The sequence below is a fragment of the Zootoca vivipara genome, chromosome 15, assembly GCF_965207765.1.
Source record: "Zootoca vivipara chromosome 15, rZooViv2.hap1.1, whole genome shotgun sequence".
NCBI classification, from domain to species: Eukaryota; Metazoa; Chordata; class Lepidosauria; order Squamata; family Lacertidae; genus Zootoca; species Zootoca vivipara.
In genome coordinates, this window is record NC_142598.1 from 10,112,352 (window position 1) to 10,173,996 (window position 61,645).

The 61,645-nt window shown below is 48.4% G+C and overlaps 1 protein-coding gene across 1 annotated transcript; it reads right to left on the reverse strand.

The window, feature by feature from the left end:
* Nucleotides 1-24,121: 24,121 nt before the first annotated feature.
* PLPPR2 (phospholipid phosphatase related 2) lies at nucleotides 24,122-60,144 on the reverse strand. Its single transcript, XM_060268755.2, has 8 exons — nucleotides 60,043-60,144; nucleotides 57,847-58,035; nucleotides 51,041-51,161; nucleotides 42,867-43,123; nucleotides 38,083-38,259; nucleotides 36,333-36,473; nucleotides 30,528-30,652; nucleotides 24,122-26,333 (listed from the first exon to the last, which is right to left on the reverse strand). Exons 1-8 carry the CDS (start codon nucleotides 60,106-60,108, stop codon nucleotides 26,228-26,230), a joined length of 1,182 nt encoding a protein of 393 aa, XP_060124738.1. The 5' UTR covers nucleotides 60,109-60,144; the 3' UTR covers nucleotides 24,122-26,227.
* Nucleotides 60,145-61,645: the final 1,501 nt, after the last annotated feature.

Below are 61,645 nucleotides of genomic sequence, written 5' to 3' on the forward strand. Positions count from 1 at the left end.
ATATACCCAAGAATACCCGTCATCGAAGGGAGCTAGTCAGCTGGGTCCTCTTCAGCAAAGTCGCACAACAGGAATTGTCTTGAAGGAGGCATCTTGGCCTGTTAAAAAAGAGACAGAAAAAGAAAAGGAGAGGCATCTTCCGTTGGCTAGTCTTAGCTCTGAGTAGACAAAGTGGCCTCTTGCTTAACTGGGCACAACTTTCTATCTCTGCTGCCTTAAAAATAATACAGTCATACACCGTTTCAGGTTACATCTTTTCAAGTTGCGTCCTGCAGCAAGCCAGAAGTACCGGAACGGTTACTTCCGGGTTTTGCCGCTCGCGCATGCACAGAAGTACTAAATTGCGTCGTGCGTGTGTGCAGACGCAGCGCTTCTGGATGTGAATGCTTTGAGTTGCAGACATGCCTCCGGGACGGATTACGCCCGCAACTCAAGGTTCCACTGTATAGTCAAATCTCAAGTTATCAAACGTAACCCGTTCCGGAAGCCCGTTTGGCTTCCGAAATGTTCGACAACCCAGGCGCAGCTTCTGATTGGTTGCAGGAGCTTCCTGCACTCAAGCGGAAGCCACGTCAGACATTCGACTTCTGGGTTTTTGGCGGTCGGGAGCCAAAACAAACGGAGGCGTTTGGGAACCAAGGTTTGACTGTAATGATAATAATACTAGGCCCCCCCATATTCAGTGCTTTCTTTCAAGAAAAATAGGTGCCGGAACTCACCATGAAATTGTTACAATAAATTGCCGGGTGACTTGGGGCAGCCCTGGCAGATGCTGGTTTGACAACAGTCACATTAACTGCCCACAGAGGTGTAATAAAAACTATGGCAAGCGGTCTCCCGGCCTAGCTGGTTTGGGGATCGCCCCTGGTTCTGGTGCAGGTCAAATAAATGCACCCCCCTCATTCTCTTAGATTCAGGCAGATGGCTAGGGCAGCTCGGAAGGGTCCCTGTGTAGGCAGAGACCTGGCTGGAAAGGTTAAAACTTGCCTCCACTACACAGGAAACAGATTGAAGAAAAGGAAATACAAATTGGCCCTGCCCCATAGCTTGACCAATTATGGCTAGGAGCTAAGTGGAAATCACAGAGCCAAAAAGAAGTGTAGACTTCTGCACACTGGCCAGCTTCCATATTGACTTGAAAAGCTTGTTTTGGGCTTCTCAGAAGTATATCAAGGTAAGAAGCGGGCAGGGGGAGCGCCGGCCCACAATGGCACCTGCCTAAGAGGTGCCGGAACTGTACTCTGCTGTCCTCCAGCTGAAAAAAGCACTACTCCCCATATTGCAGATGGGGGCCTGAGACTGAGAGAGTGTGGCTTGCTGAGGGCCACACCAGGCAGAAGCGAATTTAGAGGAGCACAACCTGTTCAACTGCACTGGGCACGGAGCCCTCGGGGTGCTGGGGTTCAGGTCAAAGTTGCTGAGCTTTTTTAGGGGGGAAGTCCCTTTGGGGGCGGGGTTCAGGTAAAGGGGAAGATCGCTAATAAAACCATCTGCCTCACAGCGAAACCTCGACCAGTTGGACACCCCTGCTGTATAGGATGCTGCAAGTATTATTTAGAATGCATCATGAGAGGCAAGGGGCACCAGATTTTGGTGTCAGACAGCGCACTGCTGAAATTTGAGACCCCAAGCTCTGACACTGCACCAGGTGCTTCCCGAGTCACAGTTGCTTTGCCCCTGTGTTGCATTTCCGAGCACAATTCAAAGTGTTGGTGCTGAGCTTTAAAGCCCTCAACGGCCTCGGTCCAGTACACCCAAAGGAGCATCTCCACCCCCATCGTTCTGCCCGGACACTGGGGTCCAGTGCCGAGGGCCTTCTGGTGGTTCCCTCGCTGCGAGAAGCCTAGTTGCAGGGAACCAGGCGGAGGGCCTTCTCGGTAGTGGCACCCGCCCTGTGGAACGCCCTCCCACCAGATGTCAAAGAGAAAAACAACTACCAGACTTTTAGAAGACATCTGAAGGCAGCCCTGTTTAGGGAAGCTTTTAATGTTTAATAGATTATTGCATTTTAATGTTCTGTTCTGTTGGAAGCCACCCAGAGTGGCTGGGGAAACCCAGCCAGATGGGCGGAGTATAAATAAATTATTATTATTATTATTATTATTATTATTAGAATAATTTATTATTGGCCAAGTACATTTTACAACATACAGTACTTGGAATTTGTTTCGGCTACATTGCAATGTAAACATACACACACAAATAAGCAAAGAAACCCACCCATAATTGACCTCCCCTTCATCTAAAGGTAAAGGTAAAAGGACCCCTGACCATTAGGTCCAGTTGTGACCGACTCTGGGGTTGCGCGCTCATCTCGCATTATTGGCCGAGGGAGCCGGCGTATAGCTTCCAGGTCATGTGGCCAGCATGACAAAGCCGCTTCTGGCAAACCAGAGCAGCACATGGAAATGCCGTTTACCTTCCCGCTGTAGCGGTTCCTATTTATCTACTTGCATTTTGACGTGCTTTCGAACTGCTAGGTTGGCAGGAGCTGGGACCGAGCAACGGGAGCTCACCCCATCACAGGGATTCGAACTGCCGACCTTCTGATCAGCAAGTCCTAGGCCCAGTGGTTTAATCACAGCGCCACCTGGGTCCCTATCCCCTTCATCTACACATCTACAAATTTAACAATTTAATGGCACAAGGGGAAAAACTGTTCCTGTGCCTGGCCGATTTTGTATATGAAGACCTGTAGTGACTTCCAGATGGGAGTAAATCTAGCAGATGATGACAGGGATGTAAAGGATCTGCTGCAATTCTATTATTATTATTATTATTATTATTATTATTATTATTATTATTATTGCACCGATGTACCAAGGAGTAAGTCTCACTCATTTCAGTGGGACGTACTCTCAACTGTGAGTGCACAGGGTCGCAGCATTATGAGATAACTACATGTTCAGCCACAGGCCAAGGGTTGGGACCCATGTTCCTACCAAGTGGCAAGGGAGGTTTAACATGCGTGTAGATGAAAGAGGCTTAGTCCTTTCTCCACTCATTGCAACCACTTGCACCTTGTCCCTTTCCCTTACTCAGAAGTCGCTGGTTATGGATGAGTCTGCAAGCGAAAAGCCGCAGGTGGGGGCAGATCCTCCTGCTAGTGGCTTCTCCACAACAACTGGTCCTCTCTCTCCACTGATGTACAGCTGCTGAATCGAGACCTGAATCTCCAGACCTAATGTGTATTCCTAGCATTAGCCTAGTTGTTGAAAAATGCTCTGAGGACAGCTAGACTGGTGACTGGGAGTGGCCTCCGAGACCATATAACACCAGTCCTGAAAGACATTGGCTCCCAGGTATATTTCCGAGCACAGGCCCAGTATACCTGAAGGAGCGTCTCCACCCCCATCATTCAGCCCGGATACTGAGGTCCATCTCCAAGGGCCTTCTGGTGGTTCCTTCACTGCGAGAAGTGAGGTTACAGGGAACCAGGCAGAGGGCCTTCTTTGTAGTGGCACCCACCCTGTGGAACGCCCTCCCATCAGACGTCAAAGAAATAAACAACTATGTGACATTTAGAAGACATCTGAAGGCAGCCCTGTTTAGGGAAGTTTTTAATGTTTGATGTTTTATCGTGTTTTTAATATTCTTTTGGGAGCCGCCCAGAGTGGCTGGGAATAAATTATTATTATTATTATTATTATTATTATTATTATTATTATTAAAGGTGCTAATAATGGCACCTGCCTGCTGTGTAGGTAATATTAGCATGTTGATATGAGCTGCCCAGTGTGGCTGGGGAAACCCAGCCAGATAGGCGGGGTATAAAGAATAAATTATTATTCTTATAATTATTACTATTATTATTATTATCCACACTTCAGCTTGCCCTGTGCCTAGAAAGTGCGGGTTTTGCCTTTGCCCAGCTGCTTCCCCCCAGAAAACACACTCTTTAGTGCTAAATAGGAACAAGCATCAATCTGGAGAAAACACAATTGATGTCTGCTCTGATTCAGTGATAAACATTGGGTTTCCCCTGCAGAAAGTGTTGGGGCAAAGTGGATGTGTGAACGAGCCTGTCTTTCCTTCTTAATTCCCATTTATAGCTATATATAACAGTTGAAAAGAAGAACGCTTAATTCTAGTTTTATCAACTGCCCATTCATCCCTTGGTTTTTCCATCCATTTGGGCTCAATGGACAGACACACACATTTTCGTTGACTTTGGGGTGTGAAGCTGGAGTATCTGGCACATTTATTTATTATCCCACTGGATGGCTCAGTTGGTTAGACTGTGGTTCTGATAATACCAAGTTTGCAGGTTCGATCTCCATACGGGACAACTGCATATTCCTCCACTGCAGGGGGTTGGACTAGATGATCTGCAGGGTCCCTGCCAACTCTATGATTCTATTTATTGCATTCATATTCTCTCAAGCCACCTAACACAGTTTACAATTAAAAACAACAGCATAAACAATTGCTACAGCAATATTCTCAGACCAGCTTTCTGAGCTGATTGCGCAAGCTCCTTGCCCTGGGCTTCCTTGATTTCCAACATCTAGTCTGTTGGAAGTTAGGGCTCATCCACACAGACCACACAGACAACTCCACGCTTTCCTGGTTGGTGTCTGAGTGCCCCTTTTTTGCCTCGTTGCTTTGCTGGGAAATCCTGCTCTTAAATGCTAAATCAGAACAATTTGCAATTGCGGTTTTCTGTGGATTGCTGTTTGCTCCGATTCACTGGTAAAGAGTGGAATTTTGTAGGGAAAGTGAGGTGCCTGAAACTAAACCAAAACCAAAAACCAAAACACACACACACATGTGCTTGGACAGGGAATTTTAAAGCACAGACCTGTGCCTAGATTGCTTGCTTCCTCCCCACCCACCCCCGGCGCAATTGTCCCATTCATGATGCAGCCCTATACCCACTTAAATGGGAGTACAGTAATCCAAATTGAAATCATTGAAACTAATTTCTGAGTAGGGCTATGTATAGGATTGCACTATTGCCAGTTTCCCAGGTATGAAAAGAAACACCTGCCCACCCCTTCTGCCTCCCCTTCCTCCTTCTTGGCTTTTTAGCAGATCATAGAGATAGAACTACTCTGAAACATATTTATTCAGGGCAAGAGGAATGGGGCGGATAGTAACGTTTGTACAGTACCCGTCACACAACCCCCCACAAATGACAAAAGTGGCTCTCATTAAAAAGTTGTGGTGTAATATTATTTTCTCTCAGCATGTTCTCCTCATTTTTGCTCAGATCTCCAAAACCTATAGTGGCTCTTTGCATAGCTGCCAAGTTTTCCCTTTTCTCGCGAGGAAGCCTATTCAGCATAATGGAAAATCCCTGAAAAAAAGGGATAACTTGGCAGCTATGTCTTTGACCCATTTCTTTGCCCAGGTGCAGGAGGCAAGTCTCATACACACACACACACACACACACACACACACACACACACACACACACACACGGGGACCCAGGTGGCGCTGTGGGTTAAACCACTGAGCCTAGGGCTTGCTGATCAGAAGGTCAGGAGTTCGAATCCCTGTGACGGGGTGAGCTCCCGTTGCTTGGTCCCAGCTCCTGCCAACCTAGTAGTTCGAAAGCACGTCAAAATGCAAGTAGATAAATAGGAACCGCCACAGCGGGAAGGTAAACAGTGTTTCCATGTGCTGCTCTGGTTTGCCAGAAGCGGCTTTGTCATGCTGGCCACATGACCTGGAAGCTATACGCTGGCTCCCTCGGCCAATAATGCGAGATGAGCGCGCAACCCCAGAGTCGGTCATGACTGGACCTAATGGTCAGGGGTCCCTTTACCTTTATATACACACACATCTAGACTAGGGTTCCCACTATGACATGAGACAGTCAGGGCCTTCCGCAGCCAACACTGAGCATCATCCTATACCCGGGCTTCTTTACTGACAGCCTGATCCTACTAGAGCAAGGAATCGGACACAAGGACTGCAAGAATGCCAGCACAACTTCATATCATGCCAACTTGGAGATTTGCTGGTGAAAGAGCACAATCTGACATTACTTGGGCTGGTATAACAGCCTCCCAATATGGTCCTAATTTAGCACAGAAAAGTTAGAGAAGAGAGGGTGGAGGGTGGGAGGAAGACTGGGGCAAGAGATGGCTCACGCTCCAACCCAAGTGGCATTTCTGTCACATTTGACCCAAAGACACTGGATTCTTATCTCATTATACAGTACATGATAAAGCTGGAAGGAATTCTCACCCCTTGCTTTTTCCTGAGGACCATTTGTAGTCGTTAAGGGTCATCAACAGCTATCAGTCTGTCAATCACCCACTCCCTCCACCCTTCTGAGTAATACCTCCCCCCCCCACCATCTGACTATATATAAGTGTCCGGGGACTTCTGATTCAGTGTATCTAAAGAAGTGTGCATGCACACGAAAGCTCATACCTATGACAAACTTAGGTGCTGCTGGAAGGATTTTTTTTATTTTGTTTCGACTATGTCAGACCAACACGGCTACCTACCTGTAACTAGGAATTCCTTACACTGTGCTTTCAACTGACGGGCATCAGAGCAAACCAGCCTAGCCTTCAGTTGACTCATTAAGAGATGCCAGAAAGGCAAGAATCCCTGTGAACCTCCTGAATACTGCAGGTGGCTGTGCAAGGCTGCCCAGGATCAGAGACAACCTGGTAATGTCACCTGGGCTTGGAGACATGCAGGCCAAGGCTCAAAGGAAAAAGCAGGAGCACTTGGAGGCGGGAAGAAGAAATAGCACGAGGTTTGCTTTTCTCAGCCCCCTCAGTGTTCGGTGCATAGTACAGAGACAATGGTTTGTTCGGTGCTAGACAATGGTTTGGACTTAAGGAAGCACCCCCACTGAGTCTCCCTTGTGTGACCTATCCCACACTTTTAAGATCTAGTGGCCTAACAAAGGCAGTCGCTAGCCAAACACAGGACACCAGTTACAGAACAACAGCTTTCCAGAGTATGTACAGAACTGTATGGTAAACCAGTAATTTGGAGGAGAGAATTTTACGACTCCCTCTACTTCACCAGATTTCTGATCATGGATGCAGATATGTAGCAAAATGCCCCTCGGCACAATGTTACAGGCTTAAAATTACTATGTGTGCCATATGTTCACCTCTCAGCTGGTAAATGCCCACTATTTCTATCACTTCTATAGATGAAGAGATGAAGGCAAAATAAGTGTTTGGAACCCAGATCTCCGAGAAATGATTGTATCATTCAGGCCATCTCTCTTTTCTTGGATGGCAAGGAAAAGGGAATTGTGGGGAGGAAGGAAGATGTCTATGTTTTATGGGGAGTGGGAAAAGCTTGGGAATAAGGACTGATGTGTTTTGTGGCTTCTCCAAAGGTAAATAGTTTCCTCTTGTAGTTTATTCCCCTCCCCTCACCCCATATACTTCAGCCCACCTACTGTACTTCCCAAACCTCTGTTGCCAGGCACCCTGAAAGCAGAACCCTCATAATATTCTGCTTGTTGGCTGAAGTTTCCTTAGGTTGTTGAAGCAGCGATCTGTGTTGGCCCAAGAGCTTTTGCTTCCTGGTAAAGGTAAAGGGACCCCTGACCATTAGGTCCAGTCGTGACCGACTCTGGGGTTGCAGCACCCATCTTGCGTTATTTGCCGAGGGAGCCAGTGTACAGCTTCCAGGTCATGTGGCCAGCATGACTAAGCCGCTTCTGGCAAACCAGAGCAGCACACGGAAATGCCGTTTACCTTCCTGCCAGAGCGGTACCTATTTATCTACTTACACTTTGACGTGCTTTCGAACTGCTAGGTTGGCAGGAGCTGCGACTGAGCAACGGGAGCTCACCCCGTCACGGGGATTCGAACCGCCGACCTTCTGATCGGCAAGCCCTAGGCTCAGTGGTTTAACCCACAGCATCACCCACGTCCCTGTACTGGACCCCAAATGGTGCCTCCCTGCTGGGGCCAACACTTTTTAAAAGTCTTGCTACAACTTTCAGACTCAAGCCTCCAGCTTCCCCACCCTGATGTGGGTTGCTTCACTCTGATGCATGGCAGAGTCAGCCCTAGCAATACTGGACCATGATAAATTCAGGCCAAGCTATTTCCTACTCTGCTGCATGCTTGTTACACAGCACTCAAGTGCTGCTGAATTCCAGCACCAAGGCCAGCTCCCATCTGCCCACCCCGCTTTGAAAACCAAACCAAACCCCACAGGAATAATTGCTGAGAGCCTGGTTGAAAGGCTAGAGGCTCTGGCAATGATGGACGACCCCAGATCACACCTCTAACATCCAGTCTGTTGTGCTGGTATCTGAAGAGGGCCATTTGCACCAGGCAACATGAGATGCAATCCAGGGGGAATTGGAGATACTGGAACCATCTGGCAACTGGGTTCGCTCAGCCTTGGATCCACATAGCCCCAGGCGGAAGGGTAAGCTTTAGTTAACTTCTCTCTCCCTCTCCCTCTCCCTCCTCCCCACATGCACACTGACTGCCGATCAGAAAGAAGGCATGTTTTTGCTCTGGTGATAGGAAATGGAAGGTGAAAGGTTTGGATGGAGGGAGCCAGGCCAGCTCTTTCTGCCTTTTATCATATGGCCTCCCTGTCCCCTTAAGGCTTTAATAAGGGCTTTTCTTTAAGTGACTTAAGATGCAACTTTGAATGCAAACATTTCTGAAGATCAATATCTTCCCAAGACAAATCAAGCCATCTCTAGCGCTGGATTTTCAGAAGAGTATTTGTTGTTATTCAGTTTTTCTTTAGTAGTCTCACCCCCCCCACCCCACCCCCAAAATCCAGAGATTCCATTGGGAAACTGTATGGATAAGTAGATTTAGGAAGAGTGCGTTTTAAAAATAAAAATAAATAGAACATTCAAAAAGGTTAAGTTCACAAAGGAGTATGAAACAAATCAATTCTTTTAAAAAACAAAAACAAAACAACACTGCTGTCATTTTTAATGTTTTTTGTCTGGCCTTTTGGCCCAACAGAAGCCTCCAGGGTCGTTCTTTAGATAGAGAAATGCAGGAGGTAGTGAAAAATAAAATAAAATCCAAAAAACATTAAGAACCTCATATCAAGATATTGGAAATGTTGGGAATACCTTTAAACCTTTCTTAAAGATGGAAAGAACAGTACATAATTGCTTCCTAATTAAATTCATACAAAAATGCATACATATATACCTCCCATAATTTCATGGTTGTGAAGCAGGTTACAGAAATGACATTTCAATCCCTCTCCTCCTTCTCACGATGCCCAGTAAAGAGTGTCAGTTGGGAAAGCTGGTGGAGGAAATATTAACTCCCCCCCCGGGGGGGGCTAAGAAAGTCAGGTGGGGGGAATTAATAAAGCGGCAGCACAACATCACACCACACACACACGGGATAGGATTTAGCCATGGGAACAGAGGGAAATACGAAGGTGTTTTTTAAAAAAATAATTGAAGCGGGGGTGTGGGGGGGGTGGGAGTTCAGAGCAGTCCTCTCCCCTTGCCACACCTTAGCAATAATGCCATCTTCCCGGAGAAGCCAAAATACACCAGGAGACCTGTCCAGTCTGGAACACGCAAGAGCAGAAAAGGGGGGGGGGAGAGAGAAATCGGGGTTGCCTTGAAATCTGGAGGCAGAGATAGAAACCGAGAAAGAGACAAGACGGACAGATAAGCCCCCGACTCACCCTTGTGGGTCTTCCCCCCGTTTCCTTTTTTTTGGGGGGGGGGGGCTCTCCAATACTGATGGAGCTTCGCAAAGGTTGCCTCAGCCTCTTCCACCCTCTTCTCTTCTCCGCGGTCCATTCCCAGTTGAGGAAAGCCCTGGATTTCTGATGGAATCCCATCCTGGTGTGTGCATGGAGATTACGCCCTCCTCCCTCTCTGCCTCTCTCCTTCCCTCCCACCTTCTCCTCCTCCCTCCTCTCTCTCTCTACGATCCCTGCCGATGCCTCCCTCTTTCCCACCCTCCCTCGCCCAGAAACCTCCATGTTTCTGGGAGGGGAGGGGAAGGGGGGGAAAAACACACCACCCATCCTATACCCTGCCTGGCTCCCGACCCCACATCCCGGAGTACAAAAATGGGGGAGCGAAAAAACAGCCCTCCTGCGCCTTGATGGAGGCGCGCACAGAGAGGCGCAGCCCTGGCCTAGAGCGCAAAGAGCCTGAGAACCACCCCACCCCACCCCACATCTTAAAATGCAATCTACCTTGGCAGACATGGGGGTGGGGAAGGAACGCACCCCATGGAAACAGGGAGTGTGACCCCCTTGCCAAAAGCGACGTCCAGCCCAGAAAAGGGCTGGGCTCAGCTGCCATCCAGCCTGGCGCCACTTTCCCAGGAACCCAAATGCCCCGGGGTGGGGGAGAGTGGAGATGTCAGGAGGGATGGAAACTTAGCTGGGCACGTGGGTGCCCCCCCCCCCGCTCTCTGAATTTGGAGTGGGCTGAGGCAGCGTTGGCAGCTTCTGGCAGGCAATTCAGGGGGGATGCAAACATTTTCTTTTAAAAAACGGGTTTCTTTGCAGGAGGGGGGCGGAGGTAGAAGTATGTTTTCCTTCTCACTTCTGACTGGGATGCGGCAGGGAGGCGGGTGGGCCCTGCAAAGGGGGGGGGCATGTGCCAACTGAAGAGGATGCAATTGAGTTGTGTACTGGGCTTGCCTTGACGTGAGGCACCAGTAAGAGCTGCTGAGTTGGGGCAGGGCAAACAGACCGGGCCCATCACATGGGCACCCCCCCCACACACACACACAACCAGCCGCCAAAGGAAGCTCTTCTGAACAAGCTTCATAGAAACCAGCTTGAGGTGCAGAGAAGCAGGAGCAGAGTCACTCAGAGGATCAGGAACGTGGCCAAGCTGGAAGAAAACCCACCAAAAAATGTGACATTTGGCAACCTTCTTCAATTTTTTAAAAATTCCTTCAGTAGCACCAACTAAGTTTTTATTTTGGTATGAGCTTTCGTGTGCGTGCACACTTCTTCAGATACACTTGAAACAGAAGTCAGACCCTAATGAATATACAGAGGTGGGGGTGGGTGGGAATGGGTGATGGGCTGATGGGAGTGGTAAACCTGTAGATGGCTGTTAACGACTGCTGGTGACTGCAATTGGTCCTGCGAGGAAAAAGCAAGGGCTGAGGCGCTAAAGAAAGCTTGATCATGCATAATGAGATAAGAATCCAATGTCTTTGTTCATCCCAGGTGGCTCCATTTTGTCACTCAGTTATTGAACATGAATTTTTATTCTGGAAGATGGAATGGTTTACACTTCCTGGACTCTGTTTTCCATTTCTCCACTTTGGCAGGTAAGCAAAACATCTCAAAAGCTGTCAGCTACCCGGTACTATATACCCTGTTTCCCCTATTTTAAGACGTAGTCATAAAATAAGCCATAGCAGGATTTTTAAGCATTCAAGGAATATAAGCCATACCCCGAAAATAAGACATAGTGATAGGCGCAGCAGCAATGCCGGCTGCGGCAGGAGGAGGGGAAAAAAATAAGACACCCCCTGAAAATAAGCCATAATGTGTGTGTATTTTTAGGAAAAATAAATATAAGACGGTGTCTTATTTTCAGAGAAACATAGTTGTTTTAATGTTGAAAGTCAAGAGATGTCAGCCATCTAAATAACTCATATTTTAAAGTTAAAACCTCCCATGTCAAATGTCACCTTTTTAAAAGTCTCAATACTGTAGTGGCATATTAGGTCCTGGCCAATTTTCAGATCTTTGCAGCTGCTCACTTCAGCTCCAGTGGAGAACCAGGCCCTATAGGGCAGGCCAAGATGTCAACCCCACTCTAATCAGCCTATGGGGAAGGTTCCCTGAACAAGCCCTATTGGGACTAAAGTTGTGCAAGAACTTGGGCCCTGTTCATTTCAGGGTGCCGTGTGTATTCTGTCCCCCAGCGGCAGGTATAGATCTGTCTGCTTTGTCTTCTGTTGCCCTTAAGGTTGCCCATACCAACTTTACACTTAGCCTCCTAGGAGGACCTACAATCAATATCCCACCATACTTTGCCTTTCAGCAGTTAGATAGTCTTGCCTCCTCACCCATTGCTTGCCAGCTTTCCCCAAACAGAGCACGTTGCAGGCAAGCCACTCCCATTGATTGCACTTAGATCAACGGTGAACATGCACGTTCCACATGCCCAAAGATGTTTGCAGCTAGCCAACACATTTGCTTCACTGCACTCTGCCAGCTGGGATTTTGCTATTTCGCATGCCCAAAACTCTGGTTGGTTGGTTAATGAATCTGAAAATAACAGAGGGAGAGAAGGAGGCAGGAAGGAGACTGGACATCTCTTCAGAGGAAAAGAGTCCCTTCACGTTACAAGATTTTCTTCTTCTTCATGGATGCAGGAACAAAACAGCTGTGAGATCCCTTTTTTACACCAACACCCACCCACAAGTGAGATGATCATCCTACAATTGTCCATGGGTCAACACAGAATCAGGGCCCAGTCCACAAAGGGGAGCTAAGCAACTACCTTGAGGTGCAAAATTACAGGACTGTGTAAAAGCCATTGCTGGTACTTCTGGGAGAGATGCAGTTTTGGAGAGGCAGCTTGTACAATTATACAACTTTCCAACGACATCTGATGGCAACCCTGTATCAGGAAGTTGTAAAGGTTTGACGTCTGCTAAGTTAAAAAAAAAAGTAAATAATTGTTGGAAGCTGTTCAGAGTGGCTGGGGCAACCCAGTCAGACAGGCAGGATATAAGGAATAAGTTGTTGTCACCATCAACAACTGGGCAATGCTCTCTTGTCTTCTAGGGGACACAAGCAAGACCCATCAGTTGTCCACCCGGGGAGTATAGACTCAATCCATGCAATGATAAAAGGAAGGATGGGAAGGAGAGAAGTAGCAGTCATTAGAAATGAAATAGGCCATTTAATGGCCTATTTAATGTCTTATTGTTATGCTGCCCAGTGTATGATAAGATACAGGGACATTGTTGAAGTTCACCAAGAGTAGCAAAATAATAATAATAATAATAATAATAATAATAATAATAATAATAATAATAGAAAAAGAAAGAAAGAAAGAAAGAAAGAAAGAAAGAAAGAAAGAAAGAAAGAAAGAAAGAAAGAAACCTGGGGCTCACCATGTTGCAGGTAAAAACCTGTAGGTGTTTAGCGCGCACACACACACACACACACACACACGAAGTGAAATAGGCACATACATGATCTTCCTGGATGATGTTGCACTGCAAACAGATGCAAGATTTTGCTGCATTCTTTCACACCCACATATGAGGAATGCCATGTGTGGAGTGGCCCCATGCCTAGGGCACAATAACACACTACCAGGCACAAATAAATGCTCAGAGAGAGATACATGCAAACATTTCTCTTCCCCTTACCCCTCTCTCTGCAGAAATGCACACATCGCCATTAGAGACAGTAATGCATTTGTTCTCATGCCACCCACATGCCCGAGCCCTGACATCCCAGGATGCTCTAATCTGAAGGGGGTCGTTTTCTTTGCTTGTCTTGCTGGGCCATGCTCGCCCTCCCCCACCCACTCCATGCCTCTGAGCACCACCCCCACCCAAAATAATCGGACCGGGCATTTGCAGGCAGCAACCCACCCTGCCTGCCTCCACCTAAGATGATGGACTGGCTTGTAAAAGGAGAGCCCCTGGGGAGGCAGTGATTGAATCATGGTCTCCCCGGGTGATCCATCTCATGGACCCACTCTCAGCTAATGGGAGATTAATGGGGGGAAATGTCTGCCCGGAGGGTGCTCTGAAATATTTATCGAGATTGTGTGGATAAGGTGGAGCACCTGCACCTTATCAGAGGGCTGACAAGACTGGTTCCTCTCTATGACAACCAGGGAGGGGCAAAGGTCATGCTAGGGAGAAAGAAAGAGCTGGTAGGAGAAGGTTTGGAAAGGTAACAAAACTGGGTGTGCTACAGTTCTCCCAAGGACTGGGGGGGAATTAGAAGACTCGCCTCTCTCTATCACAGGGCAGAGCACTGAACTTCCCTGATTCTGAGAGCAAGTATCTCCCCAAAGAGGAAGCCCTCCACCTCATGATCAGGATTTTGGCAGGGGGACAAAATGTTGTTAATGTCTTCCTTCCTACACCAGTGGAGTTTCTAAAAGTCAAGAGCAGGCACCCCCAAACTGCGGCCCTCCAGATGTTTTGGCCTACAACTCCCATGATCCCTAGCTAACAGGACCAATGGTCAGGGATGATGGGAATTGTAGTCCAAAACATCTGGAGGGCCAAAGTTTGGGGATGCCTGGTCAAGAGAGAAGATCTGAGTGTTCCTTCCCAGCTGGACATAACCCCTCTCTGACTATAACTGAAGCAGGATCTCCTGGCTGAGATCAGAACACACAGAACTCTTAAACTGGCTACACTGAACAAAAAAAATGAACAAGGGATTAAGAGTGGCGTGCGAAAGGGCTCCGGAGGGGGGCTGCTTTAAATGGTGGCCGCTCAAGAGGGGTGCTCAGCCAACCGTGGCTCCTGTGTCTTGCGAGCGGCAGGGGCTGGGGGCAGCGGCTGCGGAGGGACGATGAGTGGTGCACGAAAGGGCTCCAGAGAGGGGCTGGCACCCCTGGCGGCAAGAAGCCAGGAGGAGGGAGGGAGGCGGAGGAGGAGGCGCCACCGTGTAAGAGAGAGGGAGGGAGAGGGAAAGAACATGCGTGTTGGTGATCCACACGGCGATTTCTGGACCATCCGTGGGCCAGATTTAGAAGGCAATTGGGCCTGATCTGGCCCGCGGGCCTTAGTTTGCCGACCCATGAGTCAGTCCATATAACTAAATAATGCGTCATCATGAGCAGATCATTTATAGGTGCTGCTGGCATGCTAGCCTGAGCTGTGCAAAAACACTCCTGGCTACCACCAAAACCTGGGCAGTCCACTTCTGGGATGACATCCAAAATGTGAGCCTGAGTTTTCATGAGGAATGGCACCCTTTCCGAAACAAATGGAATTCCCTGATCTGCTCTTTGACTGACCAGGTGGACCAATATCTTATCAGGGTTAAGCTTCTGTATGTTCAGTCTCATCTGGTCCAGGCACTGGTTCAGAACTTGAGCAGCTTCCTTGGATTTAGATGGAAAGGAGAGTGAGGGACATCAGCCTATTGGTGACACCAAACCTCCGATGAACACCCTCCAGCAGTTCCATTTAGGAGTTAGATGACATGGGGGGACAAGGTGGAACCCTGAGGGACACCATAGGCCCAAGGCCAAGATGTCAAAGAAGGGTCTCCTAGCACAGCCTTCTGAAACCAGTACTCCAAAAATGACCAGAAGCATCATAAATCAATGCCTTCAAGTTCTATCCCAGCCAGTCAGCCCAGAAAGGTACCATGGCACCAAAAGCTACAGAGAGGTCCAGTACAACTAACAGGGATACATACACCCCCCGCAGATCCTAGTACAGTGGTACCTCTACTTACGAATAACTCTACTTACAAATGTTTCTACTTACGATTGGAGCTCCGTCCGCCAACTTGGATGCAGTTTAGATAGGATTTTTTCAACTTACGAATTTTTAGATAGGGTTGCTTCTACTTACGAATTTTTTCTCCCAATGCATTCCTATGGGATTTGACTTACAAATTTATTCGACTTACGAATGTGTGTTCGGAACGCATTAAATTCATAAGTAGAGGTACCACTGTATAGATCTCCTATCAGGTGACCAAATCTGTTACCATCCAGTAACTAAGTCCCAAACCGATTGAAATTAATTTTGATAATCTGCTTAATCCAGAATCACTTCAAATTGAGATGGCACCATATTCCCAAAAACTTTTTGCTTGAAGTTGTTGAGCCTTTTTGTGAGAACATTTCCTTAAAAGATCTAAGTTGTTGGCATTTTTATATTTTTTTACATTGATTAAATATATATATATATATTAAGCTCCTTGCATACAGGTTTCCCCAGACCTTTTTTTTTGCTGATTTGTCAAAAATCCAACTGGACGCCATTTTCCTGCCCAATTCCCGAACTTGTCTGAGGAAACCTGGACGTGTGGCAGCCCTGCTATATGTTGAAGCATCTTGCCCAAGAATGGAATATTGGAGGCCCGCTAGACATTATCCAATACGATGGGGTTCAGGGAGTTGTTGTTTAGTTGCTGTACAGAAATATCCTGCTGACGCCATTGATACTATTTTTCAGATTAATTGAAATGATTATAATAGGTAAAGCTAAGCGAGTTACAAATGCTGATTACAAACATAATTCAGGAAAATGTAGTTATGAAAACACTAAGGCATAAAAGAGTAATGCTTTTAAATTTCTTTGTGGTTCCTTTTGTACGAATGATATTAATATTTTTCAGCATTTACAGCACAGCCACTGCTGTGCATTTCATAAGCAAAGTAGAATTGTGTCACTGCCTTGAACGTTGCGTTGGGCTCAGGTAAGTGAGCGACATACTGCAACCTTAAATCCTTAAAGTCAGAAATGTACTCTCGAGGAGAAATATGTGGTTTGATACAAGGATGGTGTGGGGACCCCCGAATCCCTTCACCAAATAGAGCTCCCCGGTCTCTCCCTGCCTGCTAACTTTTGAAAATCCCAAGCTTGGAGGTGAAGGCAAGGCAGCAGCCCACTCTCTCGCAAAACCCACTGTTTAATCCATAAGGAAATAAAAGACAAGACAATCGGAGTAAATATTTTAATATTTGCATTCATTTCCCATTGTTGACAGAGTCCAGGGAAGACCTAAATGTGAACCCACTGAGACCAGCTCTGATCTCTCCAACAGGAAAGCGGGGAAGGAAGAGATTCCTTTTGCCTAAGCAACATCACGTGAAAGAATCTGATGGAAAACAGTCTGCAGAGAGTTTGGTTTCTGACTGACCCCATAACTCAGGTGGCCAAATGCAGAGGAAGACTCAGCAGGGTTCCTGTATTTTATTTTATTTTTGCACTGTGAGGAAGAAGGAATTTCAGTATCTGCAGCTTTCCTTGCCCCTATGTGACAAGCTCACCTGACAACATCAACTTTAACTTTGCCTGGTCTTCCGCTGCATCTAGCTAGCCTGCCCAAAACTTGATAGAAACTGGGAGAACCTGCTGATCCATTTCCTCTGAATAAAGTTCATTCAACAGGGATTGATGGGTTGGCATCCCATTGGGACCAATCTCCCAAAGGATTTATTTGAACTATGAAGAGAACTTGCTGCAATGTTGAATTTTTGAGCAAGAAATCCACCCCCACAATAAATTTATCAAAGAAGCAATGTTATTACTAGTAGCTGTTAATGGAAGGGACTTACGGTAAATGTTGTGGTGCCAGATTCCAGTGCAACTCAACATGGGTAAATCAACAGGGCTCCCTGAAGACATTTTGCTGCCCAAGGGAAAGGACAAGCAGGGGCGTAGGAAGGGAGGGGTGATAAGGCGCTCCGCCCCGGGCAGCGCGATCCCGAGGGTGCCATGGCGGCTTTCCCCTCCGCCCGTGCTGGGCGCCCCACCCCCAGAACGCGTGCCACGCCCCTACGGGCAATGTGCCCGAATGCGCACCATGCCCCTACGGGCAACGCACCACGCCCCCATGCGCCATGCCCCTACGGGTGGCGTGCCACAACCCCAGAATGCGTGCCATGCCCCTATGGGCAGCGCACCCCATTCCCCGCCCTCGCCCCCAGTGCCGGAGCATGAAGCTCTGCCAGTGAGGACAAGATATATATAATATAGTGCAACTGACTTTCGGGGTTGGTGTGTTGTGCGAAAAGCACACAGAGTGCAATGAGATCGAGTGTTTGTGGGTGGGGGAGGCTCGGTTAATTTCATTGTACACAGGTTGTACATTGACAATAAAGGTATTATTATTATTATTATTATTATTATTATTATTATTATTAAAGATGGCACGCATACATTCCACTACAGAGAGAATCTGACGAGAGTAGAAGCTGAATCCTGTTTCAAAATTGGTGATGTTCCACCATACCTGAAGGAGGGCACCAAGCAAGCTTAGCTTCAGGAAGGAGGACAGGATGGCAAGAGGAGGAGCTGCTGCTGCCTAACTCTTCTTAGAATTTTATTTTTATTGTTCACAGGTATGAGTGCCTGTCTCCTCCACCCCATCTTCCAATAATAAGCATGGAGTATATTTCTGTTATTCTGTTCCACAACCATGGGAGGATCTGTTAATGAATCTCTGATTTAACTAGACCTATAGTCCAATAGAGCTTAAAACCAGTTCCATTTTAAATGGGATACTTAACCCAAATGAGCCACCATGCAACAAGATCCTCCCTTCCTTTTTTTTTTATTAAAATAATTTTTATTAATTTTACACACAAAACTAAACAAACTACACAAACATACAATATAACATACAATATAACACAGTCCCTTCGTCTTCCCTCCACCCACTGGTTCACCTCTGCCACCAGTGAAACCCGTGTGCTTTGAGAATCAAAGGGGTCCATTGTAAGTTGGGTTTGGCCTCCCCCCTCCCTCCTCCCCCCTCTTCCCCCCCCTGCCACTGAGAGGACAGGAATGGAGGAGCTCTGAGGATTGGTTTCCCCCAACTCATTCATAAGTATACTTAAACACATACAAACATAACAACAGTAGGGGAGAATTTTAACTCCCCAATTCTTATTGCCTTAACCTTATACTTGTGACTTCCTCGGTGGTCTTCCTCTTGGTTTTCCTTAAACAAAATCTAAAGTTTATGGCGGGTTTCTATTTCAATTTAGAATCCTTTTCTTATAATGTTAACTCAACCCTCCTCCTTTTCCATGCTGCCCTCCCACAGGCCCCCTCCTGCCACAAGAGGAACCTGTGGGGCACAGCATTTCCAAGGTTCCATTATATCCCCCCCCCCTCTGAGCACTCCCTGCCACTGAGTATCTCAGAGTAAGGAAAGGAGAGTAGGCAGCTTTCTGCCTAGACTTAACTTAACTTACAAAAATTTACATTAACTTGAATTCTTTCCTAAGCCATTCTTAGAATTCCCTCCAGAAAGCACAACTTTTTCCATTCAATTTTACACTCCATCTCCTCTCCCTAAGTCTTTTCCCCCCAATTGGATCAGCATTTCTGTTAACAAGCCAAAATTTCAAAAACCGTCTTTCAGAAACTAAAATAAAATCTTTTAACTAAAATATTCACCCCACACCCATTCTTTCCCATATCCGTCTCCAGACCCTTGTCCCCCCCTGTCCCTGTCTTTCCCATTCCTCCCTAACATCACCCCACATTTCAACCCCTCCAGGATCTTCAAGTCCATTAATCCTCAAATTCCTTTGCTTCTCATTTTCTTGTTCTACTTGATTTTCTTCCTTTTGAAGTCCATACTTTGCTTCATCCCCAACATATTTTTTATAGTCCAAGTCCTCTTTAAGATTTTCAACTAATTGTTTCTCCTGACATCCAGATTCCATCTCCACAATGTCCAAAATCAAATTTTCTTCTAAATCCTGGACTTGGACTTCATCCTCGACTGCTGGTACATTGGGATGTTGCCGTTCCTTGTAGATATCCTCCCATAATTGTAGATAGTTTAGCACAGCCTCCTGGAAGGCTCGAGAGTACTTTGTTTTCATACTTCTCCTGACCGCAAACAGGCAGGAAGTGGAGAACAAAGAGGTACTGGAAAATTCCTTCCTCAGACGGTCGACTCCATTTTGGCAGTTCTTTTCCTTTGTCTTTTAACTCAATCACAACTCCATTCTTAGTTCCAATTTTAAATAGTTCTAGCACATTTTCAAACAATTTTTACTAATTGTAACAGTACAATAAGTCCACCCGGTCTTTTGACAGCTTGACAGCTTTTGACAGCTGTCAAAGCACTCTCCCCCTTAATAATGCTGTACCTCAAGGGGTGCCGGACTCGGGAGTTGAGAGGGTTCAAAAAAGTCTTTCTTTCTCTCGGGTCCACAGTCCCAGATGCCTTATTCAGCTTAAGATTATTTAAAGCGCCTCCCAATTTTCCATTAGGAAGAGACCGACTTCCGTTTCTTTGGAGCCTCTCCTATTTTTCCAATTAACGAATTTAACGTCCGTGATCACAATTCCACTTACTTTTTGGAAGTTTAAATTTGTCGGAAGAATCTGCCGCTTGCCGGGTCAGGACTCGGAGCTTCACTTCTCGGAGGTAAGATATAGCCCAAAATGGCTCCCACGGTTCCACCCCGCCGGCTCTCGATTGCTCTATTGAGCTCTCGGGCAGCGGGGGATCCGCAAAAAAAACGGAGCAACCGCTGGGCGCGTGAGTCACCGGGACTCTCTACCCGGTGTTTTTACGGGGAATCCGCTCGCTCTGCGGACTTCCCCCCCCCTCCACGAAGCCAGGGACATCGGCGCGCGAGGTCCCTGCGTCCTTCTCTCCGCCGCGACAGACCGGAAGTCCCAGATGCACGAGATCCTCCCTTCCTTGTTCATTAACATATATTATGTATCTAAGTGACTGCTGCAAATTCATCTTCGTAATTTTTGTTTATTCATGCTCTTAATTGTTTAGTAGGGTTTTCAGCAAATGCTTGCTTGAACCATTCCCAAAATGTTATTTATTTCAGAAATCTAGTTCTTTTCACTATCTTTCTGCATCCTGAGGGAATGTCACTATTTCTATAAACGGCAGGGATCAGTTTTGCTTTCCAGACAATAGCAGCCGGGCAAGTTCCAGAGATGGTTGTACATTGTGCCAAATTACGTTACCACGTTCAGCAAAGACCTTTGTCCCCAAAAAATTGCACAGTGGGGCAAGTCCACCACATGTGGAAGAATGTACCTTTATTTACTGCAACCTCTCCAACAGAAAAGACCCTGATGTTGGGAAAGATTGAGGGCACTAGGAGAAGGGGACGACAGAGGTCAAGATGGTTGGACAGTGTTCTCGAAGCTACGAACATGAGTTTGACCAAACTGCGGGAGGCAGTGCAAGACAGGAGTGCCTGGCGTGCTATGGTCCATGGGGTCACGAAGAGTCGGACACGACTAAACGACTAAACAACAACAACAACTCCAACAGACATAGTTAATTTAATTGGAGAATGATGCCAGTGGAGGATTGGTTTTAAAGAGGACTCTCTAACTTTTGCTGAGACCATCTTACAAAGTCTTCCCTGCTCTCTGGGGGCTTGCCATTTTTCTTTAGCTATTGATTCCCCATGCTTTGTTCCCATATCAATGTTAATCCTTCTGTTCCCATGCCAAAGAAACCCCTGCAATTTATATAAAGTTGAGACCATACCTTTACTATTTGGCAAATATGTGTCAGAAAAGAGCCTTTGAAATCAATCAACTTGAAGTTACTTAATCCAGTACTTTTAATGGGTCTACTTTGAGTATGAATAATGTTGGATCTCATCCCATATTTTGCAGAAGCTGCAAAGTTGTGCCAGGAGCGTAGTGAGCAGTCTCATTAAGTTCCTTGGCCACAGCCTTAAAAAAACACACACACCAAAAACCAAATGGGCTAGATTTCTAATAAGAGAAATACAGCTCATCCTTACCTTCCAAGTCCCGGACTGCAGAATGCGGGACCGGCAGCCGTGTGACACCGGAAGTTGTGTTGACGTAACTTCCGGTGTCGCTTTGCCCTTCTATGGGCACCAAAAATGGCCGGCGGCGGCTTCGAAAGTCGCTTGTACGCATGTCAGGAAGTGCGTTGACGCAACTTCCGATGTCGCTCCGCCCATCTATGGGCACCAAAAATGACCGCCGCCGACACCGGAAGTCGCGCCTATGCACTTCCGGACATGCGTAGATGCGACTTTTGAAGCTGGCGGCGACCATTTTTGGTGCCCATAGAAGGGCAAATTGGAAAAGAAAAAAATGGCCGCCGGCAGGAGAAAATAACGGAGAAAAACGGGAGACGAAGTGATACGGGGGACCACCGGGAAAAGGTAGGTAAAAACGGGGGTTTCCCGGGGAAAACGGGGTACTTGGCAGCTATGCAGCTCATCACAATCAAAACATGAAACACAACTGGGAATGGGGAGAGGATAAGAATGTTAGCTAATACCTAAAGTTATAGGGAAGTTAAATTTAATTTTTCTGAGAATTCTCCACAGTCAAGGAAGAAAGCCCTGTCATTTGCCAGAGATCATGTATAATCATTGCAACACAAAACAGCTGTTCTGTTCCAGGTCAGGCATATACAAAGGTGTCTCCTCATTAAAGGGAGATTACTGGCAGGAAAAACCCCATCATGGAAGAGGCCAACCAATAATGCTGTTATTTCTGAAGCTGTAGAGCAGGCATCCCCAAACTTCGGCCCTCCAGATGTTTTGGACTTCAATTCCCATCATCCCTGACCACTGGTCCTCTTAGCTAGGGATCATGGGAGTTGTAGGCCAAAACATCTGGAGGGCCACAGTTTGGGGATGCCTGATGTAGAGCCTAATCAGGGAGGAAAGAGGTAGGGAAAGCTTACTTGGAACGAAGTTTCTCCCTTGCCACCTCACACAATCATCAAAACTTTGTCTTGTTCCCCTGCAAGTCATTTAATATTTTATTTATTTTTAAAATAGTTTATTTTTCCATTTTTTTCATTTTACAATGTTTCTACCAAAAAAACAACACTAATCTAAACAAAAAAACAACATTTTATTCGACTTCCCTCTCCTCCTCTCTGTGGTTCCTTATTTTATATCACAATCTTACTGCATCACCAATTCCATTATTATTATTATTATTATTATTATTATTATTATTATTATTATTATTATTATTATTATTTTCTTTTTCTATCATTACATACATCTCATATCAATAACATTTATGTTACATCACCTCTTTCCTCCCTTCCTGGGCTTCCCCCAGCTTCCACCTCTGGTTTGTTTCCCTCTTGTTACATACTGCTGTTTCTTAAGAGTCTACTATATAATTTCTATTACTGTTTTAAATGTTCTTTGTTGATAAAGGTGTAAATGTTTATTTAAATCCTGCCATCAAGTCAATAGTCTTCCTTTGTTTCTGCAAGTAAGTTATACTGTAAATGGTTCCCACTCTTTTTCAAAGTCACTGTTGTCTTTTTCTCGAAGTCTGTCCATCAGCTTTGCCAGTTCTGCATAATTCATCAATTTCTCTTGCCATTGTTCTTTAGTTGGAATTTACTGCATCACCAATTCCAACTTATTTATAAATTCAATCTTTTTACTCTCTCTGTTTTTTATTTACTGCTCGTGTTTATCTCAATCCTGCTATCGTTTTTAATGGTTTACAATTTGTCTTCATAAATTCAACCAATTCGCATTCTATAAGAAAAACGTCTCTCATCTGGATCTCTTATTCTTCTGGCAAGTTTCACCATCTCTGCACATTCCATCAGTTTTAATTGTCGATCTTCTTTCATTGGGACTGTTTCTTCTTTCCATCTTTGGGCATACTGTATACCATTCGCAAGTCATTTATTTTTTACACTAACCCTGCACCCAGGACACTTTAGACCAAGACCTTTTCAGCCTGGAGGCCATATTCTCCCTTCTAGGACTCCAGGCCAGAGATCAGGAGCTGCCCTAGCCATTTTGCTCCCTGGGGCAAAGGGAAAGGAAGTGAATTCCCCATTCTGTGCACAAAATTTGACTAGACAGCTGAATCTTACTTCCGCACTGGTGATGGAATAGACTGGGACAACCCAGATGGGTGGGGTACAAATAATCAATATTATTATTATTATTATTATTATTATTATTATTATTATTATTATTCCACCACACCCTTAGGGCAGCGAGCTAGCTTAGGGGCTGTAGGACGGACCACATGGCATATTTCTAGCCACTTTTCCTCCTTCAGAATTTGCTGTCTGAGGCAGCTGCCTCACTCTTTCTGCCTTATGGAAGGGCCGGCCCTGCCAGTGGTGGGTGGCACCTGAAGCAACAGTACACAGATTGATGGATGTGGCTCTTACCTTCTCACAGCAGGCTCTATTCCAGCTACTCAAAAAGTCAGAAGTTTCGCCACCCCCCCCATCCACTCCATTCTCCATCCAGGCAAACAAGAGGCATTATCGCAGTTCAAGGAGACATTCCAACCAGGCAAAAGCAATCGAGGAGAGCATGAAGGAAAGCTAAAACTGAAAACTGATGTGGGGAACTGAACTTAAGATTGGGAAAAAAACGAGAAACCAACATTGACCTGTCCATATTTGATCCAGAATGAACTGGGCACCCCCAAGTTCCCACCTTAGTCCACTCAAACCACCAGAACCCTTCCTCGAATGAATGACTCGCCTGATCAAGAGAGATTGTTAAAACATTAGTTTATTCAAATCATTCTGGAAACATGTGGGTGTTCCATTGCTCCAAGCATAGTTGCAGCAGCCCAGACCCTCTGATGCTCTCTGAAGCATCCCTCCGCCCCCAGGATGTATCCAAAAGATGCCCAGTGGTTATGCTGCATTGGCAAAGCAGCGGTTGTCGGCACTAGTCCGGGGTGCTGGCTTGGATGGGAGTTGGGGGGTCTCTCAAATGTATGGGAGGAGAGGCACGGGGGCAGTGCTTCTTCCTAGAAGCTGGGGGGGGGGTTACCCACAGTGGGCAGGCAGGATGTTGTGAGGATGGCGCTGTCTTCCAATATGCTTGCAACTGAAATATCTGGAAGAGCGGGGTTGCTGCTGGCGAGCCAAAGAGGTGTGGCGGGGACAATGAAGCTATCTATGTCATGCATGTAAGCTAATGTTATTCGTGACCTGGCTTTGACCACGGTGGGAATGGGAATTTGGAGAAGTTGCTTAAACTCTTGTATCGGTGGTGAGAGCATGCCCCTAAGAGACAACAGGGTTTGGAGGGTCTGCCCTAAGTCACCCTAGAATACCCACATGCAAACGGCTCCAAGCCCAATGGGGGATGTGACTACAGGGAACTGGTCTAATGGGCCACTGAAGGTCCAGGGCTCAAGGGACTCTATATGCTTAGAGTCATGCTAACACAGAGCTCCAGGAGCCCTTTCTAGAGCACAGCAGCTGGTCCTAGTCCACACTAGGAAAGGCTCCATTTGAACCACAGCAGAAAGCAATCTGGACCATTTGCATACACTTTTCACTGTATCTGAAGAAGTGTGCATGCACACGAAAGCTCATACCAAAATAAAAACTTAGTTGGTCTTTAAGGTGCTACTGAAGGAATTTTTTTATTTTACTTGGACCATTTGCAGAATGCCACATAACCTGGGGTTCTAGGTAAGGGTTCTAGGAGCATGTGGAGGCTATATGTTTCAGGCCATTGGTTTGCCCAGACCGGAATCGTGTCTATTTTGACCAGCAATGGTTTTTCCAAGGTCTCAGACAGCAGAGGTCCTTCTCTGCCGATTGAGATGTGTCCTGACACAACTGCTCTTTATTAAAATGACCACCGGTTTTGGAGTCCACCAAAAGGTGCCAAGATCAGCTGCTGTATATAGAAACAGAGCCCACCACAGACACCTTCCTGAAAGGCTTCCAACCTACCATTCCCCATTTTCCTCCCCTTCCCTGGGGTGTACAGAGGCTGGTATGCAAGCAGCACTTGTTAAGTGATTGGCAAAGTGAGGCCGTTGTCTTTTCTGGTGGACCGACTGGTGCCAGCCTGTAAGTCGCTAAGTTGGTGTTCCATAAATGCCTCCCTCTAGTCTGCTTTGCCGAACGCTAGAAGGAAACACATTTACTATCCCTGCTCCCAGCTCTGGAGCTCAATAGCCTCCCAAACAATGCTATAGTAGCCCCTGGGATTAGTCATTCTGTCCTCCCTGCCTGGGTTTCTGTTCCTTTGTTCCCCAACCAAATCCTCAGACATTGGCCATTGGCCTTGTCTTTGGACAAAACCACACAGCTCATTCCTGGTTGAATATAACTGAGAACCTGCTTCCTTTGGGCTCAAAGGGTATGGGATGTCATTCCATGTAGACAAAGCGACTTCTTGGAAGCAGCACTTAAACCCATTCCAAAAGAGAAAAAAAAAGCAGCTGTGGAAAGGATGGGCGTGCCAAGTCGGTCAGTGTGCATCCCAGTTTCCTTAAAGAGGCACAAAAGGCCACAGCAAGAAGGAAGTGGTGAGGAGTCTTAACTCTTAAAGTCCCAGGAGATTCAGTCTCCCAGAAGACACACAACTAGCAGCAGGATCGAGCCCCTGCGAACAGCCCCAGACTCCCTGGAAAACGTACAAGGTTTCATTCTTACACTCCCTGCCCCCAAGCTATGTTGCAGACTCGCATCAGATAATCTGAAGGATGTCATGACAATCAACGGACCTGGTCCCAGGAAAGGCCAAGGAGGAGGTTGGGAAATTGAGAGTGTGAGAAGTTAGACGCCCCATCCCCCCTGGAAAAAAAAAGGCCCAGTCCCACAGTAAGGAGACCAGGAGTGCCTCCATAGGTCAGACCTCGCTTGTGACTGACCGGGAGGGAATGAGGACATCTGGGGTGGTGGGGAAAAGACACAGCTGAGGATCAGGTGACCTCTGAGAACACAACTCCGTGATTCTGGAACAGAAAGAGGGAGAGGCAAAAGAGAGAGAGTCAGTTCTGCCTTCAGAAATAGTAACAAACTGTTTGAGAGGTCTGAGTTTGATCAGAACCTTCAGCTGGGCCCTACTAGAGCCAAAACAGCAGGGTCATGACTGTGGTGTAACACCCAAGGTAATCTATCAAGCAGAATCTAGTACCACATTTACTCAAATGTAATGCGCCATCGAATCTAATGCGCACCTCAATTTTCGAAACCTCGAAACCAAAAAAAGTATTTGCTGGCAAACGTAAATGCGCCATCAAATGTAATGCGCACCCGAATTTTCGCGACATAATTTGGCCGAAAAAGGTGCCCATTACATTCGAGTAAATCCGGTAATTTTAAAGCTTTCCTCATCTTGTTGATGTGTGTGCATTTTAAAGAAGCACAATCCTAGTCCTCGTGGCCATAAGATGGTGTTTGAAGATCAGAGGAAAAGTTGACCTAGTGTTTACTTATAGCCCTGCCATATGAGATTTTGCCCCCCTATCTTCTGGTTGTCGCAAAAAATGTCTCAAACAGCAACAACAAAAAGTGTATTTTGGTGTGAACAACATATATATATATAAGGCAAAGCAGCACAACAACATAGAAAACAGTTGCAGCACAGTTCTGTCCCTACTTACTCAGGAGTAAGTTCCACTGTGTTCAGTGGGGCTCATACCCCTCTAAGTGGGCATAGGATTGTGACCTGTGTGTGTGGATTAGGTTGGCTATATAAATTTATCTAGCTGGCATAATTTATTCTAGTCTCAGAATTTTTCTAGTTGCGGAATTTGGAGTATCTAGCACAGAACTACACACACACACACACACACACACACACACACACACACACACACACACAACATTGCTGCTGGTTTCCTTTGAAGGATGTGCCTGCAATCGTTTGTTTCTCGAGGGTCATATGATCTGCGGCAGATGTGCTACGAAGTGCATTCAACGCTCAGGGAACAGACTGCACCTGTTTTCAGCCTGTCTTTGACCCATCAGAGCTGCTGGGAAGGGAGAGCCTGGGACCCAGTGGAGCTAGTTACCCCCAGACGTGAGTCCCTAGCTCTCCTGAATTGCCGCTTCATCCCTGCTGCTCTTCAGAGAGGTGCTGTCTTCCTCCAGTGCTCAAAACCAAAGCATAGTGTGGCAGTCACATTCTTAAGGAAGCCAGCTGCTGGGCTGTATCCCAGCTGCTGCCCAAGCAGGCTAACCCTCAGGACTTTGGTCACTATGTTGAGGTCACTTCCTGCTGTTCTGCAAAGCATCCGAGAAAGCATGGCACAGCCAGAGCAAGCGGGTTATTAATGCTCAAGCTCAGGGAAGCAGGGGGCCGGGGGGGGGGAGAGAGAAGGCTGGCGCATGTTGCCTGCAGGGTGGGCAATGGGCATCCACAGATCAGCTGTCCATGCAAACCCACCTCCATGGGCATTTGTTAACCTACTCCGCCATGTTGCCAGGCCTCCTGTTGCACATAGAATGGTCAGAATAAGGATCTCGCCCAAGGATGACCACCCCCTGCCCTTAAAATGAAGAGAGCTCTCTGCGATTTAGGGTGATGCTGTCCCCTCACTGAGGGGCAGATGGGGCTCGTCAACCTGGAAAGATAACCCATCTAGGAGAAGGAAAACTCTGGTCCTAAACGTCTCCCCCTCTTTGGGAGAAGAAAAGGCTAAGGCAGGCACCCCCAAACTATGGCCCTCCAGATGTTTTGGCCTACAACTCCCATGATCCCTAGCTAACAGAACCAGTGGTCGGGGAAGATGGGAATTGTAATCCAAAACCTCTGGAGGGCCGAAGTTTGGGGATGCCTGGGCTAAGAGGTAAACCCTACACAAATCCAGGGTTGAGTCCCTAAGATAGTTGCCTGGTACCTTGTACGTCTTGCTCTGCTTTCCTTTAGACCACATCAGGAAGGCAAAGATGGGGGGGGTCTTATTGTCTGGGCAGCCCAGGACCTCCATACACCCTGCCCAGGGTTGTGTTCTGGGGAGGTCGCTTTGGTACTGCTAACACCGCAGATTGACTTCACCCCTGGAGGCGTACTCCATTGTATCTTGAGAAAGATGGATGCCAACAACCCCCCCCCCCCCCGTGGACATCATATTATTACAAGCATTCCCCCTCCACCCGCAAGCTGCGATCAAAACAAGCTGACCTCTCTTGGATTTGCATGTGCTGGCCTAATTTTGCTCATCCTGTAGGATGGGTTAAAATATGTGTCAACCCACGTAGACGGGAAACTACTTTTCAGAGGTATTTTGGCATCGCTGGTTACAATTTCCTGTGATGTTGAAGAGCCAGCGACAGCTTAAATGTAGGACCTCATTAAGGGAACCTGCCCCCCGCCCCAAAAAATGCTGTAGGATTCCAAACCCATGGCCCGTGGTGAGGGATGGTGGGAGTTGTAGTCCAGCAATATTGAGAGGGCCACAGGTCTCCCACCTTTACTCTAACTCAGTGTTTCCCAACCTTGGGGCTCCAGCTGTTTTTGGACTACAGCTCCGATAATCCCAAACTAGCAGGACCAGTGGTGATGGGAATTGTAATCCAAAAACAGCTGGAGACTCAAGGCTGGGAAACACTGCTCTAACTGCACAGAAAACTAGCTGTAGGGATTGTGACACTCATTTCCAGGCATCCATGTAATTAGCATTAATCTGAGTGTGTGCTTGTGTACTTTAAGAGGGCAAAATTTTTGTGGGTTTTGAAACTGAGATGGAAATTCAGTCAGCTGAGCCAATCCTAAAAGATAGGTGCGAACTCTCAGGCTGAAAACAGCCCCACTCACCCCTGCAAAAAGGCATGAGGGACGCAGGCTAAAAAGCCACGTGGAAAAACCAAACGAACACTTTGAGGCTCATTTCTTCTGGTTCATTTTTCTCTTTAATAATAAATAATGCTCAGATCATCTCTTCAGTTTCTAATGTGCTTCCAATTCTTAGACATTTCCCCTAATAAATATACCTTCGTTTAAGATAAGAGAATTGCCTGCTGTTGTTAGACTACAACTCCCATCATCCCTAGCTAGCAGGGCCAGTGGTCAGGGATATTGGGAGTTGTAGTCCAACAACAGCTGGAGATCCAAGTTTGAGAAACACTAGGATGGATGTTGAAATGCCCATTAGTTGTAAGGCAACCCCAGCCATGCAGATGACAAAGGAATATAAGAAGTTGGACCCATTTGGTCAACCCACTCAGTATTAGTATTGTCTTCTACACTGGCTGGAAGCAGCTCACCAGAGTCTCAGGCAGGAATCTTTCCCAGCTGTTCCTGGAGAATCTGAGAATTGAACCTAAGCACTGAGCCTTTACACAGGTGGGGCGTCCTGTCCTCATGCCTAGTTGGAGGGGGGAATTTCTGCTTCGATTCGAGCATTCCAGCTCACCTAGTGTAGTGTAACACCGGTCTTGAAAGATCTACACTGGCTCCCAGTACATTTCCGAGCACAGTTCAAAGTGTTGGTGCTGACCTTTAAAGCCCTAAATGGCCTCGGTCCACTATACCTGAAGGGGCGTCTCCACCCCCATCGTTCTGCTCGGACACTGAGGTCCAGTACCGAGGGCCTTCTGGCGGTTCCCTCGTTGCGAGAAGCCAAGTGGCAGGGAACCAGGCAGAGGGCCTTCTCGGTGGTGGCGCCCGCCCTGTGGAATGCCCTCCCATCAGATGCCAAAGAGAAAAACAGCTACCAGATTTTTAGAAGACATCTGAAGGCAGCCCTGTTTAGGGAGGCTTTTAATGTTTAATAGATTATTTTATTTCATTTTTCTGTTGGAAGCCGCCCAGAGTGGCTGGGGAAACCCAGCCAGATGGGCGGGGTATAAATAATAAATTATTATTATTATAATATAGGTGGGTGGGAAACCTCTTGCTTGCTTCAGTGCTTCCCTTCCACCTGAAGGGTCTCCCCAGACCATCAAAGCAACTGACCCAACTCCCTTGACATCTTCATGTCTGTCTCTCTGGACCCATCCATTCCCACAGCCCTCTCTTCTCAACTCTTGCGGCCCTCAACTTCCTTGACCTCTAGTTGTCCCCTACACTGACGTCCTGCCCAAATATTATTCTCCCTCAGTGAGTGTTCCGCCTTGAGCAAGCAATGGGGATGGCATCTTGCGTGGGGCTGAGTCTGACCCAAAGGCAGTTCCCTCCCCCTTCCTCCGGAGCAGTCACTTACTCGTAGGGGCGGGCCATTGGTGCATTTCCAGGTGGCGCCAAGCGGAGAGATCGCGCTAGCTGCCTTTCCAGGCCTCTTGAGAGTAGTGTAGAAAACTCCTGTTCTTCTGGGGGGTCCCTCACCTGCTACATCCCCACCCCACCCCAAGGGGGGGGCAGGCAGCACCATAGCAGGGGAGTGGGGGGGAGCACACATGGATGGATGGGAGAGAACGACACAGAGATTGAAACAATTAGCTGCTTGGTCAACACACACTTGCTTGGATTGGGGAGGGAAGAAAATGGAAGTTTTGGGTTATTTTCAAGGTGTGGAGAATGGCGAGGGCTTGCGGAGAAGGTGGCTCATGCCACACAAAGAAAGACTCGCAAATCCCAAAAGTTCCAGAATCGGGGGCATGGATAGGTTCACAAAAACTCACTCTGTTTATGTGTAAAGTTTCTCCTCTTCCCGGAGGGGAGGTGGTGTGAGCAGGAATCGCTTCCTGCGTCCGCAGGGGGGTTGTGGCCAGGCCCCCTGCGTCATTGGAGTCCTGGGCATGCGTCACGCACTCCAGCCAGCCAATCCAGCAGGCTGGTGGGCGTGGTTTTGCCCTACAAGCTCCTCCTTGTCCGCGGCTTCCTTGGCTCACCCTCCCTCCCTTTAGGCTTTGCCTCAGCACCTGACCTTGCTATAGACCTCGGTTGGTTGCCCAAAGGGCCTGGTAGAAATTTTTTCCACTTGGCCGATTGGGTCCAGCCACTTGGTTTTTTGCCTACCTCGTGGCAAATTGTCACAACTTTGTAAGGTTTGGCAATTAGGCATTGGAAATGTGTTGTGTGTCAGAGGGGAGGTTGTGGCCATCACCTGCCGCTCTCCTTGAAGGGTATTCCGTTAAAGGAATCTGGCGGTCGTGGTTCCTGTCTGGTGCCCAGGTGGTGGCTAGGGCCATGGCATGACCCCGTCCCCTCCGGTGACTCTACGGGAAAGCTTCCAGTTGATTTGCATCAACAAGCTCCCCCTCCAGATTGTTAACCCTTGTGTGACTCCCCGAAGAGCGGGCAGGAGTCAAGTATAGTCTGTTCGGAGCCGATGCCTAAGCCAATACCACTGACATTCAGTAACGAATAAAGTTGTGGCCTTTTTTTAGCTGATTAACCTAAAATACTTGTGTCATGGAATCATAGAGAGAGTTGGAAGAGACCACAAGGGCCATCCAGTCCAACCCCCTGCCAAGCAGGAAACACCATCAAAGCATTCCTGACAGATGGCTGTCAAGCCTCTGCTTAAAGGCCTCCAAAGAAGGAGACTCCACCAGACTCCTTGGTAGCAAATTCCACCGCCGAACAGCTCTTACTGTCAGGAAGTTCTTCCTAATGTTCAGGTGGAATCTTCTTTCTTGTCTGTGTGTCTTATTTCATCACAAAGCGGGGAGCAGGGCCTTGACTCACAACTATGTACAGTAAACTCATGTCTTCTGTGAAGAAGCGCCACTTTCCCCTTGCCTGCCTGCATAATCAGTCCCTCAATTCCATCACAGGGGTTGTCTCTAAACCAGGCTTCCTCAACCTCGGCCCTCCAGATGTTTTTGGCCTACAGCTCCCATGATCCCTAGCTAGCAGGACCAGTGGTCAGGGATGATGGGAAACAAAACATCTGGAGGGCCAAGGTTGAGAAAGCCTGCTCTGAACCAGGGATGGAGACTTTGTGGCCCTCCAGATACTTCTGTTTGAAAGTGTTGGGACTGCAACCCAGCTTGTGCTGGAGACTGATGTGTCTGCCCGGGGGAAAGTAGACACAGAGAGAGGAACCTCCCACTTCAAATTTGCATCAGCCCCAGCCAGCACGGACAATAGCCATGGGTGAGGTAGTCCACCAATATCTGGAGGGCCCACAGTTCCCTTACCCCTGCCCTACACTGCCAATCCCACCCAACCATGTTGAACTGAGACCTGCTGAAGGTGAGCTTTTGCTTGAACAGGAGTCCCTCTGGGCTTACAGATATGTGAGCAGAGAAGGGAAGGCTGGACTGAGCAGGCTCTGAGATAAGCAAATTGCAAGGAGATTGGGAATTCAAGGGAGTTGGCTGGCAGGTGGCTTCCTCCCACGTGGTCCAAGCATCATTGTGGCGGTTTGCCCCCCCCCCCATCCAGGGAGGCAACTAGAGTTAGGGGCTCAAGAACTAAGAGAAGTAGCTAGCCTGGCACACTCCCCTGTTGTGGTTAGAGCTGCCATGTCTTGCTGCCCCCTGCTTCCTCCTCCTTTTCATCACCCTAAAGATCCACCTTTCCAATTTCTGCAACTCCCTACCTTCTGCTTCTTGGCCTTCCCCTCTCAAACGGTTCAGAATAGCTCAGCCAAGAAGAGCCTTTTTTCCTTCTGACAAATGAACCCACCCTACTCCATTTTTTGGCACTGCTCCATTTTATTCTTGGCATCAAGTCCAGGCATCTTTTAAAAGCTCTCTACATTCAGACTGTGAGCCAATGGATCAAGCACTTTTTGCATGGTGGATTTTTTCCCCTTGTGGTTATTTGTTTAGATAGCAAGGCACTTAAAAAAAGAAAGAAAGCACCTGTGTATTCTATTTGCTTTTTTTAGGGAAGAAAGCAAGACATTAACAGGGGGAAGAGCACTCCTAGCAAGCAGAGAAGGAAAGGACAGGGCAAGAAACACAAGGGAGCAAAGAGCAGACAGTGCAACGTATCTGAAGAAGTGTGCATGCACACGAAAGCTCATACCAAAATAAAAACTTAGTTGGTCTTTAAGGTGCTGCTGGAAGGAATTTTTTTATTAGTGCAACATAGTGAGCGATCGGAAACCGCAAGTGCAAAGAGGCAAAAGGTCTTTCCAGGATGTCTAAGCAAGAAGCAAAAGTGTCTCTGGGAGATAATAGGGAGCCAGTCCAGTAAGCAGTAATGAGGAATGCCATGATCAAAGCAACACCATGCGGTATGGATTATTCAGCAAGCAGAACTTGGAAGAGAAATGAAACATTTAAGGTGGGAGAGAGGCGGACAGAAAACAAAACAGGACGAGAATCCCAGATGAGAAACAATCAGAGCTCAAAGCAACGATTAAGCAACTGATAATAGAAAGGGATGGATTCTGGCAATATCAAAAAAGAAATACGTGGCATGATCTACAGAGAGAGAGAGAATTTGATGAGGTGGGTGGGTGAAGTTATGCAAACACACACACACACACACACACACACACACACCCAAGGTTACATACTTGGGTAGAGAATTGGAGACCCAAATCCTTACTGAGATAAAAAAAGCAGTAAAAATGGTGGTTTAGAATGGAGGGGAAAACTCAATGCTATGTATATAGATTATTAGGGAGTGAAAGCTCTGATGCAGAAAATAACGAAGAAACAGAACAGTTGTAAGTGTAAAAGAGGCCAAAAGAAGAGTTGGCGTGTGTGTGTGTAACATTCACATGTAAAGGTTGGCAATCTAAACAGATTTTGTGAATAAGTGAAAGCTCGGAGATACACCAATGAATGTTTATAGTCACTTTGGTTTGGCTCTTGGCATTCATTTGTACATTCCTAAAACTGGGGAAACTCATCTGTGATGGTGGGTACTCATGTGTGAATGATGATATTCTCCAGGTTTCAGATATCCCTGTAAGAAGGGCAATTCTTGGAAACCATGTCAAAGTGGCTGCCCAGTTGCCCGGTTGTTCATCAAGGCAACAGCTAGTCAGTCCTCCCTTTGACCACTCATGAAGTGGAGCAAAGAGTTGAGAGGATGGCTGCAGGACAGCTTAGGTACCATGTGATGGGCAGCCAGACATGTCCCATCACACAAAAGAGGTTGCTTTATGTGAAATTGTTCTTTAGCTCTGCCCTCCCGTCTTCCTCAATCCCTCCCCCCCTTCCCTCTGCACAAATTCATCTGCTCTCCAGTCTTCAAGCATCACTTGGGAGCCTTTTGCCAAGCTGCTCCCTCCATCTGAGACAACCTGTCTTTCGTCTTTGCCTTCCCTCTTAAAATCCATTTCTTCCACCCAAACATTTCCTGGATTACCACAACCTCCTTTCTTGCTTCTTGGTTACTCCATACAGCTATCACCTCTCATTATTCACTAGGCACATTCTGTCTTCTCTTCCCAGTTTTGTCCTTTCCATCACACCAAGATTATATGGGTCTCTAAGCAACAGAAACTTTTGAATTCTCCTTGTTTGGTCCATTATGATACATCCCACCTTCCTTCCATGGTGGAACTCAGGTGGAATTCCCCCTATAATATCTCTTCTTAATTACTGCATCGAGCCCAGAACTTCATGTTGAAGACAACACATGGCACCAGGAATGAAATGTATGATTGTGGAAAGCTACTTATGGAATGGTGGGACGCTGGTGGCGCTGTGGGTTAAACCACTGAGCCTAGGGCTTGCCGATCAGAAGGGCGGCAGTTTAAATCCGCACCATGGGGTGAGCTCCCATTGCTCGGTCCCAGCTCCTGCCATCCTAGCAGTTCGAAAGCACCTCAAAGTGCAAGTAGATAGATAGGTACCGCTCCAAGCGGGAAGGTAAACGGCGTTTCCGGATGCTGCTGTGGTTTGCCAGAAGCGGCTTTGTCATGCTGGCCACATGACCTGGAAGCTGTACGCTTGTTCCCTCGGCCAATAATGCGCAACCCCAGAGTCGGTCACGACTGGACCTAATGGTCAGGGGTCCCTTTACCTTTACCTTTACTTATGGAATATCTGAAGCTAACATTCCTTCCAGTGCTCAAACTTTTAAATTGCCACTTTCCATCCCTCAGTGTCACCCCATTCTCAATCTGCTTAAACCCTTTGCATTCTTTAAAATCATTTTCTCCTTCTCTTTTTCCTTTATTCCAGCCTATGCAGCTGTTTAAAAGTGTCATTTTACAACCTGCTTTTGCTCCCCTTCCCCACCCTAACTTAATGCAAACTCAGAAATTCTCCAAGTAGGACTGAGTGATGATAGCCTGTACATGTATATTGGAAGATACAGGGCCGGCTCTAGGTAAGGTCCCGGTGGCGCGGTGCGCCAGGGCGCCGGGCCGGGAGGCAGGACGCTGCAAGGGCGGGGACGCCGGAGCGATCTCCGCGCCTCAGCGCCAGGGCGCCCAACCTGCTCCAGACTGCCCTGGGAAGATATATCTATTCATCTATCAATCGGACCCAGCACTCCAAGCAACTGGGTCTAGCATCTAAACTGGAGGCATTTCCCACAATGCCCCGACATAGTGTTCCTCTGGGACGCTGTATGAGATTTAAAGACTAAAGGGGCCAATGACCATCAGGTCCAGTCGTGTCCGACTCTGGGGTTGCGGCGCTCATCTCACTCTATAGGCTGAGGGAGCCGGTGTTTGTCCGCAGACAGCTTCCAGGTCATGTGGCCAGCATGACAAAGCTGCTTCTGGCGAACCAGAGCAGCGCACAGAAACGCCGTTTACCTTCCCTCCGGAGCGGTCCCTATTTATCTACTTGAACTTTGACGTGCTTTCGAACTGCTTTCTAGCTCACCCCGTTGCAGGGATTCGAACCACCGACCTTCTGATCAGCAAGCCCTAGGCTCTGTGGTTTAACCCACAGCGCCACCTGGGTCCTGTATGGGATTTAAGTGGTGGCTAAAGCCAGTTGATCAGAGAGCTCTAGTTGCTCCCCACCTCGGCTCCCACTGTGCCATGTAGGCCTGTCAGGGCCCACAGACTGAGGAGGGAGCCCAACGGAGAGCCCACAGCCCACCCCCAAACCTGGAGCCAAGTGTGTGTCCGTGCATGAGCCGTAGAGATGTTTTAGGACTTCTCAGAGCATGAGGTGGGCAAGGGTTGCTGGGCACTTACCTGAGCCACACTCAACTTTTCAAGGGAACTGTCCACACAGGGCAAGCCTATGACAGGGACACTGGGCAAGCTGCTTTCAGTTGGGGTTGTTTTCTTGGCCGTAGGCGGGCTGCTCTGGAAATTGTTGACCACGCAAGTCACCTGCCAGCAAAAGAAGGTAGGAGCATAAAAAACCCTCTTCTCCTGATCCCGAACAATACAGTGAAAGAAAAAGGCAGAGTGCCTGCAGGTCCTGTCCCTGCCTCTCACCATCTGACCCAGGGCGGGGCCTGACATGCCTCAAAAGGACTGCCGCCGCCGCCGCCGCCGCTGCTTGAAAAGTATAACCAAAAAACAAAAATACATCAAAAACTGAAATGTTAAAATGATTGTAAAATTATTGAAATGTATAAAATTGGAAATTACAACAAACAAACAAATAAATAAACAAACAAACAAGAGTGGTGTCAAGAGGCAGGACTTTTTTGGTGATGGCACCCTTCCTATAGAACACTTTCCCCAGGGAAGATCACCTAGTGCCTTCTGTGCCATCTTTTCGGTGCCAGGCAAAGCTATGCCCCACCCCAGGAGTTTGTTCATTTTTTCTGTAGTCCTTGACAGTTTTGTCGGCTTTAACGGTGGTAGGATTTTTAGGGCTTTAGAATTAACATCTCACCCTGCTGTTGGTTTGTAAGATTATTTACGGAGGCTGTTATTTTGGAAAGGCAAGCTTTTCACACGTAGTTTTGCACAACGCTTGCCAATGTCTCCATGTAATTGCATTTCCTACTTTGTATGTTGTACGGCACCTAGAGGCTTCTGTGTAGGTGAAGTACTAATCTGATAATAATACTAATAATCTGGTGAGGAGGCTCCTGTAACTGCTGTGCAGACACTTATTAAATTAGGCGACTTTCGTCTTCCAAAGCAACTCCTCTATTCCCAGCTTAAAAATGGAAAGCGAAATACCAGTGGACAACAAAAGAGGTTTAAAGATGTTCTCAAAGCAAATCTGGGGAAAAAATATATAGTATAAGCACTGATAACTGGGAAACCCTGGCCTGTGAGTGCTCCAATTGGAGAACAGCCTTTACTAAAAGTGTCATGGGCTTTGAAGACACTCGAACTCAGGACGAAAGGGAGAAACGTGGTAAGAGGAAGGCACGCTTGGCAAACCCTCACCATGATCAACTCCTGCCCGGAAACCTATGTCCCCACTGTGGAAGGACGTGTGGATCCAGAATTGGCCTCCACAGTCCCATACAGGGTCACTGTTAAAACCGTGTTCATGGAAGACAATCTTAATCGCCAAAGAGAAAAGAATGAAGAGAGCAGAACAGAACATTAGCCTACTGCGCACGAAGTCCCCAATAGAAGGCCCACGTGGCACAACTCCTCAGTAGGGTTGCCAGATTCAATAGTGGACAGGACTTCTGTGCCTTTAATTGCCCTGCTCTCTTTTGAGTCTGGAAACCTTAAAGAGAAACCAGCAGACCCTTTGCTTGGAAATTAAACAAAGGGTCTGCTGGTTTCTCTTTAAGGTTTCCAGACTCAAAAGAGAGCAGGGCAATTAAAGGCACAGAAGTCCTGTCCACTATTGAGTCTGGCAACCCTACTCCTGAGCATCTTGCCCATCTCCCTTTCACCAGCTAACATCCTGCATCTGCAGGTGAGGAGGCCCGAGCTCTCTCTTCCCCCACGTCCTGTGCGGAAGCCCCGCCTCCCCCAGTCTGCCTTCAGTCTTGCCCACGACAGACACACCATCACTTACCAGGAAGGCAGCAATGGCCCCACCGGTGAGGAACCCCGCCAGCACATCGGACCAGTGGTTCCGATACTCCGCAACGCGAACCACACCCACCAGGAAAGCAGGGCACAACAGAGCCAGGCACAGGGAAGGCTTGGCCAGGCGAGAGCCCTTCAGCTGGAAGACCAGGGTCACGTACATCTGCAGGGGGAGAGAGGTGCAACAGAGGGTCACAGTCGGAGGCTGGCAATGGGGGCAATGAGGGCAGTTGCTTAGGGGCTCCCAGTACGTTTCCGAGCACAATTCAAAGTGTTGGTGCTGACCTTTAAAGCCCTAAACAGTCTCGGCCCAGTATACCTGAAGGAGCGTCTCCACCCCCATTGTTTAGCCCGGACACCGAGATCCAGCGCCGAGGGCCTTCTGGCAGTTCCCTCACTGCGAGAAGCAAAGCTACAGGGAACCAGGCAGAGGGCCTTCTCGGTAGTGGCGCCCACCCTGTGGAATGCCCTCCTATCAGATGTCTGACTTTTAGAAGACATCTGAAGGCAGCCTTGTTTAGGGAAGTTTTAGTGTGACATTTTAATCTTTGTTGGAAGCCACCCAGAGTGGCTGGGGAGGCCCAGCCGGATGGGCGGGGTACAATTAAATTAATAATAATAATAATAATAATAATAATAATAATAATAATACAGTGGAACCTTGGTTTACGCCTACCTCCATTTACAAAAACCTTCGCTTACGAACATCGTAGACCCAGAAGTGTTTACATCTGGGTTCCGCGGTGTCAGATGCGCAGACGCGGTGTGCGCAGCTCGCGCATGTGCAGAAGCGATCTGCGCAGCGTGTGCGTGCGCAGAAGCGCTCTATCAGCACTTCGCGCACGCACAGAAGCGTGCCTTCGGCGAGCAAATGCCTCGGCGAGCGAACGCCTCCACGGAACAGATTGCGTTTGCAAACTGAGGTGCCACTGTAATAATAATAATAATAAGTCTTCCTTGGAGGGCGTTAGGAATGCATAACAGAGTCGCGGGCATTGCAGGATGCACAGCTATTATGTTGTGGTATTTTAAAAATGTAAATAAAAAAGGCGGGTTTACAGTTCTTATTACAAATACGCTGTATTGTGGCGCTTCCAGAGAGGCAGCAGTCAACTGCAGAGTCCTGATTCATTCCCCACCCCACCCCCTGCCTCGACTTACCACTGAAATGGGCCTTAGAGCAACCAGCAGTTTCCTACATTCCTGTAGCTACTGCCACCACATTTCTTCAAGACCTGTGAGCAGGTGCGTCAGCTAGTGGGGGCCAAGATACTTTGCCCCTCCCTCCCGAAGTTCTTAAGGAGGGAGCCGGGTCCCCTCAGTATTGAGCAGCGATGTGGCACATGTTGCATCAGTGCATCACACTACGTGGTGTGTGTGAAATCAGTGCATTGCATGATGTGTCGTGTGACATCAGACATCAGATCGCTCAATAGTGGAGGCAAGTCAGCATTCCTGCCCCCGACCACTGTACCTCCTCCTTAATTCACTCAGCAGGGCCTTCTGCCCCTAGTCCTACAGGACCCTCATAAAAGTGCGTGGTCCAAACTAGCGCACCAAAAACTCCTTTCCTGCGGACTCCATCCGCATCAGCTCCTTATGATGGGCCTTACCAATGCAAAAAGGCTAATTGGACAGCGCCTCAAGGACCCTGAGCAACAGAACAACCTGGCCATCATAAAGAAATCCTGCCCTTGGTTTGCCTTCTTTTCCCCCCTCCCAGCTGGAACCCCTGTCACGCTATCTGTATAAATTAACCATCTCTAAATTCAGATGTGCTTTTACTTTGGCCAAATTGGATGTGCTGCCCTCCGCCGTACTCGAGGGCAGATTTCAAAAGATTCCAGCGGAAAACCGACTCTGCCCCTGTGGAATTGGCAACACGGAAACAGTGGTTCACATCCTTCTGTCGTGTCCCCTCTATAAAGACTTGCAGCTCGATCTCATTACACCACTACTCATAACTATCCCAGGCCGCTCAATTGAGGCCACATTGTTCTTTCTTCTATCAGATCAAAATGACCTGAGAACAACAAAAGTTGTCAGACTCATCAAGGGTGCAATGAGACTAAGGGCTACCTTTTAAACGATAATCATAGTCATATGGCTGATCCTTTTATCCATGTTGTTTTTAATTGTATATTGCATGTATTCTGTTGCTATGGCTGTCAGCTATGCAAATAAAGCTTATTGATTGATTGATACACACACACACACACACACACACACACACACACACACACACACACCAATGGAAAGCTGAGTACACACAGCACTGCAGCACTGCTTTAACCCCAACTGAAACAGTGTGCCCCATATCAGTTCTCCTGTGGGGGGGGGGCTAACCAGCCCACATATTGGGGGTTGGGAAAGGTTCTCTGCCAGGTCGGTTTAGCCAGCGGTACATCTGTGGTGCTGTGGGTTGAACCACAGAGCCTAGGGCTTGCCGATCAGAAGGTCAGCAGTTTGAATCCCCGCCACGGGTGAGCTCCCGTTGCTCGGTCCCTGCTCCTGCCCACCTAGCAGTTCAAAAGCAAGCAGTGCAAGTAGATAAATAGGTACTGCTCTGGCGGGAAGGTAAACGGCGTTTCCGTGCGCTGCTCTGGTTCGCCAGAAGCGGCTTAGTCATGTTGGCCACATGACCTGGAAGCTGTACGCCGGCTCCCTCGGGCAATAAAGTGAGATGAGTGCTGCAACCCCAGAGTCGGTCACGACTGGACCTAATGGTCAGGGGTCCCTTTACCCTTTGCCTTTACATCTGTGTATGTACGTCTTTCCTCCTGCGAGACTCGGCTGCTTTGTTCTCTTGTGTCTAGAGCTGGTTGTTCAGCTTATTAATCATGTTAATAATGAAAATCTTAATAATGAAAATCTTAATGATAATAAATCTTAATAATGAAAATCTTAATGGTAATAAATCTTAATAATGAAAATCTTAATAATAATAAATCTTAATAATGAAACCAGCGAATGCACAAAGCCATTAGATAATCAAGCAGCTTTCTGCAGCGCTGCATGTTCTGAATTGCACTGTGTTTTATATGCAGGAAGAAGCCTAACAGGAAAGCTGGCTCTGCAGCCCAGCCCAGGATAGAGGCTGTTCTCACCATCATTTGGTCCCTTCCAGGTCTTTGATATGATGAATTTCTCCCTCCTTCGCAGCTGACACCTATTGCTTGCCCCAAGACATTTTGCTGCCCAAGGCAGAGCCTATGTATCTTCTCTCTCTCTCCCTCTCTCTTACACACACACACACACACAAGCAAACACAGGCAAACACTTTGAAAAGTCTCGTTCGATATGCAGATATTAAGGGCTCATCCACACTTCTGCTTGTCCCTTGCCTAGAAAGCACAGGTCTGGGCAGTTTTCTGGTCCAGGCAATTTTGCCTTTGCTCTGTCGCTTTCCCCTGGAAATCCTCTCTCTAGAACAAGCAGCGTTCTGCAGAAAACCAATTGCCATTGGTTCCAATTCAGTAATGGAGCAAATGGATGTTTGGATGAGCCTTTATTCCTGCCCTTATGTATTCCCACCCCATAGCAGATTGCTGCCACCACCGCAGCTAAAGTCTTTCTTGCTGATCCTGGGTGTCCCCCAGATGTTGTTGGAGAGGCAAAGGGAAATTATTTAGGAACATAGAAACAAACTCGCCTGCTGGATCAGGCCAATGACCAGCATCCTGTTCTCACAGTGGCCAACCAGATACGACTTGTGGGGAACCAGCGAGGGGAACACGAGCACAAGAGCCCTCTCCCATCCCATGGTTTACAGCAGGCATCCCCAAACTTCGGCCCTCCAGATGTTTTGGACTACAATTCCCATCTTCCCCGGCCACTGGTCTTGTTAGCTAGGGATCATGGGAATTGTAGGCCAAAACATCTGGAGGCCCGCAGTTTGGGGATGCCTGGTTTACAGCTACAGGTATCTGGAAGCGTGCTTGCCTTCAACTGTGGAGGTAGACCATTCGGTCCTCTCCATCTGGAAAGAGAGTAGGTTCTCTGCTCAGATCAGGTGACACTTTGTGACACTGCTGAGCCACCCAACTCATTTCTTTTCTGAGCCTTGATAGCAAAAGGCCCACTTTCCTCCCCTCTTTTTTCCTTCATGCCCATCAGAAGGCAGCCCAGCCCCCCTAAGGAGCCCACTTTGGGGTGGGGCAAGCAAAATCCAGAGCTGTCTGGCATCCCTTGCGATCGTAGGTCAGGGTTTCCCTTGGGCTGCCATACGTCCAGATTTCCCTGGACATTATCGGGATTTCGAAGGCCGAAATGACGTTTGGGAGGGCATTTCCGAAATGTGGCACTTTGTCCTGGATTTTAGGCAAGTCAATTGAAAAATTGTGGTTTGGGGGACGGTTTTGTTAAAACAAAAAAGCTGTACAACTTTTGGGTTTTCCTTAAAAAAAAAACACAACAATTTTGGGGTCTTTCAGCGTGTCCTGGATTTTACTTTTTGAAATAAGGCAACCCTAGTTTCCCCAAACTTGAGTCTCCAGCTATTTTTGGACTACAACTCCCATCATCCCTAGCTAGCAGGAGCAGTGGCCGGGGAGATGATGGGACTTGTAGTCCAAAACCAGCTGGAGACCCAAGTTTGGGAAAACTTGGTGTAGGTGGCCTTTGAAAGGTTGGGCCCCGCAGTCACCTCCACCACACCCAACATGTCCTTGTGGGAAGAGCTCGGCGCTTTCTTCATACCGCTGCCACTTCAGTTCCCTCCTCACTCCGACACCCATCTCCCCGGCCCCTCCGCCCACCAGAGCCTCGTACCACAGTATACGCCACAGCGTAAGCGCTGAGAGCAGCATCCTTGGAGGGGAAGGCCTTGCGGGCGGCAGTGACCAGGACGGGGTTGCCCGTGCAGGCGGCCTTGTCCGTGACGTAGAAGGTGCCTGGTGGCAGCTGGCAGCCGAGGGCAGTGTAGTTGGGTCGACACACCGACAGGAAGTGTGGAGTCTGGTTGCCGGTCACCACCTGGCCAGCGTTGGCAAAGATAGTGGTAGTGAAGAGGCCAAACGAATAAATGCCTGTGGGAAAGTAAAAGGCAAGAAAAGGGCTGAAAGGAAGGAGGTGAGCAGCTGGAGGTGGCGAAGATGGGGCTTGTAAAAGATATATCGTCCAAAACTGGTTTGAATTCCATATCGTGATATCGGTTTCATAATTTTTCGCCTGGCAGCAGTGCCGGATTTACGTATAAGCTAAACAAGCTGTAGCTTAGGGCCCCACTCTCTTGCCCCGCCCCCCAAATTAAAGAAATAAAAACCTGGATGTACATTTCCAAAATATAAGATTAAAAAATAAAATAAAACCTACTACAGCAACAGTGTTTTGTGTTGTGTAGGCTCCTGCGATGTAAGTAATGGGCCCTGCCTGCTAGCCTGCTCCCTAAAATACCACTGGTTTACTCATTTTTATATATCGTGTTTCTCTGAAAATAAGACACCGTCTTATATTTAAAGGTAAAGGTAAAGGGACCCCTGACCATTAGGTCCAGTCGTGACCGACTCTGGGGTTGCGGCGCTCATCTCGCATTATTGGCCGAGGGAGCCGGCGTATAGCTTCCAGGTCATGTGGCCAGCATGACAAAGCCGCTTCTGGCGAACCAGAGCAGCACATGGAAACGCCGTTTACCTTCCCGCTGTAGCGGTTCCTATTTATCTACTTGCATTTTGACGTGCTTTCGAACTGCTAGGTTGGCAGGAGCTGGGACCAAGCAACGGGAGCTCACCCCGTCACAGGGATTCGAACCGCCGACCTTCTGATCAGCAAGCCCTAAGCTCAGTAGTTTAACCACAGCGCCACCTGGGTCCCTTATTTTCAGGGGATGTCTTGGTTTTTCCCCCTCCGCCTGCTGCTGCGGCCAGCATTGCTGCTGCACCTATCACTATGTCTTATTTTCAGGGTATGGCTTATATTCCTTGAATGCTTAAAAATCCTGCTATGGCTTATTTTATGGCTATGCCTTATTTTCGGAGAAACAGGGTAGAGGGTGCCTACATTCTGCTATTTATAATTATTAGTAATTTGCATCATATATTTACACCTATTTTATTTCATGTTATAGCAAGTTTCTAGAGACTAGATTATGAGTCTTTGTAAATTGTGTTTCTAAAGGAATTTTACAAACACACAAATGCCATTGTGTTTGCATTATTAAGTTTGTTATGAATAAAAAAAATCATTGTAAGTTAGAGCTTAATAATTATTTCACTATGAATATAGGTAAAGGTAAAGGTGCCCCTGACCATCAGGTCCAGTCGTGTCCGACTCTGGGGTTGCGGCGCTCATCTCGCTCTATAGGCCGAGGGAGCCGGCGTTTGTCCGCAGACAGCTTCTGGGGCCTTGTGGCCAGCATGACAAAGCTGCTTCTGGTGAACCAGAGCAGCACACGGAAACGCCGTTTACCTTCCTGCTGTAGTGGTACCTATTTATCTACTTGCACTTTGATGTGCTTTCGAACTGCTAGGTGGGCAGGAGCTAGGACCGAGCAACGGGAGCTTACCCCGTTGCAGGGATTCGAACCGCCAACCTTCTGATCAGCAAGCCCTAGATTCTGTGGTTTAACCCACAGCGCCACCTGGGTCCCTATGAATATACTTCTTCACTATGAATATACTTCTTCTTAATTGCATTTCACTATTAATATACTTCATCTTAATTGTATTTCAGTTCAACAATTACTTTGATAAAATACATATTTTGTTATGTGCAAATGGCTTTAGATACCTATTAGGTCCATATAGCATATATTCAACATACACAAAAACAGTGACAATTTGTTGCTGACAAAGGACAGCTGGACATATAAAGGGTCCCATTACCTTCAGTAGCTCACGGCCTCATCAGACCTAAACCCAGCCCTTCCTGGCAGTAAATCGTGAATCATCGTGTATGTGTGTGCTATGCAAAAATCACAATGTGGGCAAAACCATGAAGCCAGCCAATGTGCCTCTTGATTCCTGCAGCTCCCATTCATTCTGCTGGCTCAGCTCTCCCCTGCCTCAAGCAGGCGGCAATGAACCACAAGAGCAAAATTCACGATGCAGGAAAAACTGTGAGGCCAGCCAATGCCTCTAAATAGCTCCTTCCTTATTTCAGACACCATGATATACCTGTATATCGCAATGTTTAGCTGGCGATATACTGCGATGTTGAAAACCAGCTATCGCCCAGTCCTAGTGTGCATTGTGTGTGGAACGTAGTGAGCTTTGTATCTGCAGAATGTCTGCTTTGCAGAGAACTGTGGCAAGTGCAAAAAAACAACAACATCCTATTGAAGCTAAAGCTGCCACAAGAGGATGGAAACTTTGGGGTCATCCACACTTTCATTTGTCCTATGATTTCATGTCACGGGTCCAAGAGGAATATATATATATATTGTCCTGCTGCTTTCCCCACAAAACCTTGTTGTTTACTGTCAAATTGGAACAAACGCCAATCGGGTTTTCTATTCCAATTCAGAAGTAAACAGCTCCTTTTCCTGGGGAAAGGGGTGGGACAAAAACAAAAAAACCTCTCGGATCTGTGATTTGAAAACACTTGAACAGAAGTGGAGATAGGCCCTTTGCTTCAGTGTTTGAAATATACTCGGAGTCAAGAGTGAATTTCATGCTCTTTATTCAGCTCATAGTCATCAAGGAGGAGAAGAGAAGACGAATGGCTCTTTTCCCAAAACCATCTGCTTATATACATTATTTACACAATGGGCCTTGCGTGATTGGCTACTTCAGGGCTACACCTGTGGGCCAATTATATTGTGGATTGACTTTTGCCTGCAGCCTGATTGGCTGCTCCTACAGGCCAATCAGGTAGCAGATTCACTTCTGCCAGCCGCCTGATTGGCTGCTCCAGCAGGCCAATCAGGTTGCGGATTCACTTCCACCTGGAGTTGGATTGGGTAGCTCCCGCTGATTCTGAATCCTATTGTTCTAGGATTCAGCTCAGTACATAACACCCCTCCCCTCTAAGTTCCAGTCCTGCCCGGGAAGTTGCATTCGTAGTCCCCAAGGTCTGCTGGCCGCCTCCGTGTGCGTTGTGGCCTGGGGTGTTCCTTGGTCAGGGGTTCTGGTTCTGGCTCGTGTTCCGAGGCTGCTGGCTGTGCCGGGGCTGTCTGGTCTGGCGCCGCTGAACCACTAGGTTGTAGCTCTGGTTCCGGTGTCCTTCCAGCCTCGGGGCGCCCCTCTGTGCCTACTGCTTCTGCTTCCTCTGCCCACCCCTCTCGCTCTACAGGCCTCACTGCCCTGCTGTCCCCTTGGGACCCCTCTGTCCCGCTCTCCTCCCGGGTTCCTCCTGGGAATCGTCGCCGTATCTGGTCGCAGTGGCGGCGCCAACATTGCCCCCCTTCCGTTAGTACCTCGTACGACACGGGACCGGTCACCTTGGTGACTGTGGCGGGTACCCATGCTGGGCCTGCCCCAAAATTCTTTGCATACACTGGGTCCTGGGCCACAAATGTCCGGGGGTTCCTGCCTTTCCCCACCACTACCTCATCCTGAGCTCTGTCGGGGTGAAGTCGGTCCAGTCTAGTTGCAAGGCGCCGGCCCATTAGTAATTCAGCTGGGCTCCGGCCCGTCGTTGTGCTTGGGGTGCTGTGCTGTGCTAGAAGAAATGCGGCAAGGCGGTATTCCCAGTCCCCTTGTGTCATGCGGCGGAGGCTGTCCTTGGTGGTCCGCACCATGCGCTCCGCTTGGCCATTGGTGGCAGGGTGGAATGGTGCTGAGCGGATGTGGCGGATGGCGTTCTGCGCTGTGAAGGTCTGGAACTCCTCTGACGTGAATGCGGTTCCATTGTCCGAGACGAGGGTGTCAGGGAGCCCGTGGGTCGCAAACAGCTTACGTAGTACCCGGATGGCTGCCGCCGTAGAAGTGGATGGTACCAGTGCGACCTCCAGCCATTTGGTGTAGGAATCCACCACTATGAAGAATGTTTTTCCCTGGAAGGGGCCAGCGAAGTCCACGTGCAAGCGTGACCATGGATGTCGGGCGGACTCCCAGGGCTGGACTGGGGCCCTTGGGGGATCCGGGCGGGATTCTTGGCAGGTCTGGCAGTGTTGGACCCAGGCCTCTATCTCTCTGTCAATCCCCGGCCACCACACATAACTCCTGGCAAGGGCCTTCATCCTCACTACCCCTGGGTGTGTCTCGTGTAGGGCTGTGAGGACCCTTTTGCGGAGGGGCTGGGGAACAACAACCCTGCTTCCCCATAACAGGCACCCCTTGTGGGCCGACAGTTCATGTTTGCGGTTTGTGTAGCCAGCGAATTCTGGCCCGGGGCTGCTGCTGGGCCATCCTCGCCACACCCAGTCCAGGACCCGGGAGATGACCCTATCTTTTGTGGAATGGTGCGCAACTTCTTGTGCCTGAATGGGTCGGTCGGGAAGCAGCTCCAGGGTCATAACCTCTTGCGCAGGCGCTGGGTCGGGGCCTGTTTCTGGTAGTGGTAGCCTGCTGAGGGCGTCTGCGTGGCCCATCGCCTTCCCAGGGCGGTGGATTAGTGCATACTGGTAGCCGGCAAGGAAAATTGACCACCTGAGGACACGTGGAGACAACACTTGGGGGGTCTGCTTCTCAGGGGCAAACAGGCCAAGCAACGGCTTGTGGTCAGTCACTATGGTAAAGGGCCGCCCGTACAAGAAATCATGGAATTTTTTTACGCCCTTCACGATTGCCAGACCCTCCTTGTCAATCTGTGAGTAGTTTCGTTCGGCTGCAGCAAGCGTCTGGGAGAAGTATGCCACCGGCACCTCTCTTCCATCCGGGAGTTGGTGTCCCAGGACAGCGCCGATGCCATAGGGAGAGGCGTCGCATGCCAGCACCACTGGCAGCCTCTCGTCGAAGTGTGCTAAGACCGAGTTCGAGACGAGCAAGTCCTTGACTGCCTGGAATGCGGCCCTTTGTCGCTGGCCCCACACCCAAGGGGCCCTTTTATCTAGGAGTCTGTGTAGGGGCTCCGCTACCGCTGCCTTATGGGGAAGGAAGGCATGGTAAAAGTTCAATAGTCCCAAGAATGACTGAAGTTCGGGCTTGCTCTTGGGCGCTGGGGCCTCACAAATGGCCCGTACCTTGTCACCGGTTGGATGGACCCCTTCTGCGTCCACCTTAAATCCCAGAAAGTCCACCTGCGGCACTCCCAGTAAACACTTTTCCCGCTTCACCTTGAGGCCCGCCGTCTGGAAACGGTGCAGGACGGAGCGGAGGCGGTCCTCAAATTCCTCTGGTGTGGGCCCGGCGATCAGTACATCATCGAAGAAGGGGGTGACACCAGGAATCCCTTTAAGGAGAGAGTCCATTAGATTCTGGAATATGCCTGGTGCCACGCTAACGCCAAATTGCAGCCGCTTTACTCTGAATGCCCCTCTGTGCGTCACAATCGTCTGAGCCTCTGCTGTGGCTTCGTCCACAGGCAACTGTTGATACGCTTGGGCCAAGTCCAGTTTGCCAAAGATTTTTGACCCAGCCAGGGTGGCGAGGACATGGCTGACCACTGGCACTGGGTATGCATGGGCCGTGAGAGCCTTGTTTATGGTGCATTTGTAGTCTGCACAGATGCGGACCGAACCGTTAGGCTTGACGGGTGTGACAATTGGAGTTTCCCAGGGGGCGTTGGGCACCGGCTCCAGCACTCCTTGCTCCACGAGCCGGTCCAATTCCTCGTCTATGCGGGGTTTCAGGGCAAACGGGACCCGGCGGGCCTTGTGCCTGATGGGTCGTACAGCGGGGTCTAGCTGTAGGGCAATGGGGGGTCCTGTGTATCGTCCCAGTGCCCCATCGAAAACCCCTGGAAACTCTTTGCATATGGCGTCCACGTCCACTTGTAAGCTAGTGCGGTTCACCCCAGTAACGGCTAGCCCCAGAGGTCCAAACCATGCCAGTCCCAGTAAGCTAACGTAGGGGCCCTTAACTACCAGCAAGTCCAATTGTTGCTTTCGCCCTCGATATTGCACCCTGAAGGTCCCCACCCCCATAGTAGGGACCTTACGTTTCTGGAAGTCCCGGAGGGTGAATGGGGCCGGCCTTAGTTTGGGACCCCCATTAGGGCACAGTTCCCTTAATGTTCGGGCCGAGATTATGGATAGAGTTGAACCCGTGTCCAGCTCCATGCGGCATGGGGCTCCCTCTATCTGTACCTCTATATAAATTTTCTCTGTGCTGGGATGGGGCAACTGGAATACCTGGTAGTCCGTGATCTCCGTCGAGTTGCCTTGGTGCATGGTGCCGTGTGACCTGGGGCTCCTGGGTCGGTCATCTGATGCTTGTCGACGGGTGAGTCGAGCCCGACACACCCGGGCGATGTGTCCCAATTTTCTGCACTGCCTGCACTCTGCGTTGCGGAAACGACAGGTCCTCCTCTCGTGGTTCTCCCCGCAGCTTGCACAGTTCCCTCCTTCTCGTCGAGGCTGCTGTGGTGTGTGTGCTGCTTGAGTGCGCCGCTGTACTCGGTGTACTTCTTCCCTGTCAGATTCGGATTCGTCGGTGAGGTCTTCGTGGTAGACCCTCGGTTGGGATGGCGGGGCCGGTCGTGCCTCTTGCGTTGACCTCTCGGCGGCTTCGGTTGCCAGGGCTTCCTCCAGAGCAATCTGGAACGTGAGGTCTTTTTTGGCGTAGAGGCGTCGTTGCAACATCTCGTCCCTCAGGCCACCGACGAGGCGGTCACGAAGCATGTTCTCCAATTCTGAGAAGTTGCATAACCGGGCGGCTTGGCGGAGGGAGGTCACAAACCCAGTTATGGTTTCCCCCGGGGCTTGCCGTTTTGCGTAGAAGGCATTTCGGCAAGCTACCACCGAGGGCTGTGGTGAGAAGTGCTCCTTCAGCCGTTCCATTATTGTTTTGTAAGAGACGGTAGCGACATCTCTAGGTGCAAGGAGAGCCCGGGCGATTTCAAACGTCTCCTCTCCACAGACGCTGAAGAATGTCGCCCTCTTCATGGCATCGTTGGTGACTTCTTTCGCTTGCAGGAGGAAGTTGAAACGGGCGGCGTACCCTTCCCAGTCTCCTGATGCTGGTTTGAATGGCGAGAAGCTGCTGTCGGTTGCCATTCTGGGTTCCTTGGGTCCTGGAGCTGAAGCCTGGATGCACGGTGCGATGCAGCGGTGCAGCAGGTGGCGGTGCTGCGGTGCAGTGCGTGGTGGCGGTCAGCTCAGCAGGATCCCACCTTCGTCGCCAGTGAAATATACTCGGAGTCAAGAGTGAATTTCATGCTCTTTATTCAGCTCATAGTCATCAAGGAGGAGAAGAGAAGACGAATGGCTCTTTTCCCAAAACCATCTGCTTATATACATTATTTACACAATGGGCCTTGCGTGATTGGCTACTTCAGGGCTACACCTGTGGGCCAATTATATTGTGGATTGACTTTTGCCTGCAGCCTGATTGGCTGCTCCTACAGGCCAATCAGGTAGCAGATTCACTTCTGCCAGCCGCCTGATTGGCTGCTCCAGCAGGCCAATCAGGTTGCGGATTCACTTCCACCTGGAGTTGGATTGGGTAGCTCCCGCTGATTCTGAATCCTATTGTTCTAGGATTCAGCTCAGTACATAACAGTGTTTATGTTAATTGATGACTGGGAGACTGGGCCTCTCTTAGAAACTGCCGGCATATTGCCAGATAACTTGCTTATCTGTCTCTCTGGGACCACAGAGAGAATAGTTCTTAGGTAAGAACCTAAAGAAAACTGGACTGCATTGCTAGTTGTTTAAGAGCAATGAGCTGATTTGTATTTTAGTTGGTTACCCTTTTTTGTAACCAGTTAAAAGATGGTTTGCTGTAAAACTTTGGAACTATATTTTTCTCAGCGTGGAGAGCTTATTGATCCATACTCTGCACAAGGTCCAGATCAGGGAATTCTGCTCACATAACTCTTAACAGGGTGGAGCTGAAAGTGAGGAGGGAATATTGGGAGTGACCTTGAGGCAAGGGAAGGAGGCCGGGTGGTAATCTTTCACTTACCCAGGAAACGGATGATGCGCCGTAGAAGGGGGTTGAAATAGCAACACTCTCCTGAGACGATTGTCTTCTCCTCGCGTCTCTCAGGCTGGAGGAAGAAGGCAGCCAGTTCCCCAACAAGAATCTGACGCAGGCAGGTGGTGGGTAAGAGAAAGAAGATCAGCTTTGGTCAAGTCAAGCCCAATTTATTAACCACTGGAGTGAGAAAGAATCTGTTTCTTTGAAAGTGCTTATGACACGGTGTTTACACTTGTGGGTCCAACACACTTATTTAGCAAGACGGGGCCTCACTCTTTATCGGGATATCCATTTCGGAGACCATAAATGGCTGAAACAAATAGATGGGCACTTGCTGCAGAAAAAGATGTGACTACCTAATTCTTGGGTTCCATGCTCACTGCAGATGGTGACAGCAGTCATGAAATTAAAAGACGCCTGCTTCTTGGGAGAAAAGCAATGACAAACCTAGACATGGTCTGAAGCTCAACATCAAAAAAACAAAGATCATGGCCACTTGTCCCATCACCTCCTGGCAAATAGAAGGGGAAGAAATGGAGGCAGTGAGAGATTTTACTTTCTTGGGCTCCTTGATCACTGCAGATGGTGACAGCAGTCACGAAATTAAAAGACGCCTGCTCCTTGGGAGAAAAGCAATGACAAACCTAGACAGCATCTTAAAAAGCAGAGATATCACCTTGCCGACAAAGGTCCGTATAGTTAAAGCTATGGTTTTCCCAGTAGTGATGTATGGAAGTGAGAGCTGGACCATAAGGAAGGCTGATCGCCGAAGAATTGATGCTTTTGAATTATGGTGCTGGAGGAGACTCTTGAGAGTCCCATGGACTGCAAGAAGATCAAACCAATCCATTCTGAAGGAAATCAGCCCTGAGTGCTCACTGGAAGGACAGGTCGTGAAGCTGAGGCTCCAATACTTTGGCCACCTCATGAGAAGAGAAGACTCCCTGGAAAAGACCCTGATGTTGGGAAAGATGGAGGGCACAAGAAGAAGGGGACGACAGAGGACGAGATGGTTGGACAGTGTTCTCGAAGCCACCAACATGAGTCTGACCAAACTGCGGGAGGCAGTGCAAGACAGGAGTGCCTGGCGTGCTCTGCTCCATGGGCTCACAAAGAGTCGGACACGACTAAACAATTAAACATCAACAACACCTAATTCTGCTCTTTGATTCTGGTCCCCAGCCGAGTTGACTTTAAGTCTGCTCCTGTCTGCAGAGATACTGTTATTGCTATTGAAACAAAATTAAAAAAAATCCTTCCAGCAGCACCTTAAAGACCAACTAAGTTTTTTATTTTGGTATGAGCTTTCGTGTGCATGCACACTTCTTCAGATACACTGAAATAGAAGTCCCCAGACACTTATATGTATGTATAACAATGTTATTGCTATTGTTATTAGCCTTTATTGGCACAAGATTAAGCAATAAAATCATAATCCAAAATACACACAATATAGAAAAGACTAGATAGCCACCATTGAGTAAATCAGGCAACTTTAGATTTAGGTTTAAAAATCTCGACTAAATACCCCGAAACAATCTTGGTTGTTTCCAGAGTATCATCCCTCAATAAATATTGGATTACAGACTCTTCGTAAATTGATATTTTAGGATGTAAGGAAGGCACAAGGAGATCTCTGCCAAGGGTGTTGAGAAGAGGGCAATCCAAAATTATGTGATGTATTGTATCTGGTGTTTTCTTATTACAGGAGCAGAATCTGTTCTGGAAGGAGATTTTTTGAAACTTTCCGAACTAAAAAGAAGAGGGGAATGCATTTAGATGAGCTAGCATAAAAGCTCTGCAATGTGATGACTAAATTATAAAAGTAATTTGGCATTACTCCATGGTGGGGATGCAATCCTAAGTAAGCAGATGAACATACAAAAGGCTGGGGGGGGTAGAGTTTTGGGATTTCATGGTCTAGCAGTCTCTGCTTGATGAGAAAGAAGATTTGTGACTCATCCAATAGGGAATCTATTGCAATCCCCATTTGCCCGAGTTTGAGGGTAATATCAGAAAACCATGTAAAATTGTGTGTATCTCTGCTACTAATCCTGACTTTTGTTACTTAGGATTTCTCCAGACATCCTTTTTAAATCTTCTATTACGCTCATGGTGGTATCGGAATAGTTATATGTGATCCTGCTTTCCATACTGTAAAATGACTATGAGAGGGTCTATTATCTCATTTCAAAAATAAAAAATTAAATAAACTGAATTGAACTGAATAATAATAAATCCACCGTCCCCCCCCTTTTAAATAAAATACAGTCGTACCTTGGTTCATGAACACCTTGCGAGTTGAACGTTTTGGCTCCCAAACGCTGCAAACCCGGAAGTGAGTGTTCTGGTTTCTGAACGTTCTTCAGAACCCAAATGTCTGATGCAGCTTCCGATTGGCTGCAGGAGCTTCCTGCAGCCAATCGGAAACCATGTCTTGGTTCCCGAACGTTTTGGAAGTCGAACAGAAAAATAAGGACTTGATCATCTGGAAGCATTCCCTAATGATAACAGCAGTATGTCGACGGAATGCATTACCTCGAGGAAGTAGCTGGATTTTTCATTTCCACTTTGGAAAATACCTGACAAGAATCTGATAGTGCTGGGATGGAAGTCTAGATAGGGTTTGGCATACGCCTGGATTTTCCTGGTATATGGAATACTGTAGTCAGTAGCAGTGTTCAGGTGGAAATCAGGAAAAACCGTCCGGGAAAATCCGGACATATGGCAGCCCATGTCGACAGTGCTGCTTTCCCATAAAAATAGCTCAAAAACTGCATTTTCAAAAGCGATGTTGGAAAAAAAAAGTCTGGATTTTCACAGTTTGAAATATGCCAACGCTAGTCTAGCAGGCTTTCTAGAGCAGAACAAGAACTTACTGCATTCTAAAGGGCTTCCAGTCCACAAATGCTTTTGAACCCACATGGCAAGAATGCATCATGAGAGGGCCGGCCCACCTCTGAGGCAAGGTGAGACAACCACCTGAGGCAGCAGGACCCACAGGGGCAGCAGATCCCAGTGTATATCTTTATTCCCTCCTTGTTCTAATATAGATCTTCACTCCCCTCTTATTCCCTGGAAAGCGTTAGGCGCCATTTTGGGGTTTACCTCCGGTGCCCAAATGTCTTGGGCTGGCCCTGAATAAAGATGATATCAACATTTGGTAGATTTTGGATAAAAATAGGATGGTGTGCAGAAACATTTCCTGAGTTGAACCCGAGGGCACCATCAGAGGCAGTACGCCTCTGAATATCAGTTGGTGGAAATTGCAGGTGTGGAGAGTGCTGTTGCACTGATATTCTGCTTGTGCGCATCCTAGGGACGTGGGTGGGCTCCCATGGCTCTGTCCCAGCTCCTGCCAACCTAGCAGTTCGAAAGCACACCTGTGCAAGTAGATAAATAGGTACTACTGCTGCGGCGGGAAGGCAAATGGCGTTTCCGTGCACTCTGGCTTCTGTCACTGTGTTCCGTTGTGTCAGAAGCGGTTTAGTCATGCTGGCCACATGACCCAGAAAGCTGTCTGTGGACAAACGCTGGCTCCCTCAGCCTGAAAGCAAGATGAGCACTGCAACCCCATAGTCGCCTTTGACTGGACTTAACCGTCCAGGGGTCCTTTACCGTTTCTTTTTACTGTAGGCATTCTGTGGGCATCTGGTTGTCTACTGTGAGAACAGGATGCTGGACTAGATAGGCGCTGGATCTGATCCATCACGCTTTTCTTGTGTCTTGACCCTGTTCTTTCGGTCACCCTTCCAAAACACCCAACACCCAAATGGCTCTGCATTTCCTGCCAAGACACCTGCCTCTATAGCATCCTGACCTGACAGCATCTCCCAGAGATCTGCCTGGCTGAGATGGGTGCAAGGGTCGAAGGATCTCCATTTGCCACCCAGTGGTGGATCATATGCCCATGCTGCATACCTACCAAGTTGCTGTCAGAGAAATAAGGGACCGGGCCAGAAATAGCAGACCGGAAGTAGTGCTGCCGCCATTTTGGAACTGGGCGGAGCATGCTCAGAAGTGAGTTTTGATGCTGCTTTGCCCAGTTCCAAAATGGCCACCGCTCCAGAAGTCGCACTGCAGCCATTTTGGAGCTGGGCAGAGCAGCATCAAAAGTCGCTTCTGAGCATGCTCCTCCCAGTTCCAAAATGGCCGCCGCGCCAGAATAAACCAGGGAAAAACAAAGAAATCCGTTTTTTTCAGCTAGGAACAGCTGGAAAAACGGGGATTTCCCGGGGAAAACGGGAGACTTGGCAGCTATGCCATGCTGCCCAGGGCAGGCACGTCCCCCAGGGGTGTGGAGAGTACCCTCCCAAGTGCGGGATAGCTGTGTGCGCCCCCATGATCCTGCTTACTTCCTCTCCCCTTCCCACTCACCTGCCTCCTTCCCGTCCTCTCCCCTGCCTGCCTCCTCCAGCTGGGAGCATGGGGCTACAACGCACTGCCCGCCCATGACTCCCGGGCTTACTGCCAGCCATCAGGGGAAGGGGGGAGCTGCTGCACCGTGCTCCTGGCTGGAGGAGGCAGGCAGGCAGGGGGAGAGGAAGGGAAGGAGGCAAGTGAGCGGGAAGGGGAGAGGAAGGAACCGGCAGCAAAGCAGTGCAGCAGCTTCCACCGACGGCTCGCGGTAGGCATGGGAGTCCGAGTTGCGGGCGGGCAGAGCACCGAATGTCACCCCCGCTCAGGGATGACACCCGGAGCAGTGCACATCCTCCCTGCCCCCACCTTCTTCCGCCAGTGTTGCCACCAAGCCCAATTCAAGGTTTTTGTTTGAGACTCTGCTACCTGTAGGAATGCCTTGCCCCAGACCAGCCCTTGACTTGAGATCCATTGGAGAGGCCCTGTTAGTTGTTCCAGCATTAAATGTCATCTGGGAATCAATTACCCTTCAGAGGCATTTGTCAGCAACAGCACCCTGGTTGCAGAACATGCTCCTTCCAGAGGTTAGCCTGTCATCTGAATAGTTTTATGTGGCAGCTGAAAACTTGTCTTTTTTTTAGACAAGCTTTTTCAGTTAGGGCATTACATTGTTGAATTGGGAGGTTGTTACCCAAAACAACTGTATTGTGAATTTAAATGTCGTGTCTATATACTTTTGGTATCCCACAGACACAAGTCTGAAAATAAATAAAATGATGGCAAGATGATAGTTTTGAAAAAGCTGGTTTAATATTGGGTTGGTCAGGATATGATTAACCAGCGACCTTCTTGCAATGTGGGTCACTGCCCTTCCTCCCAGGGAACCGTTGTCCAGACACTGACAAGAGATGGCGTCTGAATTAAAGGAGGGCACTGGGATAGCAGCGAGAATAGAGTCAGACATTCAGCTTGCATGTTTAACAGAACGGTGGGGTAATATTAACTCTAAATGTGTGCAATGAAGACAGTCCCAGGAGAGCTCGGCTCAGTCCTACTGTTTGCATATCGGTCTGCAATTTCTCCTGCATACAGTATTAATTCATGATGCACTGAAGATGAGATCCAGTATGATGGACTCGCGAAAGGGTTTGACTGTGGGTGTAGGGACAACTGGCTTCAAATACCTGCTCAGTGCTCTTAGTGTCTCCCACTCTCACCCACTTCACCAGGATGTTGTGATGATACATGGGAAGAGGGAGGGAGAGCTGCGCATGCTGCCTTGATTAGATTAATAAATTTGAGGTGGAGCATTGCAAATTCTCAACATACACAAGAGTAAGGATGGAAGGACGTTTCAGTTCTGCTTCTCTCCGCTTCGCATTTTTCCATACTTCTGCAAATTTCTCCTAATTAACGTTTTTTATATGTAGTTTTGACACAGATTTGTGTCAAACATACAATGCTATTGTATGCTATTTTCAGTAATATCTTCATTTTTATGCACCCTTCCCCCGAATACATGCATTTTAGTAAACATTGGTTGGAGAACTGCACTGCAAAATTCAGAGAGGTGTGCATTTCAAAGGATAGCTGTGTTTTGGTTTGCATATTGTTCCAGAAAATGTGGATTTCATGGATTCAGCTTTAAATGAAATCCAAATTTAATTTCTCCTCTATGCCTACATGTGGGTGTCTTGCTCAGACTTCTTTGTGTGTGTAGCGGCAGTTCTTGAAAAATTCATATAGTAGAAATTCCTATACAAAGTGGCCTGACTAGAACCTCCTGGGCGAACACAGAGCTTGAAATGTGTGCCTCCAAATTTTGGGATGTAGTGTTCAGCTAATGAAATGTACCAAAATGCATAATTTAGGGTGTGTGTGTGTGTGTGTGTGTGTGTGTGTTTCTCAGAAAATGCATTCCAAAATACAATTTAAGTTCCTATTTAAATGTGCATTTTTGTAAGGACCTTTTTTTTTAATAATTGCAGATTAATGCAGAAATGGGACAGTACTGACTTATGAATGAGCACATGTCAAATTCATGCGCCCGAAATGGACGAATCTGCCCAACCTTGGTGGGTAGTCACAGCACACCTACATCTCAAGCATATATATCTGCATGTGTGTGTGCGTCAGGCACGGTTGATCTACATGCCGGAATGGTTCTCAAATTCTAGTACAAAAGAACATGACTGAACAGCTCCGCACCTTTTCCCCCCCCAGCGGAGCTTCAAAGTTATTTGCAAAGAAAGAGCTAGTTGTACCGGTACCTCTGCTTCCTTTAGGCCCCTTGACTTTGATATCCGAAACCAAGTTCCCTGGTGATCTTACCCCCAGAGGGAACATGTGGGTCCTAAATCTCACAACAACAGCAGGGGGTTGTCACCCCCTCCACACCCACCCACCCACCACGTGCCCTGCTGGGCTCTTACCATTACGGTGGGCACAGCAGTGACGAGAGAGTAGACGAGGACCGGAGGCGCCCGGCTTGTGTCTTCAGGGCCAGGGTAGGGCTTTGCGTAGGCACTGTCATAGCAGAAGAAGCCTTGGAGGTGCACCGGGAAAGTGTTGGTGTATTCAAAGTGGTACGCCAGCACTACAGTGCCCGCCATAATCACCAGCTGGAAGTAGAACATGGCACATCAGGCAGGGGAGCGGCGCTGAAGACTGAATGGGAGACAGAGGCAGCCAGGAGAGCCGGATCCCTGGAGCCACTGGAGCCTGGCAGGCCCCCCCCGCCCTCCGCCTGCTCCTCCGTGCAAGATTCCTCGTGTACTCCTTTTCACGCTCGGGTGCCTGCTGTAGCTGTGCATCACATCACGGCTGGCGGGAGAGGCACCGAGCTTGCCTGACTCAAAGTCAGGCAGACAGTTGCCTCCTTCTGATGCAACCCCTCCTTCCCCTGCCCCCTCTTCCTCCCCCCAAGCACCAAATAACTCTCCGGGCTCCCTTCCATTCCCTGGCGATTCACTGCTCACAAGCAGATGTTCGCACGGAGAGGGCTGGTGTCTGAGACCACGTGTAGGTGAGGGCATTTTCAGGGGTTTGGGAGCGGGGAGGGCAGAGTACACCTGCCCGTTTTGGTTCCCATCCCTGCCTGCCTGCCTGCCACGGCCAGGCAACAGTTCAAATGGCACCCCCTATGTGTGACGCATGAGAAGGGGCTCTATGCAAGGAAGGGGCAGTGGTGTCTCGCAGCTGACACTGCCCCAGAGATGTATACCTCCTTGCCTGCCTCCCTCCCATGGCTCCTCCAGATTGCGTGTGGAGGTCTGGAGGGGGGAGGTCTATGTCTGTATGCCCCTCTTCAGACCTCCATACGCAACATCTCCCAGAGCAGCTCCTGGTTCCATGGGGTGGGTGGGTGTGGAAAGAGAGGCCCTTGCAAAATTAGCAAGGAACCATAGAATTGTTGACTTGGAAGGGACCCCAAGGATTATCTAGGCCAACCCCCTGCAATGCACTAAAGGGTCTCAGACAGATGGCCACCCAACATCTGCTTTAAAACCTCCAGGGAAGGAGAGTCCACCACTTTCCAAGGGAGTCCGTTCCACGGTTGAATGGCTCTTACCGTCAGAAAATTCCTCCTGATGTTTAGTCAGAATCTCCTTTTCTGTGATGCGAATCCATTGGTTTGGGTCCCAACCTCTGGGGCAGCAGAAAACAAGCTTGCTCCATCTTCCATGAAACAGCCCTTTAGATATTTGAAGATGGCTGTTGTCCCCTCTTGGTCTTCTCCAAACTAAACATACCCAACTCCCTGAACCATTCGTCATGAAGCATGTGCAACATCTGTCTCTGCACCCCAGCAAAGCAACAGAGGTGACCCAGCAACTGAGGAAACAACTGTGTGCAATCACGGGTCCCTGTTGATATTCTAAAGGCTGCTGCAGCAAAATTGCTTAGATTGCGCTGGGCAGCTGCTCCAAGACTGGCAAAATGCTCTGCGCTGGACAGGAATAAAATACTTTGAACGGCTTCAAAAGACTTGGAAGTACCGTTAATGCGAAACACAATATGTTCAAGCACCTTGCTGAACAATGATTCTTCAACATCAACTTCGTTGGACTGGTCATGTTGTGTGGATGCCTGATGATCGTCTTCCAAAGCAACTACTCTATTCTAAACTTAACAATGGAAAGCGTAATGCTGGTGGTCAACAAAAGAGGTTTAAAGACTCTCTCAAGGCAAAGCTAAAAAAACAATTGCAAGGGCTCCAAATGGAAAACAGCCTTTACCAAAGGTGTCATGGGCTTTGAAGACGCTCAAACTCAGGACAAAAGGGAGAAATGTGCTAAGAGGAAGGCATGTTTGGCAAACCCTCACCATGATCAACTCCTGTCCAGAAACCTATGTCCCCACTGTGGAAGGACGTGTGGATCCAGAATTGGCCTCCACAGTCACTTACGGACTCGCTGTTAAAGCCGTGTTCATGGAAGACAATCTTACTCAGCTACGAGTGATCGCCAAAGAAGCAGCAGCACCCCTTAACTACAGAATTGGGGTTGTCCTTGGGCAACTGTGGCCCTGGAGGCCTAACTAACCCATGCTGACTACTCCTTTCTCAGTTCCAGGGAAAGCCTGGTCTGGTCACTTGTTCATTTGGCTAAATCCAGTGGCAGCCTTACCTCCACAAACACAAAGCAGGGAATGATGGAGATGCTTCTCTTAAGCTCCTGCTTATCACCAGCCATGGCACCAGGGCTTGGACCTCTCCTCAAGGAAAGACGTGAACTACAGAAAGGAGATACCAAAGCAAGTTGGTCAAGTGGCTTCTGGAGAAGTGAGAATATTGTTACACACCATCCCTCTCTCTGAAAAGTACGAGATTCCAGGCACTTACCCAGGATTCATGTTTCTTTCAGAAATTAGGCAAAAACTGTGGCGTCTTTACAATATATGGTCTTATTTACACAACCTGTACCTAGATGGAGGGATTGCAGCGCATTTGCATCCTATGACGGATGACGCTGTGGTCTAAACCACTGAGCCTCTTGGGCTTGCTGATCAGAAGGTCGGCAGTTTGAATTTGCATGGTGAGCTCCCGTTGCTCTGTCCCATTTCCTGACAACCTAGCAGTTTGAAAGCACGGTACTGCAAGTAGATAAATAGGTACCACTGCAGCAGGAAGGTAACAGCGTGTCAGGAGTATGGGCAGGAATCAGGCTCTGGGGCAGGCACCCCCAAACTTTGGCCCTCCAGATGTTTTGGACTACAATTCCCATCTTCCCCGACCACTGGTCCTGTTAGCTAGGGATCATGGGAGTTGTAGGCCAAAACATCTGGAGGGCCGCAGTTTGGGGATGCCTGCTCTGGGGCCTGTAGTGCTTTGCAGGACTGGGGCCTGCCTCAGCTTGTGCTGGAGAAGCAAGGAGTGGCCACTCAGGTGAAGACCTCAGCTTGTGCTGGAGAGGCAAGGAGTGGTCACTCAGGTGAGGCCACTTGATACCTCACTGCACCTGGTGGCAGGAGCTGGGAGGGATAAAAGCTCAGCATTTCCCTTCAGCTCTTTGCCACAGCAACGCTATCCCTGCCTGGTTGCCTCTGGCCTCTTGCTCCTTGGACCCTTGCCTTGCCGACGCCTTGATCCTCGACCCTTGGACCTTCGCCTTGCTGACACCTTGCTCCTCGACTCCCAGACCTTCGCCTCTGCCTTGCTCCTTGACCCTGCGACATAGCTGCCAAGTTTTCCCTTTTCTCGCGAGGAAGCCTATTCTGCATAAGGGAAAATCCCTTTAAAAAAGGGATAACTTGGCAGCTATGCCCTGCGACTGCCTGCTGCTGGACCATCAGCCCTGCACCTGTTCCTGCTTCTACATCACCATCTTGCCTCTGGTCCTGACGTCCTCAGTCAGGGCTTCAACCACCCGCCGACCGGACCGTGACATGGCGCTTCTGTACGTTCTGGTTTCTGTCACAGTGTACTGTTGCACCAGAAGCGGTTTAGTCATGCTGGCCACACGACCCGGAAAGCTGTCTGTGGACAAACACGGCTCCCTCGGCCTGAAAGCGAGATGAGCACCGGCAACCCCATAGTCACCTTTGACTGGACTTAACTGTCCAGGGGGTCCTGTAACTTTTTTTAATGAGGGTCTGGCATCCCCCATAAGGGCAGCATTGGCTTCACAAGGCAGCAAAAAGCTGTCCTGTGTCTCTTCATTCCGGCCGGTCATCCTCAGCTCACTTGGAGTTCTGCCTCTCCTTCTAGCTCCTGACTCCAAAGACCTGCCC

Coding starts and splice junctions, on each gene's coding strand:
- PLPPR2 (XM_060268755.2), bottom strand. CDS start 60,108: ATGGCTGGTGATAAGCAGGAGCTTAAGAGAAGCATCTCCATCATTCCC. Junction 43,124..51,040: donor GCGCATCATCCGTTTCCTGG/GTAAGTGAAAGA, acceptor ACTTTCCCACAG/GCATTTATTCGTTTGGCCTC. Junction 30,653..36,332: donor AAAAGTTGAGTGTGGCTCAG/GTAAGTGCCCAG, acceptor GTGGGGATGTAG/CAGGTGAGGGACCCCCCAGA.